At 39.2% G+C, this 72089-nt stretch overlaps 1 protein-coding gene across 2 annotated transcripts; it reads left to right on the top strand.

Moving 5' to 3' along the window:
• LOC110261295 (zinc finger protein 501-like) lies at window positions 5435-36518 on the top strand. Of its 2 annotated transcripts, XM_021097275.1 has the most exons (3): window positions 5435-6868; window positions 33366-34736; window positions 34989-36518. In XM_021097275.1, the coding sequence occupies exons 2-3, from the start codon at window positions 33698-33700 to the stop codon at window positions 35084-35086; spliced, it is 1137 nt and encodes a 378-aa protein (XP_020952934.1). In that variant the 5' UTR covers window positions 5435-6868; window positions 33366-33697; the 3' UTR covers window positions 35087-36518. The 2 variants fall into 2 exon arrangements, with proteins under 2 accessions (XP_020952934.1, XP_020952933.1); XM_021097274.1 differs by having other exon boundaries at window positions 5439-6868; window positions 33366-36518.

A 72089-nucleotide genomic window follows, 5' to 3' on the forward strand; every position in this document is an offset into this window, starting at 1 on the left:
TGGTTTGGTCTTAGAAGATTGTACCTTTCTAAGAATTTGTCCATTTCTTCTAGGTTGTCTATTTTATTGGCATCCAGTTGCTTGTAGTAGTCTCTTATGATCCTTTGTATTTCTGTGATGTCCATTGTAACGTCTTTTTCATTTCTATTTTATTGACTTGAGTCCTCTCTTTTTTTTTCTAGATGAGTTTGGATAAGGGTTTATCAATTTTGTTTGTCTTTTCAAAGAATCAGCCTTTATTGTCATTGATCTTTTCTCTGGTTTTCCTCATTATTATTTGATTTATTTCTGCTCTGGTCTTTATGATTTCTTTCCTTCTGCTAACTCTGGGTTTTGTCTGTTCTTTCTGTAGTTGTTTTAGGTGTAAAGTTAGGTTATTTATTTAAGGTTTTCCTTGTTTCCTGAGGTAGGCTTGTATTGCTATAAACTTCCCTCTGAGAATGCTTTCGCTGCATCCCATAGGTTTTGAAGTGTTGTCATTTTGACTTGTCATTTGCTTCTAGGTATTTTTTAATTTCCTCTTTGATTTTGTCAGTGATCCTTTGGTTGTTTAGTAGCGTGTTATTTAGTCTCCACGTGTTTGTGTTTTTTTGAAGTTTTTTTTTCTTGTTGATTTCTAGTCTTAGAGTGTTGTGGTTGGGAAAGATGCTTGATATAATTTCAATTTTCTTAAATTTATGGAGACTTGATTTGTAGCCCAGAATGTGATCTATCCTAGAGAATCTTCTGTGTGCACTTGAGAAGAATGTGCATTCTTCTGCTTTTGGATGGAATATTCTATAAATGTCTGTTAAGTCTAGCTTGTCTAATGCATCATTTAAGGCCTGCGTCTCCTTGTTGATTTTCCATCTAGATGATCTGTCCATTGCTGCAAGCAGGGTGTTAAATTTTCCTGCTATTATTGTGTTACTGTTGATTTCTCCTTTTAATGCTATTAGTTGCTTTATATATTGAGGTTATATTATGTTGGGTGCATATATATTTACAATTATTATATCTTGTTCTTGGATTAATCATTTGATAATTATTTAACTTCCTTCTTTTTCTCTTATAATTTTCTTTATTTTTAGGTCTCTTTTGTCTGATATGAGTATTGCTACTCCAGCTTTCTTTTGATTTCGATTTGGATGGAATATTTTCCTCCATCCTCTCACTTTCAGTTTGTATGTATCCTAGAGCTGAAGTGGGATTCTTCTTTTTTTTTTTTTTTTTTTTGCCTTTTGTCTCTTTTTTAGGGCTGCACCTGTGGCACATGGAGGTTCCCAGGCTAGGTGTCCAATTGGAGCTGTTGCTGCTGGCCTACGCCAGAGCCATAGCAATGCCAGATCCAAGCCACATCTATGACCTACACCACAGCTCACGGAAACGCTGGATCCTTAACCCACTGAGCAAGGTCAGGGATCAAACCCGCCACCTCATGGTTCCTAGTTTGATTCGTTTCTGCTATGCCACAACGGGAACTCTGAAGTGGGACTCTTAAAGACAACATATATATGGGTCTTGTTTTTGTATCCATTCAGCCAGTCTATGTCTTTTGGTTGGGGCATTTGGTCCATTTACATTTAAGGTAATTATTGATATGTATGTTTTTACTGCCATTTTGTTAACTGTTTTGGATTTGTTTTTGTTGGTCTTTTTTCTTCCCTTCTCTTGTTCTTTTCTGTTGTGGTTTGATGACTGTTTAGTGTTGTGCTTGGATTGCTTTTTCTTATTTGTATGTGTATCTACTTTTAGATTTTTGTTTTCAGTTACCATGAAGCTTTGATATAGGAGTCTGTGTATATAGGATTCTCTCTCTCTTTCCACACACACACACACACACACACACACACGATTGTTTTAAGCTGCTGGCTTCCTACTTGCAAATGCATATCCACTATCCTGAATTTGTACCCTCTTCTCATGATTTCTGGTCTTGATAGCACATTTTTGTATGGATGATTTCCTACCTTTACTATATGTATGCCTTTACTGGTGAGCCTTGTCATTTGTAATATTTTTCTTTCTAGTTGTGACCTTTTCTTTTCCATGTAAGAGAGGTTCCTTTAGTATTTGTTGCAAAGCTGGTTTATTGGTGCTAAATTCTCTTGGCTTTTGCTTGCCTGTAAAGCTTTTGATTTCTCCTTCAAATTTGAATGAGAGCCTTGCTAGGTAATCTTGGTTGGAGGTTTTTTCCCTTTCCTCACTTTAAGTATATTGTGCCATATATGTGATATACACAGTGTTTGCCTTTCCCTGTCTGACTCATTTCACTTAGCATAACACCCTCCAGGTTCATCCATGTTGTTGCAAAAGGCAAAATTTTACTCTTTTTTATGGATAAGTAATAGTTCATTGAATACATTTGCCACATTTTCTTATCCATTTATCTTATGATGGACACTTAGTTTGTTTCTATGCTTTGGCTGTTGAAAATAATGCTGCTATGAACATTGGGGTGCTTGCATTTTTTTTTGAACTATTGCTTTTGTTTTCCTCAGGTATATACCCAGGAGTGGAATTGCTGGTAACTCTATTTTTAATTTTTTAATAGAAACCTCAATATTATTTTCTACAGTGGATACAATAATTTATATTTAATATGATATAAGTATTCCCTTTTTAAAATCCTGCCAAAATTTGCCATTCACTATCTTATTTTTTTTTTTTGTCTTTTTGCCATTTCTTGGGCTGCTCCCATGGCAGATGGAGGTTCCCCAGCTAGGGGTCTAGTCAGAGCTATAGCTACTGGCCTATGCCAGAGCCACAGCAACACGGGATCTGAGCTGTGTCTGCAGCCTACACCACAGCTCATGGCAATGCCAGATCCTTAACCCACTGAGCAAGGGCAGGGATCGAACCCGCGACCTCATGGTCCCTAGTCAGATTCATTAACCACTGTGCCATGATGGGAACTCCAACAATTTTTATTTTGACAATAAAAAATGCCATGATGGATGGGGAGCAAAAGGAAATCTCATTCATTGCTGGTGGAAATGCAAAATTGGACAGCTACTTTGGAAGACAGATTGGCAGTTTCTACAATAATAAACATATTCTTAGCATGCAATTTAGTAGCTGTGCTCATTGAAATTCACTGAAAGGGATACAAAATTTACTTCTAAAAGAACCTGTACGTAGATTATAACATCTGTATTCAAAACTGCCAAAACTTGAAAGCAACCAAGGTGTCCTTCAGTAGGTGAATTGATAAATATAGCTGGCTACATTGTGTGAATGGAATACTCTTCAGTACTGAAAAAGGTATATTATCAAAGCTTGAAAAATATATAAGATACCTACATGCATATTACAAAGTAAAAGAAGCCAATCTGAAGAGGCTAGAAAATGTACAATTTTAACAGCATGCCATTATATTTTGGTAACAGCCTAAGAATGAGCCAGTAAAATATTAATGGTTGGCAGGCGTTGGCAGAGATGGGGCTAGGAATATCATGAGTCTAGAGGAGTTTAAGGACAATAAAATAATCTGTGTAAAATTATAATAATGGATACATGTCATTGCACATTTGAAGAAACCCACAGAATCCACATACCTAAGAGTGAACCATAAGGTAAACTATGGACTTGACATATTTATGATATCAACGTAAATTAATCAGTGGTAACTAAAATACCCCTCTGGTGGGGATGACAATAATGAGGGAGGCTTTGCATTTCAGAGCAAGAAGTGTATTGGGAATTTCTGTACTTTCAGTTTTTGCTGTGAAACCAAACCTTCTAAAAAAAAAATCTTTAAAATTTAAAAAATTTGTAGATTAAGGAGTTCCCGTCGTGGCGCAGTGGTTAACGAATCCGACTAGGAACCATGAGGTTGCGGGTTCAGTCCCTGCCCTTGCTCAGTGGTTTAAGGATCCGGCGTTGCTGTGAGCTGTGGTGTAGGTTGCAGACGCGGCTTGGATCCCGCATTGCTGTGGCTCTGGCGTAGGCCAGTGGCTGCAGCTCTGATTCGACCCCTAGCCTGGGAACCTCCATATGCTGCGGGAGCGGCCCAAAGAAATAGCAAAAAGACAAAAAAAAAAAAATTTGTAGATTAAGTGTTAATTGCATCATTTGCAAAGATTTTCTTCCAAAAGGTTGTCTTTTTTTTTTTTAATGGTTTTCTTTGCTGTGAAAAAGCTTTTGAGTTTAATGTCCATTGACAGTTGAAGGGATTGAGGTGATATGGTACATGTATACAATGGAATACTACTCATCCCTAAAAACGGAATGGAATTCCTGTCATGGTGCAGCAGAAATGAATCCAACTAGGAACTATGTGTTTTTGGCCCCGCTCAGTGGGTTAATGATCTGGCATTGCCGTGAACTCTGGTGTAGATGGCAGTCGTGGCTCGGATCTGGCATTGCTGTGGGTGTGGCATAGGCCGGCAGCTGTAGCTCTGATTAGACCCCTAGCCTTGGAATCTCCATATGCCACAGGAGCATCCCTAAAAAAAAAAAAAAAAAAAAAAAAAAAGAATGAATTAATACCCTTTGCAGCAACATGGATGCAACTAGAGATTCTTCTACCAAGTGAAGTAAGTCAGAAAAAGACAAACACCATATGGTATCACTCATATGTGGAATCTAAAATATGGCACAAATGAACCTAGCTATGAAACAGAAACAGATTCACAGACAAAGAGAACAGACTTGTGGATACCAAGGGGAGAGGGGAGGAAGCAGGACAGGCTGGGAGATTGGGATGAGTAGATGCAAACTATTACATTTAGGATGGATAAGCTATGAGACCCTACTGTACAGCACAAGAAACTATATCCAATCTCTTGGGCTAGAAGATGACATGAGAAAATGTGTGTGTGTGTGTGTGGTGTGTGTGTGTGTGTGTGTGTGTATGTATGCCTGGATCACTTTGCTGTGAGCAGAAATTGGTACATTATAAATAAACTATAATAAAAAACATTAAAGGAAGATTGGTAATGGGGCATGCATGCTTACTGGGCTATTTAAAAATTCAGTGCTCTCAGGGAGTTCCCATCATGGCTCAGCAGTAATGACCCCGACCAATATCCATGAGGGTGTGGGTTTGATACCTGGCCTCGCTCAGTGGGTTAAGGATATGGGGTTGCTGTGAGCTGCAGTGCATGGCTAAGTTCTGACTTTGCTGTGGCTGTGGCATAGGCCGGCAGCTATAGCTCCAATTCAGTCCTTAGCTTGGAAACTTCCATGTGCCACTGGCATGGCTCTAAAAGGACAAAAAAAAAAAAAAAAAAAAGAAAAATTTCAGTGCTTTCAAATTAAATTTTAACAATGAAATATGCTTCTGTTCTTTAATTTTTTCCTTAATCAATATTCTTTAAAGGGTGCTCTCATGTTGCAGTGGTTTAAGGGCCCAGCATTGTCCCTGCAGCAGCTCAGGTCATTGCTGTGGTGTGGGTTCATTCCCTGGGCTGGGAACTTTCACATGCCGGCTACAGCACCCCCCCCCCCAAAAAAAAAAGAAAAAAAAAAAAACAACAGCAGCAAAAAACCTTTAAAGATGTGATAAAATATAAATACCTAAGGGTGAGAAAGAGGACAAACTGTAGCAACATAACTCACAAGTCATAGAAAAACATACACTCCTGGTAGAGCCACAGCAACAAAATTTTCACGTGATAATTCGGTTATAATATTCCTTCTTATGTAAAAGAGATCATGACTTCCTTTGTGTATGGCCAAATATGCATTTAGGGCATCATTTTCAAAGGCTTTTCTTCCTTTCCAACATGCACTTTAAATCCATTCTCCATTGCTGCCTCTGGTTGATTAACAAAGAAAGCTGGGGGGGTAAACACCTTCAAGCTCCTGGTGTCTGAGGATGGAGGTGTCTTCCATGCAGACAGGTGGTCCCGCTGAAAATCATTTTGTGAATTCATGTGGCCCCAGTGGGGAGGGGATGAGAGGACCTAAGGAATCAGGATAACTTTGAAAAGAATTCTGAGCACAAAGCCTCACACCATCCCACGGCCACCATGTGATTCCTGCCAATAACAGACCTCCCATCTCCTCTTCCCCAAGCTTCTGTGCATTAGGTAATGACAGGGCCACACCCATTCCAGGAAGAGCCACTTTCCAGGGAATTAGGCTGAAGGAGTTTGTGCTTCTAGAAGTTCCTGCCCCAGATGCTCGCAATACTCAGAGGTCTCAGGTGTGCCGAGTGTGATTTCTGTATTGAAACTGAAAACAGGTCTTGTGGGAACAGCATTGGTACTAACAGGGAACTTGTGAAATATGTCACTTTCTGGGCCCCACCTGAAACGGGAAGTTTCATAACTTTTTAGAATGGGGTCCTGATTCCAAAGAGATTTTTATGCATTTTAAAGGTTCAGAAAAAAAATGTTTAGCTAAGTGGTCCCCATCTGAGGATCGCTTGATCAGTGTTAAGAAGTAACATCACCTGTACCCTCCACATAGAGGCTATTAGTTCCGTGAGAGCAGCAGGGTTGTGTTAATTAAGTGCTCCAGGTGATTCTACTGTGAGGCCATGGTTAAGCCCGTGGGCTTTTGGGTCTTGGGGAGAGTTTAGATCACGTTTCAGTCCTTGGAGAGGCAAGTCAGTGCAGCCTTCGTACCCCACGTTAGCAGAGTTTTTGGACCTTTATATGAAGAGAGAACACCTGTAGATGACAAAGAGAAACTCACGGATTGGTCTCCACCTAAGAGCTGATTGTGCCCAAAACTGTCTTGAGACAAAGGACAGGAGAGGTTGGCTTTTTCAGCCTTTCACAGTCTCTCTACCTGTGGATGTGTTGGGAGAAGGGAAAGGAGCGGTGCTGACTTCTTTGAAGGTATATTCCCAAGATGCTTATGTGATTCCTCAACATAATATTGATGAGAAAAGGACCCAGAGCAGAAGGAAGAAGAGGAAGAAATGGCAGCTTCTCAGGTAAATGTCCTGTCTGGGTCAGAGGTCGGGTTCGTTTTTCCTCATGAAATGTCATGAATTGAGAACCTGCAAACCTTTAATTACCTACTTTTGGTGTTCCTGCCTAGCGAGGTTGTTTTCAACTACTTATATTTCAATTTTTTTTTTTGGCCACTCCCATGGCCTGTGGAAGTTCCCAGGTCAAGGATTGAAACTGTGGCAGAGCAGCAACCAGAGCTGCTTCAATGACAATGTCAGGTCCTTAATCCACTGTCACAAGGGAACTCCTATTTTTAAACTTTTATCCTTGTGAGAGTCAAGATCAGCTCTTTAGAATACATCTCCATTATGTTCCACAGCCTTTTCTCCATTGTTTGCATCTGGGTTCCTAGAAGAGCATGAATTCTCATCATGAATGAATGTTTTTCAAGTATTGAAAATACTCCCTTTATGAGAGGTCAACACAGGAAGGCATTGGTATCCCAGATTCCCAGTGGGATGGAGTGAGGTGTTGGGATCTTAGTGAATAAGGGGAAAAATGGAATGATTCACTTACATCTGGATGCAGCGTCATCTCTTTAGAACAAGATTAAGAAAATGCACATATTGGAGTTCCCATTGTGCCTCAGTGGTTAAAGAATCCAACTAGGAACCATGAGGTTTCAGGTTCAATTCCAGGCCTTGCTCAGTGGGTTAAGGATCTGGTGTTGCCATGAGCTGCAGTATAGGTTGCAGACACGGCTGGGATCCTGCGTTGCTGTGGCTCTGGTGTAGGCCAGCAGCTGTAGCCTCGATTAGACCCCTAGACTGGGAACCTCCATATGCTGCAGGTGACACCTTATAAAAGACAAAAAAAAAATACAAAGGGTATATTGCACAAATAGATTTATGATTTACTTGATTGAAAATAATATTGACTTCATTGACATAAATACTTTCTTTTTTACTCAATTACATTTATAGTTGTACAAAGATCATAACCAAATTTTGTAGCATTTCCATCCCAAACCCCCAGTGCATCACCCCACCCCAACCTGTCTCCTTTGGAAACCATAAGTTTTTAAAGTCTTTTGAGTCAGTATCTGTTGTGCAAAGAAGTTCATTGTGTCCTTTTTTTAGATTCTACATGTAAGTGATAGCATTTGATATTGCTGTCTCTGACTGACCTCACTTAGCATGATGATTTCTAGGTCCATCCATGTTGCTGCAAATGCCATTATTTCTTTCCTTTTAATTGCTGAGTAATATTCCATTGTGTATATGTACCACATCTTCTGGATCCACTCCTCTGTTGATGGACATTTAGATTACATCCATGTCTTGGATATTGTATACAGTGCTGCAGTGAACATTGGAGTACATGTATCTTTTCAAGTTCTGGTTTTCTCTGGATAGATGCCCAGGAGTGGGATTGCTGGATCAAATGGTCGTTCTATGTTTAGTTTTCTGAGGAATCTCCATATTGCTTTCCACAGTGGTTGCACCAATTTACAATCCTGCCAACAGTGTCCTAGGGTTCCTTTTTCTCCACACCCTTTCCAGCACTTACTGTTTGTTGACTTTTGGATGATGGCCATGCTGGCTGGTATAAGGGGGTACCTCATCATGGTTTTGATTTGCATTTCTCTAATAATGAGTTATGTTGAACATCTTTTCATGTGTTTTGTGGCCATCTGTATGTCTTCTTTGGAGAACTGTCTGTTTAGATCTTCTGCCCATTTTTTGATGGGTTTTTTTTTTGATATGGAGCTGTAGGAGGTGTTGATAAATTTTGGAGATGAATCCCTTGTCAGTCGCTTCATTTGCAAAGATTTTCTCCTATTCTGCAGGTTGTCTTTTCGTTTTGTTTAGGGTTTCCTTTGCTGTGCAGAAACCTTTAAGTTTGATTAGGTCCCATTTGTTTATTTTTGTTTTGATTCTCATTACTCTAGGAGGTGGATCTGAGAAGATGTTGCTGTTGTTTATGTTGGAGAGGGTTTGGCCTATGTTTTCCTCTAAGAGTTTTATAATATCTGGTCTTATATCTGGATCTTTAGTCCATTTTGACTTTATTTTTGTTTATTTTATTTCTTTTCCATGTGGATGTCCAATTTTCTCAGCAGCACTTATTGAACAGGCTGTATTTTCTCCATTGTATATTCTTGCCTCCTTTGTCATAGATGAGTTGGCTGTAGGTGCATGGGTTGAATTCTGGGCTTTCTATCCTGTTCCACTGATCTATATTTCTGTCTTTGTGCCAGTACCATATGGTTTTATGACTGTAACTTTGTAGTATAGTCTGAAGTACAGAAGCCTGATTCCTCCAGCTTCATTTTTCTTTCTCAGGATTGCTTTGGCTCTTCTGTTGTTGTTTTTTGTTTGTTTGTTTGTTTTGTTTTTTGTGCTTCCAAACTTTAAAATATTTTGTTCTAGTTCTGTGAAAAATGTCCTTGGTAGTTTTCTAGGGATTACAATGAATCTGTAGATTGCCTTAGGTAGTATAGTCATTTTTATAACTTTGCCTCTTCCAGTCCAAGAGCGTGGTCTTTCCATCTGTGTCATCTTTGATTTCTTTCATCAGCATCTTATAGTTTTCAGAGTACAGGTCTTTTGTCTCTTTAGGTTGGTTTATACTTAAGTATTTTATTCTTTCTGAAATGATAGTAAATGGGATTGTTTCCTTACTTTCTCTTTCTGATTTTTCATTGCTACTATATAGAAATGCAGATGATTTCTGTGTATTAATTTTCTATCCTGTGACTTTGCCAAATTCATTGATAAGCTATAACAGTTTTCTGGTCGAGTCTTTGGGATTCTCTAGGTATAGTATCATGTCATCTGCAAATAGTGATAGTTTTACTTCTTCCTTTCCAATTTGGATTCCTTTTATTTCTCTGATTGCCATGGCTAGGACTTCCAAAACTGTGTTGAAGAGTAGTGGCAAGAGCAGACATCCTTATCTTGTTCCTGATCTCAGTGGAATTCTTTCAGCTTTTCACCATTGAGAATGATGTTTGCTGTGGGTTTGTCATATGTGGCCTTTATTATGTTGAGGTAGGTTCCTTCTATGCCCACTTTCTGAAGGGTTTTTATCAGAAATGGGTGTTGGATTTTGTCAAAGGCTTTTTCTGCATCTATGGAGAGGATCATGTGGTTTTTATTCTTCAGTTTGTTAATGTGGTGTATCACACTGATGGATTTGTGGATATTGAAGAATCCTTGCATCCCTGGGATAAATAACACTTGATCATGATGTACAATCCTTTTAATGTATTGTTGGATGCAGTTTGCTAGTATTTTCTTGAAGATTTTTGCGGCGATGTTCATCAGTGAAATTGGCCTGTAGTTTTCTTTTCTTTTTTTTTTTTTTTTGTGTGTGGTATCTTTGTCTGGTTTTGGTATCAGGGTGATGGTGGCCTCATAGAATGAGTTTGGGAGTATCCCTTCCTCTGCAATTTTTTTGGAATAGTTTCAGAAGGATAGGCGTTAGCTCTTCTCTAAATGTTTGATAGAATTCACCTGTGAAGCCATCTGGTCCTGGACTTTTGTTTGTTGGAAGTTTTAAAATCACAGTTTCAACTTCAGTTCGTGTGATTGGTCCATTCATCTTTTCTATTTCATCTTGGCTTAGTCTTGGAAGATTGTACTTTTTAAAGAATTTGTCCATTTCTTCTAGGTTTTCTGTTTTATTGGCATATAGTTGCATATAGTAGTCTCTTATGATCCTTTGTATTTCTGTGATGTCTGTTGTTACTTCTCCTTTTTCATTTCTAATTTTAGTGATTTGAGTCCTCCCTCTTTTTTTCTTGGTAAGTCTGGCTAAGGGTTTATCAATTGTGTTCATCTTTTCAAAGAACCAGCTTTTTGTTTCATTGATCTTTTCTATGGTTTTCTATGTTTCCATTTCATTGATTTCTGCTCTGATCTTTATGTTTTCTTTCCTTCTACTAACTTTAGTCTTGTCTGTTCTTCTCTCTTGAACTGCTTTAGATGTAAAGTTAGCGTGTTGATTTGAGCTTTTTTCTTGTTTTCTGAGGTGGGCTTGTATTGCTATAAACTTTCCTCTTAGAACAGCTTTTCCTGCCTCCCATAGGTTTTGGAGTGTTGTATCTTTGTTGTCATTTGCTGCTAGGTATTATTTAATTTCCTCTTTGATTTCTTCAGTGATCCATTGGTTTTTTAGTAGCATGTTGTTTAGTCTCTATACATTTTTGTTCTTTTCAGTTTTTTTTCTTGTTGTTGATTTCCAGTCGTATAGCGTGTTCAGAAAAGATGCTTGATATGACTTGAATTTTCATAAAGTTACTGAGGTTGGATTGTAGCCCAGGATGTGATCAATCTTAGAGAGTGTTCCATGTGCACTTGAGAAGAAGGTGTATTCTGTTGCTTTTGGATGGAATGTCCTATAAACATCTATTAAGTCCATCTGGTCTAATGGTTCTTTCAGGGTCTGTGTTTCCTTATTGATTTTCTGTCTGGATGATCTGTCCATTGCTGTAAGTGGGGTGTTACAGTCCCCCACTATGATTGTGTTATCATCTTATTTGTCCTTTTAAGGTTGTTAGCAGTTGCCTTATATATTGTGCTGATCCAATATTGGGTACATAGATATTTAAAATTGTTATATCTTCTTCTTGGATTGATCCTTTGATCATTATGTAGTGACCTTCCTTGTCCCTTAAAATATTCTTCATTTAAAGGTCTATTTTGTTTGGTATGAGTATTGCTACTCTGGCTTTCTTTTTATTTCTGTTTGGATGGAATATTTTCTTCCATCCTCTTATTTTCAATTTGTATGTGTCCCTAGAAGTGAAGTGGGTCTCTTGAAGACAGCATATATATGGATCTTGTTTTCGGGTCCATTCAGCCAGTCTATGTCTTTTGGTTGGGGCATTTACTCCATTAACATTAAGGGAATTATTGATATGTACATTCTTTTTTTAAATTTTTTATTTTTTTCCCACTGTACAGCAAGGGGATCAAGTTATCCTTATATGTATACATTTCCCCCCACCCTTTGTTCTGTTGCAGTATGAGTATCTAGATACAGTTCTCAATGCTACTCAGCAGGATCTCCTTGTAAATCTATTCTAAGTTGTGTCTGATAAGCCCAAGCTCCTGATCCCTCCCACTCCCTCCTTCTCCCATTGGGCAGCCACAAGTCTATTTTCCAGGTCCATGATTTTCTTTTCTGTGGAAAGTTTCATTTGTGCTGGATATTAGATTCCAGTTATAAGTGATATCATATGGTATTTGTCTTTGTCTTTCTGGCTCATTTCACTCAGGATGAGATTCTCTAGTTCCATCCATGTTGCTGCAAATGGCATTATGTCATTCTTTTTTATGGCTGAGTAGTATTCCATTGTGTATCTATATCACATCTTCTGAATCCAATCATCTGTTGATGGACATTTGGGTTGTTTCCATGTCCTGGCTATTGTGAATAGTGCTTCAATGAACATGTGGGTGCATGTGTCTCTTTTAAGTAGAGTTTTGTCCGGATATATGCCCAAGAGTGGGATTGTAGGGTCATATGGAAGTTCTATGTGTAGATTTCTAAGGTATCTCCAAACTGTTCTCCATAGTGGCTGTACCAGTTTACATTCCCACCAACAGTGCAGGAGGGTTCCCTTTTCTCCACAGCCCCTCCAGCAATTGTTATTTGTGGACTTATAATGATGGCCGTTCTGACTGGTGTGAGGTGGTATCTCACGGTTGTTTTGATTTGCATTTCTCTTATAATCAGTGATGTTGAGCATTTTTTCATGTGTTTGCTGGCCATCTGTATATCTTCCTTGGAGAAATGTCTGTTCAGGTCTTTTGCCCATTTTTCCATTGATTGATTGGCTTTTTTGCTGTGGAGTTGTCTAAGTTGCTTATATATTCTAGAGATTAAGCCCTTGTCCGTTGCATCATTTGAAACTATTTTCTCCCATTCTGAAAGTTGTCTTTTTGTTTTCTTTTGGGTTCCTTTGCTGTGCAAAAGCTTTTCAGTTTGATGAGGTCCCATGGGTTTATTTTTGCTCTAAGTTCTATTGCTTTGGGAGACTGACCTGAGAAAATATTCATGATGTTGATGTCAGAGAGTGTTTTGCCTATGTTCTCTTCTAGGAGTTTGATGGTGTCCTGTCTTATGTTTAAGTCTTTCAGCCATTTGGAGTTTATTTTTGTGCATGGTGTAAAGGTGTGTTCTAGTTTCATTGCTTTGCATGCAGCTGTCCAGGTTTCCCAGCAATGCTTGCTGAATAGACTTTCTTTTTCCCATTTTATGTTCTTGCCTTCCTTGTCAAAGATTAATTGACCATAGGTGTCAGGGTTTATTTCCGGGTTCTCTATTCTGTTCCATTTGTCTGTCTGTTTTGATACCAGTACCACACTGTTTTGATGACTGTGGTTTTGTAATATTTCTTGAAGTCTGGGAGAGTTATGCCTCCTGCTTGGTTTTTGTTTCTCAGGATTGCTTTGGCGATTCTGGGTCTTCTGTGGTTCCATATAAATGTTTGGATTGTTTGTTCTCATTCTGTGAAAAAAGTCATGGGTAATTTGATAGGGATTGCATTGAATCTGTAGATTGCTTTGGGTAGTATGGCCATTTTTACAATATTGATTTTCCCAATCCAGGAACATGGACTATCTTTCCATTTCTTTACATCTTCTTTGACTTCTTTGATTAAAGTTTTATAGTTCTGGGCATATAAGTCCTTTACCTCCTTGGTGAGGTGTATTCCCAGGTATTTGATTTTGTGAGGTACAATTTTAAAAGGTATCATTTTTTTGTATTCCTTTTCTAATGTTTCATTGCTGGTATACAGAAATGCGACTGACTTCTGAATGTTAATCTTATATCCTGCTACTTTGCTGAATTTATGAATCAGTTCAAGGAGTTTTGGGGTTGAGTCCTTAGGGTTTTCTATGTGTAGAATCATGTCGCCTGCATACAGTGACAGTTTTATCTCTTCTCTTCCTATATGGATGCCTTTTATTTCTTTTGTTTGTCTAATTGCTGTGGCTAGGACTTCCAAAACTATGTTGAATAGCAGTGGTGAGAGTGGGCATCCCTGTCTTGTTCCAGATTTGAGTGAGAAGGCTTTAAGTTTTTCCCCATTGAGGATTATATTTGCTGTGGATTTACCATAAATGGCTTTGATTATGTTCAGGAATGTTCCCTCTATACCCACTTTGGCGAGGGTCTTGATCATGAATGGATGTTGGACTTTTTCAAAAGTTTTTTCTGCATCTTTTGAGATGATCATATGATTTTTGACTTTTCTTTTGTTAATGTGGTGTATGATGTTGATTGATTTGCATATGTTGAACCATCCTTGTGAACCTGGGATGAACCCTACCTGGTCATGGTATATGATTTTTTTGATATGTTGTTGGATTCAGTTGGCTAAGATTTTTCTGAGAATTTTTGCATCTATATTTATCAAAGATATTGGCCGATAGTTTTCTTTTTGGTGGTATCTTTGTCTGGTTTTGGAGTGAGGGTGATGGTGGCATCATAGAATGTCTTTGGGAGTATTCCTTCTTCTTCAACCTTTTGAAAGAGTTTAAGGAGGATGGGCACCAGTTCCTCTTTATATGTTTGGTAGAATTCGCCTGTGAAGCCATTTGGTCCTGGACTTTTATTTGTAGGGAGTGTTTTTATGACTTCTTCGATTTCATTTCTAGTGATTGATCTGTTCAGTTGGTCTGTTTCTTCTTGATTCAGTTTTGGCAGGCTGTGAGATTCTAGAAAATTTTCCATTTCTTCCTGATTGTCAAACTTGTTGCCATACAGTTGTTCATAGTATTCTCTTATGGTGTTTTGTATTTCTGCAGTATCTGTTGTGATTTCTCCTTTTTCATTTATAATTTTGTTTATTTGGGTTCTTTCTCTCTTCTTTTTAGTGAGTCTGGCCAGGGGTTTGTCAATTTTTTTTACCTTTTCAAAGAACCAGCTCTTAGTTTTATTAATTTTCTCTATTGTTTTTTTGAATCTCTATTTTGTTGATTTCTTCTTTGATCTTTATAATTTCCTTTCTTTTGCTGACTTTAGGTCTTTTTTGTTCTTTTTCTAATTCATTTTGGTGGAGGGTTAAGTTGTCAATTTGGGATCTTTCTTCTTTTTTGAGAAAGGCCTGTATCGCTATAAATTTCCCTCTGAGCACTGTTTTTGCAGTGTCCCATAGATTTTGAGAGGTTGTGTTTTCATTATCATTTGTTTCAAGGTATGTTTTAATTTCCTTCTTGGTTTCCTCATTGACCCATTGGTTTTTTAGTAGCATGTTGTTTAGTCTCCATGGAGTAGGTTTTTTCACATTTCTTTTCCCATGGTTGATTTCTAATTTCATGGCGTTGTGGTCAGAGAAGATACTTGAGATAATTTCTATGCTCCTAAATTTGTCGTGGTTAGCTTTGTGTCCGAATATGTGGTCGAGTCTTGAGAATGTTGCATGAGCATTTGAGAAGAATGTGTATTCTGATTTTTTTGGATGTAGTGTCCTGAAGATACCAATTAAGTCTAACTTTTCTATTGTTTCCTTTAGGATCTCTGTTGCTTTATTGGTTTTCTGTCTAGAGGATCTGTCCATTGATGTGAGTGGGGTATTCAAGTCTCCTACTATGATTGTATTCCCATCAATTTCTCCCTTTATGTCTGTTAATATTTGTTGTATGTGTCTGGGTGCTCCTATATTTGGGGCATATATGTTGACGATAGTAACATCCTCTCCTTGGATGGATCCCTTAATCATTAAATAGTGTCCTTCTTTGTCTTACTTTATGTCTTTTGTTTTCAAGTCTATTTTGTCTGATATGAGTATTGCAACTCCTGCTTTCCTGTCATGTCTATTGGCATGAAATATTTTTTCCCACCCCTTCACTTTTTTTTTTTTTTTTTGTCTTTTTTGCTATTTCTTGGGCCGCTGCCACGGCATATGGAGGTTCCCAGGCTAGGGGTCGAATCGGAGCTGTAGCTGCCAGCCTACGCCAGAGCCACAGCAACGCGGGATCCGAGCCGCGTCTGCAACCTACACCACAGCTCACAGCAACGCTGGATCGTTAACCCACTGAGCAAGGGCAGGGACCAAACCCGCAACCTCATGGTTCCTAGTCGGATTCGTTAACCACTGCGCCACGACGGGGACTCCCCACCCCTTCACTTTTAATCTATATGTGTCCTTTGTCCTAAGGTGAGTTTCTTGTAGGCAGCATATTGAAGGTTTTTGCCTTTTTATCCACTCAGCCACTCTGTGTCTTTTGATTGGGGCATTCAGTCCAGTGACATTTAAGGTGATAATTGATAGATGATTATTTATTGCCATTTGAACCTCGTGTTCCAGTTGATTCTATGGTTCTCCATTCTTCCTTTCTTTTTTTGGTTGGATGGTCTCCGGTTATTATCTACTTGAGTGTTTTTTTTTTTTTTTTTTTTTCATTTTTTGTGAATGCAATGTTTGGTTTTGGCTTGTGGTTGCCCTGTTTTTTAAGTATGCTAATCCCTTCCTATAATTGTGTGTTTTAGCCTGATGGTCCTGTAGGTTCAAACACTTCATTATTATATTAAAATTAAGAAGAGAAACAAACAAACCAGAAAAAGGGTTATTTATTTCCTAACATCCCTTGCCCACATTTTATGATTTTGATGACTCTTTTTCTTTTTAATTTTATTTTGTTTGAAATATGTTCATGATTAAATCTATATGCTGGCTTATTTGAAAGACTGCTCTCTGATTGTGGTTTCCTCAATCCTAGTTCTTCCTCTTCTTTTTTTTTTTTCTTTTTCCTCCCTTTCTTTCCTTCCTTTCTTTTTGGTTTAGAGAAGCCCTTTCAGTATTTCTTTTAGCCTGGGTTTTGTATTGCTGTATTCTTTTAGCTTTTGTTTGTTGGAAAAAATTTTTCTTTCCCCTTCTATTTTAAATGATATTCTTTCTGGATAGAGTATTCTAGGTTGCATATTTTTTCCTTTTAGCACTTTAAGTATCTCTTGCCATTCCTTCCTGGCCTGTAGTGTTTCTGTAGAGAAATCAGCTGATAATCTTATGCGGGTTCCCTTGTAGGTAACATTCTGCTTTTCTCTTGCTGCCTTTAGGATCCTCTCTTTATCACTAACTTTTGCCATTTTTATTGTAATGTGTCTTGGTGTGGGTCTATTTGGGTTCAACTTGTTTGGGGCCCTCTGTGCTTCCTGTATCTTGAACTCAGTATCCTTTAGATTTGGGAAGTTTCCAGCGATAATTTCCTCAAATATATTTTCCACTCCCTTATCTTTTTCTACTCCTTCTAGAATTCCTATTATGCGTAGATTGGCCTGCTTTATATTATCCCATAGGTCTCTTATATTGCTTTCCAGTTTTTTGATTTGGTTTTCTGTCTTCTGACCTGTTTGGGTGATTTCCATTATTCTATCTTCCATATCACTGATTCATTCTTCTGCATTATTCATTCTGGTTTTTACTGCCCTTAGTTCAGTTTGCATCTCTGCAAATGAAGTTTCTAGTTTCTCTTGGCTCCTCCTTATATTTTCGAGTTCCTTTCTGAGGGTGTCTGCATTACTGTTCATATCTTCTCTTAATTCCTTCAGTGTTTTCACTATTTCTCTTTTGAACTCCAGGTCTGTCAGACTGCAGAGATCTGTTTCATTGTTGACTGTTTTAGGTGAGTTCTCCTGTTGGTTTAACTGAGGGTGGTTTCCCAGCTTCTTCATCTTGCTTGTTGTTTTATTTTTCCTGGTGGAGTTGTACTCTCCATTATCGGGCAGTGTTTGCCTTGTCACTGCCGTGGAATGTTTCCTGAGGGCTGGCGTTGTTGGTCAGTCTTTTTTTGAGGCAGCATGGTTTTCTGGAGTGTTGGTAGGGCTAACAGGGTCTCTCTGAAGCAAAGGAGGACTTCCTGAGGTCAGACAGGACTGGGAGGTCCACACCACGATGGGAGCAGATTTCACTCGGCCAGGCAGAACTTACTCTGGTGTTTTGGGGCTGTGGGGCTCTTGCAGGGGGCTGGCGGTGCTGGGCAGCTGTTCTGCAGGAGTGCAGCACCCCCCAAGCTAGCTGGGTCACTGAGAACCCAAGAGGCTCTTCTGCAGGGCAGCCTGACTCAGAAGGACTGTCTGAGAATGTAGGTAGATCTTTTTACGGCCCAGCCAAGCTTGTTCAAGCTTTTCCAGGCTGCAGGGGCTCTTGTGGGTGGCTGGCAGTGCTGGGCAGCTGTTCCGTGGGAGTGAGGCACCCCCCAAGGGCTGGAGCAGCTAGCTGGGCCACTGCAAACCCAAGAGGCTCTTCCCCAGGGCAGCCCGACTCAGAAGGACTGTGTGAGAATTAGGAAGATCTTTTCATGGCCTGGCCAAGCTTGTTCTAGCTTTTTCTGGGCTGCAGGGGCTCCTCTAGGGGGCTGGTGGTGCTGAGCAGCTGTTCCATAGGAATGCGACACCCCCTGAGGGATGGAGCAGCTAGATGGGCTGCTGTGAACCCAAGAGGCTCTTCCCCGGGGCAGCCCAACTCGGAAGGACTTTCCAAGAATTAGGCAGATCTTTTCACAGCCCGGCCAAGCTTGTTCTAGCTTTTCTGGGCTGCAGGCCTTTTCCTGGGGGCTGGTGGTGTTTGGTGCTGCTCTGTGGGGGTGTAGCCCCTCCAAAGGGCAAGCAGGCCAGGTCAGGCACAGCCCCTGCAGTGGTAGGCTTCTGGCAATTGTTGAGGCCAGCCCTCCCGGATGGCAGGCAGCCCCAGGTCTGGCGTGTGCATAAGGGGAGGCAGGGGGCGGGGGTGGGGGGCAGAATGCACTGGGAAGCACAGCTTTCTGATAGCTAGCAGGCCAGTAAGCTCTCTGTGGCGTGGGGAGTATTATATGGGGGCCACCCCTTCTTCTCTCCCCTCCCCAACACTGGCGCAGACCTGGCTCTTCTCCCAGGTTCCCTGTGATATGACTTTCCACTTCCCTGCCCTTAGCGTATTGCTCCCTCCCCCTGCAATGCTCTGCTTTCTAGTCTCCCAGGGAGTCCCTGCCCCATCAAACTTGACAGACTGGTTTCTAGACCTCCCAAGTCTCCACTCCACCCCGCCCCCCCAGCCCTTTCCTGGAGACTAACTTCTGGAGCTGAGGTCTCAGTGCCCAGCCCCCATCCAGGCGTCTCAATTTTTGGTGACTGTGCCCGTAGTTCAGATGATCAATTCAGTTCTTGCTCTGCTTTTCAGAACTCCGACTTACTGCTACACTCTTCTCTGCATCTGGAGATTCCTCTGATTCGGTTGATCTTTCTGTCAAGTAGGTGACTTTCCAGGGTGTGGGATCCCTTTCTCCTCTGCAGTTCCCTTTCAGGAGTGCCCATCCGGCTCAGATTCCCCTTCTCTCACTCTCCTCTCTTCTCTTGTTTTACCTAGTAATGTCACGAAATTCTTGCCGTCATTGGAGTTTAGGTTCTTCCAGCAATTTGTTGCTGTTCTGTGTGAGTCGTTTATCCTGTAGATGTGGTTTTTTGTTGTGTTTGTGGGAGAGGGTGAGCGTGTCCCCCTACTCTTCTACCATCTTGCCTCCTCCTTGATGTGTATATTCTTATTGCCATTTTATTAACTCTTTTGGATTCGTTTTTGTTGCTCTTCTTTCTTCCCTTCTCTTGGTCTCTCTTCTTGTGGTTTAATGACTATTTTTATTGTTGTATTTGAGTGGATTGTTCTTATTTGTTTGTTTACCAATTGTAGATTTTTGGTTTGCAGTTGCCCTGAAATTTTGATATAGGAGTCTATATACATACAAGATTGTTTTAAGTTGGTCTCTTAATTACAAGTGCATCTCAGTGTCCTGCATTTGTACCCTCCTCACGATTTCTGACTTTTTGTAGCATAATTGTGCATGGATGATTTCTATCTTTACTGTATATATGCTTTTACTGGTGAGCCTTGTCATTTGTGGTATTTTTGTTTCCTGTTGTCTTTTCTTTTCTGCCTAGAGAAGTTCCTTTAGTATTTGTTGTAAAGCTGGTTTAGTGCTGCTGAATTCTCTCAATGTTTGCTTATCTGTGAAGCTTTTGATTTCACCTTCAAATCTGAATGAGAGCCTTGCTGGGTAAAGTAATCTTGGTTGGAGTTTTTTTCCTTTCATCACTTTAATTATATCATGCCACTCACTTCTGGCCTGCAGAGTTTCTACTGAAAAATCTGCTAATAACCTTATCAGGGTTTCCTTGTATGTTATTTGTTTCTTTTCCCTAGCTGCTTTCAAGATTTTCTCTTTGTCTTTAATTTTGGTCAGTTTGATTAATATGTGTCTCGAGGTGTTCTTCCTTGGGTTTATTTTACATGGGACTCGTTGCACTTCCTGGGTTTGAATGAGTGGTTTGTTTCCCATGTTAGGGAAGTTTTTGGCTATTATCTCCTCAAATATTTTTTCTGTCCCTTCTCTCTCTCTTCTCCTTCTGGCATCCCTGTAATAACAGATGTTGGTGCATTTGATGTTGTCCCAGAGGTCTCCAAACTCTCTTCATTTCTTTCCAATCTTTTTTCTCTTTTCTATTCTACATCTGTGATTCCCACTAGTCTGTCCTCCACCTTGCTTATTCATTCTGCCTTCTGTATTCTGCTTTTGGTTGCTTCTAATGAACTTTTTATTTCAGTTATTTTATTTTGCATTGCTGCTTGCTTAAGTTTTAAACCTCATAGTTCTTTGCTCAGTGTTTCCTGCAAGTTATCCATCTTTGCCTCTGGTTTATTTCCAATGTCTTGCATCATCTTCAGCACCAACAGTCTAAAGTCTTTTTCCTGGAGGCTGAGAATCTCCCAATCACTTAGCTGTTTTTCTGTTTTTTTGTTTTTTTGTTTTTTTTTTTTTATTCGTTTGTTTTTTTCTCCCTTATCTGAGTTGTAGTTCTCTGCCTTTTCATTTTTACAGGTTTTTGGTGTGGTGTCCTTTTTGCAGACAGTAGAGTTGTAGTCTCTTCCTTCTGGTATCTGTCCCCCTTGTGGCTAAGTTGGTACAGGGGTTTGCTGTAGGCTTCCTGATGGGAGGGACTGGTGCCTGCCCACTGGTAGGTGGAGCTGATTCTAATCCCTCTGGTGGGTGGGGCTTTTTCTCTGGGTGAAATTAGAAGTGGCTGTGTGCCTGGGGGGTCTTTAGGCAGCCTGTTTACTGGATGGGTGGGGCTGTGATCCCACCTGGATTATTGTTTGGCCTGGGACTTCTCAGCACTGATCAGTGGGGCCAGATTTTCCCAAAATGGCAACCTCCAGATAAACGCACACTGATGAATATTCCCAAGAGCTTGGCCTCCAATGCCCTTCCCCCACAATGAGCCAAAGTCACCCCCTGTTTTCCCAGGATGTCCTCCAAGAACTGCAGTCAGGTCCAACCCAGATTCCTATGGAGACTTTGCTTTGCCCTGGGACCCAGTGCACATGAAAGTCTGTGTGAGCCTTTCAAGAATGGGGTCTCTGTTTCCTCAAGTCCCATGGAAAAGCCCCACTGGTCTTCAATACCAGATGCTCTGGGGGCTCTTTCTCCCAATGCCAGAGCCCCAGGCATGGCAACTTGAGGTGTGGCTCAAAACTCTCACTCCTATAAGCAAGTCTCTGTGATACAGTTACTTTCCAGTCTGTGGAGCTTCCCACCTGGGAGGTACGGGGTTGCTTACATCATGTAATCGCCCCTCTTACTTCTTCATGTGGCCACCTATTTGTCTTCTAGAGTAGGATATCCTTTTGAAAGTTTCCAGTCCATTTGGTTGAAGGTTGTTCAGCACTTGGTGGTAATTTTTTGTTTTTATGAGAGAAGATGAGCTCCAGTCCTTTATTCCACCATCTTAATCCCGTCTCTATAATGCTCTTTGGTTTGCTTGCTTTGGTGCTATAATCCTATAATATTTTCTTATTCTTGATTCAGAGGGATTGAGGTTTATGGACAAAATAAAGATCCTCCTTCCCTTCCCCTAATATAAAAGTACATTATTTGTGTTAATACAAAGGATAGATAGATAGATAGGGATATGGATATGTTTGGTTAATGAAAATGATATTAAGTGTATAGTTTTGGAGTTCCCATCATGGCTCAGTGGTTAATGAATCTGACTAGGAACAATGATGTTGCAGGTTTAATCCCTGGCCTTGCTCAGTGGGTTAAGGATCTGGTGTTGCCATGAGCTGTGGTGTAGGTTGCAGACACAGCTCAGATCCTGAGTTGCTGTGGCTCTGGTGTAGGCTGGTGGCTACAGCTCTGTTTAGACCCCTAGCCTAGGAACCTCCATATGCTGTAGGAGCAGCCCTAGAAAAGGGAAAAAGACCAAAAAAAAGAGTATAGTTTCATGGAGTTTCCTTGTGGCTTAGTGGTTAAGGATCTGACATTGTCACTGCCACATCTCATAGATTTTGAATGGTTGTGTCTTCATTACCAGGTGCCTCAAGTTATTTTTGAATTTTCTTTTTGATTTTCTTGTCCACCCATTTGTTTTTCAGTAGCATGTTGTTTAGTCTCCATGTAGTCAGTTTTTTCTCATTTCTTTTCCTGTGGTCAATTTCTAGTTTCATGCCATTGTAGTCAGAGAAGATACTTGAAATAATTTCTGTAATCTTAAATTTGTTGAGGCTAGTTTTTTTCCCCAGTACATGATCAGTTCTTGAGAATGTTCCATATGCACTTGAAAAGAATGTATATTCTGATTTTTTTAGTGGAATGTCCTGCAAATGTCAATTCAGTTTTACTTAAGATGGTGTCATTTAGGATCTTTGTTGCCTGATTGATTTTTTTGTCTAGGGGATCTGTCCATTTATGTGAGTGGGGTTTTAAATCTACTATTATTCTATTCCATCAATTTTTCCTTTTATGTCTGTTAGTATTTGTTGTATGTATCTTGGTGCCCCTATATTTGGGGCATATATATTGATGATTGTAATACCGTCTTTTTGAATGAATCATTTTATCATTAAATAGTGTCTTTCTTTGTCTTCCTTTAGGGCCTTCATTTTAAAGTCTATTTTATCTGATATGGGTATTGCAACTCCCGCTTTCCTATCTTGTCCATTGGCATGAAATATCTTTTTCCCATCCCCTCACTCTCAATTTATATGTATCCTTTGCCCTAAGGAGAATCTCTTGTAGAAGCATATTGTAGGCTCTTGATTTTTTATCCAATCTGCTACTCTGTGTCTTTTGATTGGAGCATTCTTTCCATTAACATTTAAGGTAATTATTGATAAATATTTTTTATTTCCATTTAAACCCTCTTTTACAATTGGTTCTATGTTTCTCATCTGTTCCTTTTTTTCCTTTTTTTTTTTTTGGTCAGATGATTTCCTTTTATTTTATGCTCGTATACTTACTTCCCTTTTTAATTTTTGTGAATGTAATGTTTGGTTTTGATTTGCAGTTGCCCTGTTTTTTAAGGATGTTAACCCAATCCTATATCCACTTGCTTTAGCCTGATACAGTCTCAAACACATTATAAAAAAAAAGAGTCTAGATTATCTTACTTTTCTTCCCTACAGTCTGATTTTGAAGTCCTTTTTTAAAATCTTCATGTTTGTCCTTTAGATGTTTCTTGTGTTTATCGTCACTTTTTTTTTTTGGTCTTTTTTTTTTTTTTTTGACCTTTTAAGGCTGTACCCGTGGCATATGGAGGTTCCCAGGCTAGGGGTCCAATCGGAGCTGTAGCTGCTGGCCTACGCCAGAGCCACACCAACACCCGATCCTAGACGTATCTGCGACCTACAACACAGCTCACAGCAATGCCGAGTCCTTAACCCAAGAGCGAGGCCAGGGATTGAACCCGCAATCTCATGGTTCCTAGTTGGATTTGTTTCCACTGCACCATGATGGGAACTCCTATCATCACTTTTATAATAGGTTTTTTTTCTTCCTTTTAGATCTGTACTCCAGCTTATTTATGTGATTGCTTTCCAGTTGTGATTTCCTCCATCCCATTTCTTCTTACTTCCTTTTTATTTAGAGAAGCCTTTTCAGTATTTCAAAATGGGTTTAGTATTGCTGTACTCCTTTAGTTTTTGCTGATGTTCTTGGAGAAAGTCTTTATTTCTCCTTCTATTTTAAATGGTATTCCTTCTGGGTAGAGTATTCTAGGTTGCAAAATTTTCCCTTTTAGAACTTAGAATATATCTTGCCACTCTGTTCTGGCCTGTAGTGTTTCTTTAGAGAAATCAGCTGGTATGCTTATGGGGGTTCCCTTATAATTAATGCTTTGTGTTTCTCTTCCTGCCGTCAGAATCCTCTCTTTAGCTTTTGCCATTTTTATTATATGTTTTGGTGTGGGCTTTTTTTGGTTTAAATTGTTTGGGGCCCTCTGTGCTTCCTGTGTCTTAATATCTTTTTCTTTAGATTTGGAAAGTTTTCAGACATAAATTCTTCAAGTATATTTTCAATCCCCTTTTCTTTTCCTTCTCCTTCTGGAATTCCTATTATGCATAGATTGGGCTATTTTATATTGTCCCATAGATCTCCTGTATTGCTTTCATTTTTTTTTTCATTTGGTTTCTGTCTGCTGTCCTGATTGGGTGATTTCCATTATTCTATCCTCTAAGTCACTAATTCATTCCTTTGCATTATTCATTATGCTCTTTAGTGCCTTTAACTCAGTTTGTATCTCTGCAAATGAATTTTCTTATTTTTCTTGGTTCCTCCTTATATTTTCTAGTTCCTTTCTAAAGTAATCTGCATTACTGTTTATATCCGCTCTTAAAAAAGTTTTTTTTTTTGTCTTTTTGTTTTTTTAGGGCCACACCCATGGCATATGGAGGTTCCCAGGCTAGGGGTCTAATTGGAGCTGTAGCTGCTGGCCTATGCCACAGACACAGCAATGCAGGGTCCGAGATGCATCTGTGACCTACACCACAGCTCATGGCAATGCTGGATCCTTAACCCACTAAGTGAGGCCAGGGATCAAACCCCCAACCTCATGGTTCCTAGTCAGATTCGTTTCTGCTGTGCCACAATGGGAACTCCTATATCCGCTCTTAATTCCTTCATATTCACCCTTAATTCCTTCACCATTTTCCTTGTCTCCCTTTGAACTCAGTGTCTGTTTGACTTCAGAGATTGGTTTCATTGTTTGCTTCTTCAGATGAATTCTTCTGGTCTTTTAACTGGCAGTGGTTCCTGGGCTTCTCTATTTTGCTTATATTTTTATTTTTCTGTGAGTTTAGGGAGACCTCTATAGTCTTGGGTTTTTCTATGCAAAAGCACCCCTTTGTATTTTGTGGGGGTTACTATTTTTTTTTGGCATGGGATTTTGGATATTTGCTCTTTTCCCTCCATTTGAGCAGGCTGTTACCCCCTTGCTAGGGTGCTACTTGTGTTTCCAGGGAAACAGAGGCACTGCACAAGGCTAGTAGTCAGTGCCTGGTTGCTACGTGCTTGACAGTAACAAAAACCCACTAGAAAGTGGTGAAAGCTGCTCCTAGTTGCAGGGCCCTGGGAATGCCAATGAACATCAGGCAGATTTGGATGGTACCCAGAGCCTTTGGCAGTGGCAGTGGCAAGGTGTGTGTGTTCCCAGGTAGTGAGAGCCACACGGTTTATTTTTGGTCCCAATGCCCTCCTCCATGTTGCCCTCTGAGGTGATTGTGGCTGCATGTGATGCCTGGTCACGAGCCTCTAGTGGTGACAGACCACGTCCACCTCTGGAGTCAGAGATAACTGTGGTGATTTTCTCCCACCATCTTTAGGCCTTTCAAGAAGCAGCCCACACAGGAGGCTTAGCCCACACAGGAGGTGCTACACAGGCTGCTCCTGGTTGCAGGGTCCTGGGAAGCGACAGCGATGAGGCATGTGTGGGTGCTGCCTGGAGTGTTTGGTAGCAACAGCAGCAGGGTGGCTGTGTTCCCAAGGGAGTGAGAGCAACACAGGGCTGTGCTCAGTTGCACTGCCCTCATCTTTGCTGAGCTCTGAGGTGGCTGGTGCCACAGGTGAAGCCTGTTAACAAACCCCTAGTGGTGGCAGACAACTCCTCCCTCTGGTTTCAGAGATGACTGCTGTGGGTTGTCCTCACCACCTGTAGATCATGCAAGAGGAAGCACATTGGGCTTAACCCCTGATGCTCTTAGCCCACACAGAGGTGCCCTGACACCCATAGCCAGCACAAGAGGTGCCAGGTCTCCTGTAGCCCGAGCAAGTGTTCTCTCATCACCCGTAGCCTGTGCCAGAGGCACACAGCCCTCTGATAGCCCAGGCATGTGCAGGGAAAGACATTCCTATGGTGGTGCACCCCTCCTCCTTTTGCCCTCCTCAACAATGGCACCTTGCTTCTCCTAAAGGCCCAGACCTCCTCCTGGGTTCCCTTGGCTATGGTGTACTGCTCCCCAGCCCATGGCACACTGCTCCCTAGCCCCTCAGGTCGTCTCCACACAGCCAAACCTAGTCCTCTCCCCAGAACTGACCTCTGCATCCTGAATCCCAGCACCCATCCCCTGCCTGAACACCTTAGGCAGTGGCGTCTGGGATGGTGGTACAGATGATTTATGCTGCTCTCACTTTGCTTTGCCCTTCTCAGTCCAGCTGCTGTGATTTTCTCGGTGAGGTCCCTGCACCTTGGCTGATCTCCCCATTGGTTAGATGACTTCCCAGGTTGTGGGTTCTTTTTCTCTTTAACAGCTTCTTCAGGACTGCTGGTCTTGTCCTGATTCCTTTTCTTTCTCTCTTTTTTTTTCTTTTGTTCTACCCATTTATGTAGAGGGTTTCTTACCCTTTTTGGAGGTATAAATTCTTCTGCCAGCATTCAGTAGATGTTCTATGCAAATCATTCTTCATGTAGATGGGGTTTTTTTTTTTTTTTTGATGTCTTTGTGGGAAAAGGTGAGTGCAACGTCTTACCTCTCTGCCATCTTGATTCATCCTTCTCCACCAATTGATCCGTCCAGAGTTGTTTTAATTAAGAGCCTCATGTGATTCTAAAAGGAGGCCAGTTTCATCACATGATCTCCTGGGTTCATTTGTGAGGACTGAGGGCAGACTTCAGGGCAAGGAGAAGCATTAGGGTCTGCTGTACATGGATTTGGAAGGGGAAGATCAGCGCAGCTCACCTACCACATGTAGGCAGAATTCTGGGACTTCTGTGTGAGGAGAGATCACATGTAGACCACAAAGAACACACTCAGGTTGGTCTCCAGGCAGGAGCTCCTTGTGCCTGAATCTTCCCTGAGAAAAAATCACAGGAGAAGTGGTCTTTTTAGGATTTCAAGGTCAGCTTTGAAAGTTTGGCTCATGGGTGTGGTGGGGGCGGTTTAAGGAGCTGTGCTGACCCCTTTGAAGCTATATTCTCAAGATGTTGAATGGATTCCTCAATACAGTATTGAGGGAATGACCCAGAAAAGGAAGAGATGGCAGCTTCTCAAGTAAATGTCCAGTCCAGGGTTTGAGGCTGTGTCTGCTTTTCCTCCTGAAATGCCATGGAGAACATAAATCTTTAGCTTTCTATTCCTGATATTCTTAACCTAGTGCAGTTGTTTTCAACTGTTTATTTTTTCTTTTATTCTAATGATACTCATGACCAGCTCTTCAAAATACTCTTTCTCCTCTCCAAGACTTTTCTCCACTGTCTGCATCCGTGCTCCCTATGGTGTATGAAAAATTATCACCATTAATTAATAACATTCAAGTATGAAAAATATTTCCTTGATAAGACATCAGTACAGGAAGACATTGGTTTCCAAGTTTTCCCCTGCGATGGGACTCAGCGTTGGGATTTTAGTGAAGTAGGTGAAAATGTAGTTATTACTTTATATCCAAATGCAACCTATTTTATTTGGAGCAGGATTAAGAAAATTCACATATAAGCAGGATGCCTTTAGTAGTCTTGAGTCCCTTACAAATTTCTGAAAAAGAAGTATGAGAGACTGTTTTCTATATTGTTGAGAAAAACTTACTATTTACATGACCTATTAGGAGTATGTGATATGGGAGGTGTATGTGGATTAAAATTTGCATAAAACTGACACTTTTTACATGGTAACTTCAGGCTATAATTTTGTTATTTTTGCCAAATTAACAATGCAGTGACAGTGTGTCTTTCTGTGTGCTTCACTCACCCTGCTATCCATTTATCCTATTATTCTGAGCTTTACTAGTTCGGGTGTTTGCTTTGAGATTCCAGCACCAGTAAATTCATTTTTTTCTTTTTATCTTTAATAAGGGTTATGGAAATAGTGTGGGATGTGCTTAAACCATCCCAATCAATGTGGATGCTCCATTTCTTTCTTTAATATCACAGCAAAAAAAGGCGTATTTAATTAATATGCTCAGAAATTACACTGCCAAGTATAAGGTCAACCAGTCAAATACATGCAATATATACATGAAAATATAAAATCCATAGAATGACCATTTCTTTTTAGTTTCTCTTTGCTTGTAGTTTTTTTTTTTTTTCCTTTATAGGGCTGCACCTGTGGCACATGGAATTTCCCAGGTTCAGCCTAGGGGTTGAGTCGGAGCTACAGCTGCCAGCCTATGCCATATCCACAGAAATGTGGGATCCAAGCTGTGTTTCTGACCGACACTACAGCTTATGGCAACGCCAGGTCCCTGACCCACTGAACGAGGTCAGGGATCAAAACCACATCCTCATGGATACTAGTTGGATTAGTTTCCACTGCACCACAGTGGGAACTCCATTGTTGTTGGTTTTGACACACGAACTCTCCCCTGCATTTGATCCAGATACTGCATTTAGTCAGTGGAATGTTCAGTAGTCAAGCTGGGTTCCGATGGTGTGATACTCCACACTCGTACTGCAGATAAGGATCTTTGTTATCACTACTTGGTATTCTCTATAGATCCCAAGAACCAAAGTAGTAAGAACTCTTCAGCAGTGTTCAATTTCTAAAACAGAGCTCAACAGAAATGATAAAGATTTAAAAAGAATAATAGATTTGAAACCAATAATCATTTATTTTATGTCATTGTGTATGCTCTCCCTCTAGTGTGTTTTAATTTTTTATTTTTAAAATTTTATTGGTGGAGTTCCCATCGTGGCGCAGTGATTAATCCAACTAGGAAGCATGAGGTTGCGGGTTCGATCCCTGCCCTTGCTCAGTGGGTTAAAGATCTGACATTGCCGTGAGCTGCGGTGTAGGCTGCAGATGTGGCTCGGATCCCGTGTTGCTGTAGCTGTGGTATAGGCCGGCAGCTACAGCTCTGATTGGACCCTAGCCTCGGAACCTCCATATGCCATGGGAGCAGCCCAAGAAAAGGCAAAAAGACAAAAAAAAATTTACTGGTGTATAATAAACTTATAATGTATATTGATTTCTTTTTTTTTTTTTTTTTGGCTTTTTGCCATTTCTTGGGCCACTCCCGTGGCATATGGAGGTTCCCAGGCTAGGGGTCTAATCAGAGCCATAGCCACCAGCCTATGCCAGAGCCACAGCAACGCAGGATCTGAGCCGCGTCTGCAGCCTACACCACAGCTCACAGCAACACCAGATCCTTAACCCACTGAGCAAGGCCAGGGACCGAACCCACAACCTCATGGTTCCTAGTCAGATTCATTAACCACTGTGCCATGACGGGAACTCCTGTATATTGATTTCAATTGTACAGCCAAGTGATTTGCCATGCATACACATATATCCAATCTTTTTTCCCATACAGTTTATTTCAAAATACTAAGGAATTTCCTTCTGCTATATAGTAGATGTTTGTTGATCTAATAAAATGATACAAAATAACTTACTTGTAAAAGAGAAACAAACTCACAGATTTAAAAACCAATATTATGGTTACCATGGAGCATTTTAAAAATACATTATCGGAGTTCCCGTCGTGGCGCAGTGGTTAACGAATCCGACTAGGAACCATGAGGTTGCGGGTTCGGTCCCTGCCCTTGCTCAGTGGGTTAACGATCCGGCGTTGCCGGGAGCTGTGGTGTAGGTTGCAGACACGGCTCGGATCCCGCGTTGCTGTGGCTCTGGCGTAGGCCAGTGGCTACAGCTCCGATTCGACCCCTAGCCTGGGAATCTCCATATGCCGCGGGAGCGGCCCAAGAAATAGCAACAACAACAACAACAACAACAACAAGACAAAAGACAAAAAAAAAAATAAATAAAAATAAAAATACATTATCCACAAATAGATTGATAAGATTTACTAGATTAAAATGGTCTTGATTTCACTGACATGAATATTTTCTTCAGTATCACTGTTATGGTCTTTCTTTTTTTTTTTTTTTTTTTTTTTTTTTTGGTCCTTTTAGGGCCACACCTGCAGCATATGGAGGTTCCCAGGCTAGGGATCCAAACGGAGCTGTAGCCACCGGCCTACGCCAGAGCCACAGCAACACCAGATCTGAGCCACATCTGCAACCTACACCACAGCCACGGCAACGCCAGATCCTGAACCCACTGATTGAGGCTAGGGATTGAACCTGCAACCTCATGATTCCTAGTTGGATTCATTTCTGCCACACCACAATGGGAACTCCAGTATCACTTTTAATATGTAAAAAATGCCTGTTTATTTATTTTTACTTAAATTTATTTATTAGGGTATAGTTGATATACATGTTGAATCAGTTTCTGCTCTACAGCATAATGACCCAGTCTCTCTCTCTCTCTCACACACACACACATACACACACACACATCGTTTTTCGCATATCTTATTACACCATGTTCTATCCTAAGAGAAGCGACTGTATATAGTTCCCTATGGTGTATAGTTGGACCTCATTGCTTATCTGTTTTAAATGTAATAATTTGCATCTACTAACCCCAAATTCCAAGTCTATCCCCCACATTTCCCGCTTCCCCTTGGCAGCCACAAGTCAAATCTCTATGTCTGTGAGTCTCTTTCTGTTTTATAGAGTTTCATTTGTGCCATATTTTAGATTCCACTTAGAAGTGATAACATATGGTATTTGTCTTTCTCTTTCCGACTTGCTTCACTTAGTATAAGAATCTTTAGTTCCATCCCTGTAGCTACAAATGGCACTTTTTATGGCTGAGTATTATTCCATCATTTATATGTACCACATATAATCCATTTTTAATCCATTCATCTGTTGAGGAGATTTAGGTCATTTCCATGTCTTGGATACTGTGAATATTACGGCAATGAACATAGGGGTGCATATATCTTTTTGAATGAATGTTTTTTCTGGATATATGCCCAGGAGTGGGATTGCTGTGTCATATGGTTGTTCTTTTTTTTTTTTTCCATTTCTTTTTTTTTATTACTAAAATGAATTTATCACATTTGTAGTTGTATAATGATCATCACAATCCAATTTCACAGGATTTCCATCCCACAACCCAAGCACATCCCCCCCACCCCCTAAACTGTCTCCTCCGGAGACCACAAGTTTTTCAATGTCTGTGAGTCAGCATCTGTTCTGCAAAGAAGTTCCGTCTGTCCTTTTTTCAGATTCCACATGTCAGTGAAAGCATTTGATGTTGGTGCCTCATTGTATGGCTGACTTCACTTAGCAAGGTTATTTCTAGGTTCATCCATGTTGCTAAAAATGCTGGTATTCATTTTAATGGCTGAGTAATATTCCATTGTGTATATGTACCACATCTTCTGGATCCACTCCTCTGTCGATACACATTTAGGTTGTTTCCATGTCTTGGCTATTTCAAAGAGTGCTGCAATGAACATTGGAGTACATGTGTCTTTGCGAGTCCTGGTTTTCTCTGGATAGATGCCCAGGAGTGGGATTGCTAGATCAAATGGTCGTTCTATGTTTAGTTTTCTGAGGAATCCCCATACTCTTTTCCACAATGGTTGTACCAATTTACAATCCCACCAACAGTGTACTAGGGTTCTTTTTCTCCACACCCTCTCCAGCACTTACTGTTTGTTGACTTTTGGATGATGGCCATTCTGGTCGGTGTAAGGTGGTACCTCATAGTGGTTTTGATTTGCATTTCTCTAATAATGAGTGATATCGAACATCTTTTCATGTGTTTTTTGGCCATCTGTATGTCTTCTTTGGAGAACTGTCTGTTTAGATCTTCTGCCCATTTTTTGATGGGGTTTTTTTTTTTTTTGATATGGAGCTGTAGGAGGTGTTGATAAATTTTGGAGATGAATTCCTTGTCAGTTGATTCACTTGCAAATATTTTCTCCCATTCTGTGGGTTGTCTTTTCATGTTGTTTAGGGTTTCCTTTGCTGTGCAAAAATCTTTAAGTTTGATTAGGTCCCATTTGTTTATTTTAGTTTTTACTAAGAGGTGGATCTGAGAAGATGTTGCTGTCATTTATGTCAGAGAGTGTTTGGCCTATGTTTTCCTCTAGGAGTTTTATAATATCTGATCTTATATCTAGGTCTTTAATGCATTTGGAGTTTATTTCTGTGTATGGAATTAGGGAGTGTTCTAATCTCATTCTTTTCCACATGGCTGTCCAGTTTTCCCAGCACCACTTATTGAACAAGCAGTCCTTTCTCCATTGTATATTCTTGCCTCCTTTGTCATAGATGAGTTGGCTGTAGGTGCATGGGTTGAATTCTGGGCTTTCTATCCTGTTCCACTGATCTATATTTCTGTCTTTGTGCCAGTACCATATGATTTTATGACTGTAACTTTGTAGTATAGTCTGAAGTCTGGGAGCCTGATTCTTCCAGCTCCATTTTTCTTTTTCAGGATGTCTTTGGCTCTTCTGGGTCTTTTGTGCTTCCAAAGAAACTTTAAAATATTGTGTTTGAGTTCTGTGAAAAATGTCCTTGGTACTTTGATAGGGATTGCATAGAATCTGTAGATTGCCTTAGGTAGTATAGCCATTTTGATAATATTAACTGTTCCAGTCCAAGAGCATGGTATGTCTTTCCATCTATTTATGTCATCTTTGATTTCTTTCATCAGTGTCTTATAGTTTTCAGAGTACATGTCTTTTGTCTCTTTAGGTAGGTTTACTCCCAGGTATTTCCTTCTTTTGGATGTGATGGTAAACAGGATTTTTTCCCTAATTTCTCTTTCTGATCTTTCATTGTTAGTGTTGTTTTTTTCTTTTGCTGTTGAGTTGTATGAGTAGTTTGCATATTTTAAAGATTTTGCCTTTGTCGGTTGGATCATTTGAAAGTATTTTCTCCCATTCCATATGTTGTCTTTTTTTTAAAATTGTTTCCTTTGCTATGCAAAAGCTTGTAAATTTGATTAGGTCCCACTAGTTTTTGTTTTTATTTCTATTGCTTTGGAGTCTGACCTAAGAAAACATTTGTATGGTTGATATCAGAGAATGTTTTGCCTGTGTTTTCTTCTAGGAGTTTTATGGAGTCATGTCGTAGGTTTAAATGTTTAAGACATTTTGAGTTTACTGGTACAAAAACAGACACAAAGACCAATGGAACAGAATAGAGAACCCAGAAATAAACCCAGACACCTATGGTCAATTACTCTTCAACAAAGTTGGCAGGAATATAAAATGGGGAAAAGACGATCTCTTTAGCAAGTGGTGCTGGGAAAACTGGACAGCTGCATGTAAATCAATGAAACTAGAACACACCTTCACACCATACACAAAAATATTCTCTCTTACATTATTCATTCAGCTAAAGGTTTGTCAATTGCATTTAAAATTGTAAAGCATATTCAGTCAAATTTGTAAGTGTGATAATTTATTTGCTATCTTTCAGCTTTGATCTCATGATACTCAGGATTTTTTGCCAAAGAAGCTTTGCCTAGAAGATTTATTCCAAAAAGTGCTGCTGGGAATATATGAAAGTTATCACCTGGACATTTATAGTTAAAATAGACTGGGACTGTAAGGGAGCTTATGAAGTATAGAAAGAAGGACATAAGGAAATTTTGACAATGACCCAGGTAAAACATAATGCTCTGAAAAGAAATCAATGATATTAATCAAACTGATAAAAACTCCATTTTATAATGACATTTGCAGGAAAAACTTGAAAGAAAATACATCATTAAAGAAATCCATATTCTCTGAAAGGAAACTTGAAAAAATATGGAAAGTAATCTACCCTGTGCTGCAAATCATCTTTCAGATCATTATGAATATAGGTTTGGATTGAACATTCATTCCAACATGTGTGAAAACTTGATGTTTAGAAATGAAGAAAAAATATACCAATATGAGCAGTTTGAGAACTCATTAACCAATGGTTCATTATTCTTTAACAAGCAAATATTTTCTCCCTATTCTGATATCTCTAATGTTGATAATAATGAGAGAATCTTTATCCAACCATCTTCCCTCGATAGGTATCAGGGCATAAGTCATGTGGAACAGCCATACCTGTGTAATCAAATGAGTGAGACCTTAAGCACAAGCTGTATATTTGATGATTACAAGAGTATTTATAATGGAACTGGAGGACATCCATGCATCGAAACTGGGAGTATCTTGAACAGAGACTCCAATCTTATGAATCATCAGAGCACTCAATCTTTAGAGAACCATTATACAAGGAAGAGAGGTAGCAATGTCCTTTATCAAAGCCCAAATCTTATTACCCATGAGAGTATCTGTACTGGAGAGGAGGATTACAAATTTAGTGAATGTCGTAGAATTTTTAACCAGTCTTCAGATCTTACTCAACACCAGAATAGTCATACTAGGAAAGAGCATTACACATGTAACATCTGTGGGAAAATCTTTAATAAAGTATTAGAGCTAAAGAGACATAGGAAAATCCATACTGGAGGAAAACCTTACAAATGTGAAGAATGTGGCAAAGCCTTTACCTGGTGCTCACATCTTACACATCAGAGAATTCACACTGGGGAAAAACCATACACATGTAAAGTATGTGGCAAAGCCTTTACCCAGTGCTCACATCTTACACAACATCAGAGAATTCACACTGGGGAAAAGCCATATGCATGTAAAGTATGTGGCAAAGCCTTTACCCGGTGTTCACATCTTACACAACATCAGAGAATTCACACTGGGGAAAAACCATACACATGTAAAGTATGTGGCAAAGCCTTTACCCAGAGCTCAACTGTTACAGCACATCAGAGAATTCACACTGGGGAAAAACCATACACATGTAAAGTATGTGGCAAAGCCTTTACCTGGTGTTCACATCTTACACAACATCAGAGAATTCACACTGGGGAAAAGCCATACGCATGTAAAGTATGTGGCAAAGCCTTTACCCGGTGTTCACATCTTACACAACATCAGAGAATTCACACTGGGGAAAAACCATACACATGTAAAGTATGTGGCAAAGCCTTTACCCAGAGCTCAACTGTTACAGCACATCAGAGAATTCACACTGGGGAAAAACCATACAAATGTAAGGTATGTGGCAAAGCCTTTAACGTGAACTCAAACCTTAAGAAACATCAGAAAATTCATACAGGGGAAAAAACTATACAAATGTGAAATATGTATCAAAGCCTTTAGCAGGTGTTCAATATTAACTCAACATGAGATAATCCATACTAGGGAGAAATGATACAAATGTCTGTGGCAAAGCATTTACTTGATGCTGAAACCTCAGTCTTCATCGGAAAAATTATACTGTAGTGAAGACTTAGAAATGTTCAGAATATGTCAAAGCCTTTAACTGGCTTTAATGGACATCAGCGAATTCATACTTGGAAGAATCCATGCAAATGTACAGAATGTGGCAGAGCCTTTACCTATGGCTCAAATCTTAATTGACCATAATAATGATAATTCACAACAGAAAAACCTCACGAATGTAGAGAATATGGCAAAGTCCTAACCAGAGCTGTTACCTCACTCTACATCAGAGGGTATATTCAGGAGAGAGACTTTACAAACGCAATAGGTGATAATTGACATTTGTTCTAAATATACACATTAGAAAACACTCAAGTGTTCACACTGGAAAGTTTAATGGTGTAGAATATGTAAAAAAAAAATTAGTGGAAGATCCGATCTAAATATCAGATAAATTGCAGTAGAGAGCATTTAATCAATAACTTTTCTGGTATTACTCTATCTAAATCAGAATATGATGGAAAATAATCCAAACTTAAAACACTTGGGAAAATTATATGGTAATATGGACCATCAAGGGAATGGGTTTTTTGGGCAGGTATTATTACTGCCATTGTATCCTCATTTATAGCGACATTAATAGAGATTATCTGAAAGCAAAAATTCATATAACTCTCAAATTATGACATGCTATGCCTTTCTTTCTAGTGTGTATGTAAACTCATTGTTTTGACTGTTGCTGCCTTCTAGATTGAGAAGCCCTGCTATATTAGGTATGAATCACTTCTACCTACTTTTCCGTGGACAACTAAGGATCATGAAATGTAAAGTATACTGTGAAAATCTAAATGGAGATAATATTTGTCACGGATTTACAACATTCATAGAGGTTATATGAGAAAAATATTCAGGGAAACCTCTTCATATTAAAGTATACAGAGGATCATTCTCAATTTCAAACAGTTGTGCCTATTGCTTTTTCAGGATAAAAAGTTCCAGTTTATGAGAATCTTGTATCTTCATAATAGTAATAGATAGAACTTGTGGATTTTATTTGACGTGGTTGAAATAAAGATATCTTCACAGATATCCAAGAAAAGTCTGGTAACCCTTTAGGGAACGGTCATCCAGTTAATGTTTCTCCCTATTTACTAAGTGCTTAGTCTGTTTCAGAAACCATTAAAATCAAGGTTCTCAGATCATTATATCAGCAGAACAACAATACTTCTGAGTTCTTGTCACTTGTATTTTGATCTAGGATCATACAGTAGATTTTGAAAAGTTGTATTTAGACTATGTGTGAACTTAACATATGTTAATAAAGCTGAAGCATTTTTAATGGGTTAAACTTGTGTAACTAATGAAGTGTTACCCCACAAGCAACATTAACCTCGAGCGCCTTATTTAAATGTGTAGGTAAAAGACAGTAACAAACTATTTGGTAACAAAGGAGATGACACCCCTAGGAATCACTTTTCCTTACTGGCCTTAAACCTCATAAAATTTGAGATAATATCTTCTACATTTTTTACCTTGTATTTCTCTCTCCCTCCTTTGTATTGTTTGGGGTGTTATGATGGCTCTAATGAGGATTATACAGAAGTATTGTTGCTAGTTTACCAAACTGGATACTGTTGCCTCAGCATCACTTTTGAACAGCCAGACAGCCTGCAGGTGCCCTGAACTGACCTGAGCTAGTCCTGTGAGCACATCCACTAGAAAACAGCCTGTAAAGTCACACCACAGAATTTCCTGCTATGTCTTCCTCAGCAGCCTTGTGATCAGTAGTCTTCCTGAACCTCAGGTCTGTTTTTCTCATGTACCCCTTTGATGACACCTACAGAGGTCAGATAAACCCTGCTCATTTTAGTTTGAATTGAACAATTTTAGTTTGAACAATTCACACAAATCACTTCACCCATGATCACTAATAAACTCACGTGCCCCAAGAACTGCAGGCTCTCTATCTGCATCTTGCCTTGGCCTCCCTGAGTTGGCCCTAAAGATTACTATTAATTAAGCAGGACTGATTAATAATAAACTGACCTGCTTCAGTTTCCCTTGTGGTATTTTGTTGAACTGAGACTCATAATCCATTGCTAGGGGCTCATTTTAAGTGTTAATTTAACAAAGTCACAACAAGTATGATTGAAGGCATGCATATGAAATTTGAACAATATACATATGTTTACCTTACTCTTTTCACCTGTTTTTTTCTCAGTTGATGGAACACACATTTTCAAGGCTTTTATGTACTTTAAATGCAATATGTAAGCCTATCAAGATAGGCTTTTGAAGTTAGACAACTAAGGAGGAAATGTGTATGTAGTGTTGTGATACAGATATCTTTAGAAAAAACTTAGAAATATGGGACCAAAACGTGTAATATTTCAATGAAATAATCTACCAATTTATAAAGTTAAATCTATTTTGTCTACTTTTCTTTTTTTTTTTTTTTTTTGCTTTTTAGGGCTGCATGTGCAGCATATGGAGGTTCCCAGCCTAGGGGTCCAATTGGAGCTACAGCTTCCAGCCTATAGCACAGCCACAGTTATGCAGGATCCAAAATGCTTCTGCAACCTACACCACAGTTCACAGTAATGCCAGATCCTTAACACACTGAGTGAGGCCAGGGATTGAACCTGCAACCTCATGGTTCCTAGTCAGATTCGTTTTCACTGCATCAAGATGAGAACTATTTTGTATACTTTATATTGAATTAATTTTTCCCATGTCTCATGACATTTTTTAAGATGCTCCCAGTGCAAATTCTGACTTGTTTAGTTGCCTGATAATCATGAATAGCCTAACTTGTGTATTATTTTCCAAAATTAATAAATTCTTCCTTGTATGATCTGCTGAAGGATTTTAAGAATTGTTTTCATTAAATTGTTTAGTCCATACACAATTTTAAAATGGTATTTATTTTTTCCATTATAGTTGGCTTACAGTGTTCTGTCAATTTCTTTTTTTTTTTTTTTTTTTTTTGTTGTTGTTATTATTGTTGCTATTTCTTGGGCCGCTCCCGAGGCATATGGAGGTTCCCAGGCTAGGGGTTGAATCGGAGCTGTAGCCACCGGCCTACGCCAGAGCCACAGCAACGCGGGATCCGAGCCATGTCTGCAACCTACACCACAGCTCACGGCAACGCCGGATCGTTAACCCACTGAGCAAGGGCAGGGATCGAACCCGCAACCTCATGGTTCCTAGTCGGATTCGTTAACCACTGCGCCATGACGGGAACTCCCTGTCAATTTCTAATGTGCAGAAAAGTGACCTTGTCTCTCTCTCCCCCCCTCCTCTCACACATATACACAGAAACATATATATTCTTTTTCTCACATTATCCTCAATCATGTTCCATCATAGATGAATCAATACAGTTCCCCGTGCTATAGAGCAGGATCTCATTGCTTATCCACTCCAAAGGCAATAGTTTGCGTCTATTAACCCCAGACTCCCAGTCCATCCCACTCCCTCCACCCTCCTTGGCAATTTACATACCCACCCACACATAGGAGGGCACCCTTTTCTCCAGGCTTTCTTATTCGTAGACTTACAAATGATGGCCATTTGGACAGGTGTGAAGTGCTACCTCACTGTAGTTTTGATTTGCATTTCTCTCCTAATGAGTGACGGTGATCCTTTTATTGTGGTGCTTGTTGCTCTCTGTAGATCTGGTTTAGGGGAATGTCTATTCGGGTCTTTTGCCCATTTATCAATTGGGTTTTTGGTTTCGTTATGCTATTGAGGTGTTTAAGTTGTTGAGACTGTAATTTTAAAACCCAGCCTGACCAAGGCTTTGGGATCTGGATAAAATGTCTGTGGATTGTACATGGTAAAAAATGGTGATACTTTGGTGAGGAAGCTGTGCTAATCACTGTGCTTTTTCCCTCAAGAGGGCTCCTGAAACTCTGTCCTTTTCTTTCCATGTGAGCCTCTTTCATTCTCCATATACACCGGGTATGAAGACATGATCTAAAGCCAGGTCAGGTGAATGAAGGCCAGTTGATTGATATAAAGAAAGCTCCCTTGAAGATCCCTCCTAGGCTCCCTGGGTTTAAAATACATCTTTGCTGCTCTGGTGGTAACTGCTGTGGCTTGAAAAGCATTGATAAGCGGACAACTCACACACACTTCAGGTGGGCTCAATAAAGTGAGAAAGAGAAAAAGAGAAAGAAAAGAAGAAGACTTTATGGTGTGAATGAAGGAATACCAGTTGGAAAATTAAGAAAAAATCAATAGTTACATGCACACACACCTGTATTCATAAATATATAATTGCAGGGATATATAAAAAAGGAAGAAGGATGTCATGACATGATTGGTCAGGAACGGAGTGTTTGAACAGAGTGGCATGTGATAGGTTGGCCTCAGGGATCTGAGAGAGAAACAGCTCACCTGTAAGGGCACTTCTTGGTATTTCAAGAAAGTAGAGGAATGAAATCCTACCAGCATATTGCCAAAGGCCAATGCAACCCATGGGGCTGCTGAGCCAGAAAGAGGACAACCTGAGAGTTGCCGTTAGAGTAAATGTCCACAAGATGGTGCCAGTGTACTTTCTGGACCAAGGCTGCAGATGTAGGCTCAGATTTGAGTTCCATGGTGTGTTAGGCAGAACCAATAGCAAGCCCCCAGAGGTTTGGGGTTGTTTTCTGGGCACCTGGGATTATCTGCTCCATGATGTCTCCTGTCAGGTAGAGGACGCTGGTATCCCTTCACATTTTTAGGTGGATTGTTAGCCTGGCTGGGTGGCAGTTTGTTTGGAATGCTTGAGGGAGTCACTGGGTTTTGGAATGCATTGTGTTCCTCCAGAGGCAAGAGCTGAGACCCACATAGCATCTGTGTTGAATCATGAGCTTGCCATTTTCAAGCCCCTGACTTTCAGGGGTTTAGGTATGTGGAGAGAGAGGCTGGTACTTATGAGTGAATGGGGGACTTAGGTGGCATTATTTTGGGCAGCTGTGCTTATCTTTGTGCTTTTTTCACTCTAGAGACCTAGTGAAATTTCATTCTTGCCTTTCCAGATGATCCCCCCCCCTTTTCTTAGTATAGTATCAGGTTATCAAGGCCTGACCAAAACCAGATCTGATGGATTAGACAGGGCTGATTGATCTCTTCAGGAAATCTCTGAGGGTGTTCCCTTGTGGCTACCTGGCTTAAGAGTCTCTCTCTGTCACTGCTGTGGTGGTGGTAAGACCTGCATTGGGTGATCAAACTCTTGGCAGACAATATCCCAATTTGCATGTAGCACCAAAATAAATTTATAAATAAAAATAGATTCTGAAAAGAATGAGCTGATTTGATAAAGAAGTCAATGGATACATATAAACACTAAGTAGCTAAGGGAATTGACAGATAAGGCAATCATAAAGGCTTTCCTGAAACTATACCTCCGTTGGCAGCGTGTTTTGAGTTTGATTCTGGGGTTGTACAGCAGTGGTGTGGATTCAATTACTGGGCAGACCACATCTGCATGCCACAAATGGGTGCAAAAACATAAATAGGTAAGTAAAAAAATAAAAATATTAAATAGGAATAAATTCATACACACAAGGTAATTACATCTGGTCAGATGTCACATTGACAGGCTCAACAGAATCAGTTTGCCTGTGTTATTTCTTGAGAGGAAGCAGTCTGGATTCAGACACCTTCTCTGGTGAATGCTGAGCTGCTAACTGTGTGGGTTTTTAAAATCATTGTTTATTATAGCTGATTTATGGTGCTCCATTTCTCTTTAACAGCAAAGTGATCCAATCGTACATGCATATACCTATGGTTTCTTTCTCACGTTATCCTCCATCTTCCAAAAAAGGTGAATAGGTATAGTACCCTGTGCTATACAGCAGGATCTCATTGCTTACCCACTCAAAGTACAAATGTTTGAATATATTGTCCCTCACAAATCCAAAGTCCTTCTCCATCCTGCCCCTCCAATCTGGCAACAAAAATTTGTTTTCCAGCCCATGAGTTTCTTTTCTGTAGAAAGTTTCATTGGTGCCATTTGTTATATTCCAGATATAAGAGGTATCGTGTGGTAGTTGTCTTTCTCTTTTGGACATATTTCACTTAGTATGAGAGTTTCTAGTTCAATCTAGGTGGCTGTGAATGGCATTTTTGTTCTTTTTATGGCTGAGTAGTATTCCATTGTGTATGAACAACATCCTCCTAATCCATTCATCTGTCTATGGACATTGACTTTTTTTCCATGTCTTGGCTATTGTGAATATTGCTTCATGAACATAGCAGGGAATTTAACTGTTTTAAAGAACATTTTCCAGATGCATACCCAAGAGTGGGAATGCTGGGTCATATGGTCCTTCTATATTTATTTTTCAGACTTAGGTCGATCCTGTGACCCATAGTAGTTGTATCTGTTTACACACCCACCCACACTGTATGAGGGCATTCTCTTCACACTCTCTCCAGGTTTTTTTATTTGTAGATTTACTAAAGATGGCCATTTGGACAGGTGTGAGATATTACCTCAGAGAAGTTTTGGTTTGCATTTCTCTTCTAATGAGTGATGGTGACCATTTTTTCCCCAGTGCTTATTGTCCTCTATGCATTTGGTTTAGTGAAATATGTCTTCAGATTTTTGTCCATTTTTCAATTTCACAGTTTGTTTTGTTTTGCTCTTGGTTGGTATCAGTTGTTGAGCTGGTAATTTTGAAACCTCAGCATTACCTGGGCTTGTGATCCAGATAAAGTGCCTACAGATTGTGCATGGAAGGTGGTAAAATGCTGATATTTTGGTGATCAACTGTGCTAATTCCTGTGCTTTTTCTCTCAAGAGGTCTCCTGAATCTCCATCTTTTTCTTTACATGTTAGCCTCTTTTGTTCTCTCTATACAACAGGTATAAAGACCTGCTCTAAAGCCAGGATGGGTGAATTAAGGCCAATATATTGACTGATATAAAGAAAGCTCTCAATGAGATCCCTCCTTGCTCCCTTGGTAAAACATCTCTCTATGTCGCTGTGGTAGGTTTGGTAGCCTCTGTGGCTTGAAAACCATCAATGCACAGACAACTCACCCAACCTTCAGTTGGGGTATATAAATAAGAAAGAAAGAGGGAAAGAGAGAAAGAGAAAAAAGGAGAGAATGAAAAGAAGCAGGACTTTATGAATTAAGGAATAACAGTTGGAAAATTAAGAAAAAATAGTTACATACATACACACCTATAGTCATAAAACCACAAAAACAGTATATGTAAAAAAGGAAGAAGGCTGCCATGACATGATGGGTCAGGATCTGAGTGTTGAATGGAGTGGCATGGGGTAAGTTGGCCTCAGGGCTCTGAAAGCCTTTGAGAGAGAAATATCCCACTTGGAAGGGCATTTCTTGTTATTTCAAGAAAGCAGAGGTAGGAAATCCAACCAGCCTATTGCCCACGGCCAATGTGACCAAGGGGCTACAGAGCCAGAGAGAGGTGGAAAATCTTAGCATTGCTGTTAGAGCAGGTGTCCCAAAAGACTGCACCAGAGTATGTTCTGGACCCAGGTGCTGCTTCAAGGCTGCAGGTCCAGGCTCAAAACATTTTATAAATAAAAGTAGATACTGAAAAGAATGAGCTTGGTTGATAAAGAAATCATATATATATATATATATATATATTCCTACAGAGTAGCTAAATGAATTTATAAGGCAATCCTAAAGGCTCCCCTGACACTATACCTTGGGTGGCAGAGGGATTTAAGTTCAGTCCTGGGGTTGTAGAGCAGGGGTGTGTATTCATTTCCTGGGCAGACAGAATCTGCATGCTAAAAATGGGTGCAGAAATATAAATAGGTAAGTAAAAAAATTAATAAGAATGTTAATATAGAAATAAATTCATGAACCCTAAGTAATTAGCTCTTGTCGGATGTCACATTGCTAAGGTTCAACAGAGTGTGTTTGCCTGTTTTTTTTTTCTTGAGAGGCAGAGGTCTGGACTCAGGCACACTTTCTGTTGAATGCTGAGCTGGTAATTTTTCTTCTTTAATTTTTTTTACTTCCATTATGCCTTATTTAGGGTGCTCAATTTCTCTTTAACTGCAAAGTCATCCAGTGGTACATGTTTGTACATATTCTTTTTCTCAACTTATCCTCCATTTTGTTCCCCAAAAAGTGAACCAGATATAGTTCCCTCTGCTATACAGCAGGATTTCATGGATTATCCACTCTAAGTTCAAGAGTTTGGATCTATTACCCTCCAAATCCCAGGCCTTCCCACACCCTCCCTCTCCAATCTGGCAACCACAAATCTGTTTTCCAGTCTGTGAGTTTCTTTTCTCTAGAAAGGTTCATTGGTGCTATTTGTTAGATTCCAGATAGAAGGGGTACCCTATGGTATTTGTCTTTCTCCCTCAGACTTATTTCACTTTGTAAGAGAGTTTCTAGTTCCATCTATTTTTCAGAGAATGGCATTTTTCATTCCTTTTTTATGGATGTGTAGTTTTCCATTGCGTATATGTACAACATCCTTCTAATATTTTCATATGTCGAAGGACATTGAGTTTGTTTTCATGTCTTTTCTGAACAGTTCTGCATGAGTATCAAGGGATATTTAACATTTTTTTTGGTCTTTTTCTGCTATTTCTTTGGGCCGCTCCCGCGGCACATGGAGGTTCCCAGGCTAGGGGTCGAATCGGAGCTGCAGCCATTGGCCTACGCCAGAGCCACAGCAATGCGGGATCCGAGCCGCATCTGCAACCTACACCACAGCTTACGGCCAATGAGCTGATCGTTAACCCACTGAGCAAGGGCAGGGACCAAACCCACAATCTCATGGTTCCTAGTCGGATTCGTTACCCACTGCACCACGACGGGAACTCCACATATTTAACATTTTTAATGGAACATTTTCCTGAAATGTGCTCAAGAGTGGGATTGCTGGGTCATAGGTCATTCTAAATTTCTTTTTCAGACTGACCTCCATCCTGTGTTCCATAGTGGTTGATACCAATTTTCATACCCCCTCACTGTAGGAGAGCACCCTCTTCTCCACACCCTCTCCAGAATTTTTATTTGTTGTCTTATTAAAGACGGCCATTTGGACAGGGGTGAGGTGGTACCTCAGACTAGTTTTGATTTGCATTTCTCTCCTAATGAGTGATGGTGGTCATTTTTCCTGGTGCTCATTTCTCTCTGTATACGTTGTTTAGGAAAATGTCTATTCAGGTCTTTTGCCCATTTTTCAATTGGGTTGTGGTTTTGTTTTGCTCTTGGGTGGTGTCAGCTGTTGAGCTGGTAATTTTGAAACTCTGGCCTGACTTGGGATTTGGGATCAGGATAAAGTACCTGCGTGTGGTGCATGGAGGGTAGTGAAACAGCGATATTTTGGTGAGAAGCTGCACTTATCCCTGTGCCTTTTCCCTCAAGAGGTCTCCTGAACCTCCGTCCTTTTCTTTCCATGTGAACTTCTTTTGTTCTCTCTGTGCACATGGAATGAAGACCTGATCAAAAGGCAGGTTCGGTGAATTAAGGCCAGTAAATAGATTTAAAAAGCGCTCATGGTGATCCCTCCTGGCTCCCTGGGTAAAATATATGTCTTTGTCGCTGTGGTGGTTTTGGTAACCTCTGTGGCTTGATAAACATCCACAGACATACACCTAATGCACGCTTAATGTGGGGTCAACACAGTAAGAAAGAAAGAGGGAAAGAGAGAGAGAGAGAAGAAAGAAAAGAAGCAAGACTTTATTCTACAACTGAAGGAATAACAGTTGAAAAATTAAGAAAAATCAGGAGTTCCCGTCGTGGCGCAGTGGTTAACGAATCCGACTAGGAACCCTGAGGTTGAGGGTTCGATCCCTGCCCTTGCTCAGTGGGTTAACGATCCGGCGTTGCCGTGAGCTGTGGTGTAGGTTGCAGACGCGGCTCGGATCCTGCGTTGCTGTGGCTCTGGCGTAGGCCGGTGGCTACAGCTCCGATTCAGCCCCTAGCCTGGGAACCTCCATATGCCGCGGGAGCGGCCCAAGAAATAGCAACAACAACAACAACAAAAAAGACAAAAAAAAAAAAAAAAGAAAAATTAAGAAAAATCAATAGTTACATATATACACACCTATCTTCATAAACAATTAAGTGCAGGATGTATAACATTGTAAGATGGCTGTCACGGTATGATGCATCAGGAGCTGAGTGTTTGAACGGAGTGGCATGGGATAGGTTGGCCTCATGGCTCTGAAAGCCTTTGAGAGTGAAAATAGCCCATTTGGAAGGGCGTTACTTGGTATTTGAAAAAACTGGAGGAAGGAAATCCAACCACCATATGGCCCAGGGCCAATGCAGCCTGGGGGTGCTGAGCAGAGAGAAGAGGAAAACCTGAGAGTTGCTGTTCAAGCATATGTCCACAAGATGGCGCCAGAGTACTTTCTGGATCCAGGTGCATCTCCAAGGCTGCAGGTGCAGGCACAGGGTTGGGGTTGATGGTGTTTTGGGCTGAACCCACAGCAAGCACCCAGAGGCTTGGTATTTTTTTCTGGGCACCTGGTACTCTCTGATCCAAGATTCCTCATGTCAGGCAGAGGACATAGGTGTCCCTTCAGCATTTGAGGTGGATGGGCATTGTGTTTAGAATTGTTGAGTGATTCATTGGGTTTTGGAATGCCTTGTGTTCCTCAAGAGGCAGGAGACAAGACCCACACAAGATACGTGTAGAGTCATGAGCTGACCATTTTCAAGCCCCTGCCTGTAAAGGTTTTAGGTATGGGGAGAGCAAGGCTGGTGCTGATGAGTGAATGGGGGACTTCAGTGGCATTATATTGGGCAGCTGTGCTAATCCCTGTACAATTTTTGATGAAGAATCCTAGTGAAATTTCCTTCTTGCCTTTTGAGTACGGCGCCAAGGAATTGAGGCCTGACTGAAACCAGGTCTGAAGTATTAAGCAGGGTTTATTGTTGGTATCAAGAATGCTCTTAGGGAGTTTTTTGTGGCTGCCTTCTTAAACTGTCACTGCTGAGGCTCTAGTAAGATCTGTGTTGGGAGACCAATCCCTGTCCAGAGAACACCTCATTTTCTCAGGTGGCACCCAAAGAAATTTATAATTGAAAGCAGATACTGAAAAGTATGAGCTCAATTGACAAAAAATTCAATGAACACATATATACATTCCTACATAGTAGTTAAGTGATTGGATAGATATAGCAATCATAAAGCATCTCCTAACACTATACCTCGGGTGGCAGAGGGTTTTAAGTAGGAGCCTGGTGTTTTACAGAAGTGGCGTGAATTCAATTCCTGAGCAGATAGTATCTGCATGCCTTAAATGGGTGCAGAAACATAAATAGGTAAGTAAAAAATTAATAAAAAGTAAATATAGAAATACATTCATACTCCCAATGTAATTATCTCTGGTCAAATGTCACATTGCTAAGAAACTTGATAGGTTCAATGGAGTTAGTTTGCCTGTTTTTTTTTTTTTTTCTTGAGAGGCAGGAGTCAGGACTCAGACACTTTCTCTGGTGAATGCTGAGCTGGAGATTTTGTGGGGTTTTTTTAAATTCCATTATAGCTGATTTATGTTGCTCAATTTCTCTTTAACAGCAAAGTGATCCAGTCGTACATGTACATACATATTCTTTTTCTCAAATTATCCTCCATCTTATGCCTAATAAAGTAACCAGATGTAGTTCCCTATGCTATACAGCAGGATTTAATTGCTCACTCACTCCAAGTATAAGAGTTTGGATCTATTACCCCCCAAATCCCAGAAAAGGTGTCTGGGTCCAGGCTCCTAAGTCTCAAGGAAAAAACCATCAAACTGACTCCATTGAACCTGTCAAGAGTTCTTAGCAATGTGACATCCAACCAAACAACACTACATTGGGTGTAAGAATTTATTTCTATATTTACATTTTATTAAATATTTTTACTTACCTATTTATGTTTCTGTACTCATTTGTGGCATGCAGATACTGTCTGCCCAGGAATTGAATACACACCACTGTTCTACAACCCCAGGCTCATACATAAAATGCCCTGCCACCCGAGGTAAAGTGTCAGGAGAGACTTTATGACTGCTTTATTTACCAATTCCCTTAGCTACTCTTAGGAATATATATATTCATTGACTTTTCATCAAATGAGCTCATTCTTTTCAACATCTACATTTATTTATAAGTTTATTTGGGAGTTCCCATCATGGTGCAGTGGAAAAAAATCCGACTAGGAACAATGTGGTTGTGGGTTGGATCCCTGGCCTCGTTTAGTAGCTTAAGGATCCGGTGTTGCCATGAGCTGTAGCGTAGGTCGCAGACGTGGCTCAGATCTGGCGTTGCTGTGGCTCCGGGGTAGGCCAGCGGCTACAGCTCCAATTAGACCCCTAGCCTGGGAACTCCATATGCCAGAGGTGCAGTCCTAAAAAAAGGACAAAAAGACAAAAATAAAAAATAATTTATTTTGGGGTCACCTGCAACATTGGGGTGTTGTCTGGTCAGTGTTTGATCTCCCAGTGCAGCTCTTACCACAGCCACAGCAGTGACAGAGAGAGACTCTTAAGTGAGGCAGTCATGAAGGAACTCCCTGAGAGCTTTCTTTTTTATCCACTCAGCCACTCTGTGTCTTTTGATTGGGGCATTCAGTCCATTGACATTTAAGGTGGTAATTGATAGGTGATTATTTATTGCTATTTTGAACCTCGTGTTCCAGTTGATTCTATGGTTCTCCATTCTTCCTTTCTTGCTTTTTTTGGTTGGATGGTCTCCTGTTATTATCTGCTTGAGTGTATTTTTTTTTAAATTTTTTGCAAATGCAATATTTGGTTTTGGCTTGTGGTTGCCCTGTTTTTTAAATATGCTAACCCCTTCCCATAATTGTGTGTTTTAGCCTGATGGTCCTGTAGGTTCAAACACTTCATTACTATATTAAAATTAAGAAGAGAAACATACAAACAAACAAAAAGGGTTATTTACTTCCTAACATCCTTGCCCACATTTTATGGTTTTGATGACTCTTTTTTATTTTTTCTTTTTAATTTTATTTTGTTTGAAGCGTGTTCATGATTAAATCTGTATGCTGGCTTATTTGAGTGACTGCTCTCTGATTGTGGTTTCCTCAGTCCTAATTCTTCCTCTTCTTTTTTTTTTTTCTTTTTTCTTCCCTTTCCTTCCTTTCTTTTGGGTTTAGAGAAGCCCTTTCAATATTTCCTTTAACCTGGGTTTTGTGTTGCTATATTCTTTAAGTTTTTGTTTGTTGGAAAAAATTTTTATTTCCCCTTCTATTTTAAATGATATTCTTGCTGGATAGAGTATTCTAGGGTTGCATATTTTTTCCTTTTATCACTTTAAATATCTCTTGCCATTCCCTCCTGGCCTGTAGTGTTTCTGTAGAGAAATCAGCTGATAATCTTATGGGGTTCCCTTGTAGGTAACATTCTGCTTTTCTCTTGCTGCCTTTAGGATCCTCTCTTTATCACTAACTTTTGCCATTTTTATTATGATGTGTGTTGGTGTGGGTCTATTTGGGTTCAGTTTGTTTGGGGCCCTCTGTGCTTCTTGTATCTTGAACCCAGTATCCTTTAGATTTAGGAAGTTTCCATCGATAATTTCCTCAAATATATTTTCCATTCCCTTATCTTTTTCTACTCCTTCTGGAATTCCTATTATGTGTAGATTGGCCTGCTTTATATTATCCCATAGGTCTCTTATATTGCTTTCCAGTTTTTTGATTTGGTTTTCTGTCTGCTGACCTGATTGGGTGATTTCCATTATTCTATCTTCCATATCACTGATTCGTTCTTCTGCATTATTCATTCTGGTTTTTACTGCCCTTAGTTCAGTTTGCATGTCTGCAAATGAATGTTCTAGTTTTTCTTGGCTCCCTTGAGAGCTTTCTTGATAATAACAATCAAACCTAATTTATTATACCTGGTTTTGGTCAGGGCTCATATCCTGGCTCCATACTGAAAAGAGGGGCTCATCTTGAAAGGCAAAATGGAAATTTCTCTACATTTCTTGAGCAAAAAAAACCACAGGGATTACCACAGATACACCTCCCCCAGTGATGCCACCAAAGTCCCCTATTTATTCATCAGCACCAGCGTCTCTCTCCACCTACCTAAAGCCCCAACAGTCAGGGGCTTGAAAAGGGCCAGCTCACCATTCAACACCGATGCCGTGTGCGTCTCCTCTCCTGCCTCTGGAGGAACCCAAGGCATTCCGATACCCAGGGAATCCCTCAAACTCTCTATCGCCACGGTTACCCTATCAGGCTGCCTGCCAATCCACCCCAGCCTGAGCTGGGCTTTGGTATCCGGATGAAGTGCCTGCAGGTTGTGCATGGAAGGAGTAAAAAGGTGATATTTTGGTGAGTAGCTGTGCTGATCCCTGTGCTTTTTCTGACAAGAGGTCTCCTGAAACTCCATCCTTTTCTTTCCATGTGAGTCTGTTTTGTTCTCTCTCTATACCTTGTATGAGGATCTGATCTAAAGACAGGTCATGAGAATTAAGGACAGCTGATTGATTGATATAAAGAAAGCTCTCAATGACACCCCTCCTGGCACTCTGGGTAAAAGATCTGTCTTTGTCACCGTGGTGGTTTTGGTAAAATCTTTAGCTTGGGGAGTTCCCATCGTGGCTCAGTGGTTAATGAATCCGACTAGGAACCATGAGGTTGTGGGTTCAATCCCTGTCCTTGCTCATTGGGTTAAGGGTCCGGAATTGCCGTGAGCTGTGGTGTAGCTCACAGACATGGCTTGGATCCCACGTTGTTGTGGCTCTGGTGTAGGTCAGCAGCTACAGCTCTGATTCAACCCCTAGCCTGGGATCTCCATATGCTGCAGGTGTGGCCCTAGAAAAGACACACACACACACACACACACACACACACACACACCCCAAAACCGAAAATAAACCGTTTTCCAGATATAAGCCCTATAATGGGATTGATGGGTCATATTGTGGTTCTATATTTATTTTTTGGACTTACCTTGATCCTGTGGTCTATAGTGGTTGTACCAATTTACACACATACCAACAGTGTAGGTGGGCACCCTTTTTTCCACACCCTTTCCAGGATTTGTTATTTGTATACTTACTAATTATGGCCATTCAGACAGGGTTGAGGTGGTACCTCAGGGTAGTTTTGATTTGCATTCTCTCCTAATGAGTGATGTTGATTATTTTTTTCCAGTGCTTGTTTTCCTCTGTATATCCAGAGTAGGGAAAATGTCTATTCAGGTCTTTTGCCCATTTTTCAATTGGGTTGTTGGTTTTGTTTTGCTAGTGGGTGGTATCAGTTATGGTGATAATTTTGCACCCCCAGCCTGGGCTTTGGGAGCCAGATAGAGTGCCTTCAGGTTTTGCATGGAAGTGGGTAAAATGGTGATACTTTGTTAAGCAGCTGTGCTAATACTTTCTGTCTCACTGGGTAAATAATCTTTCTTTGTCTCTGTGGTTGTTGGGTTAACTCTGTGTCTTGAGAACCATCTATGGGCAGACAAATCAAGCATGCTTCAGGTGGGGTCAATAAAGTAAGAAAGAAGGAGGGAAAGAGAGAAAAAAAGAAAGGAAGCAAGACTTTATGAATGAAGGAATAACAGTAGGAAAATTAAGAAAAAATCAGTAGTTACATACATATAAGACTATATTCATAAATACATAAGTGCAGGAGTATAAAAGAAACCTGCCATGACATGATGTGTCAGGAGCTGAATGTTTGACCAGACTGGCATGGGGTAGGTTGACCTCAAGGCTCTGAAAGAATTTGAGAGAGAAATAGCCCATTTGGAAGGGCAATGTTGGTGTGTCAAGAAAGTGAATGTAGGAAATCCAAAGAGCCTGTTGCCCACGGCCATTGCTGAGGCCAGAGAGAAGAGGAAAACCTGAGAGCTGCTGTTAGAGCAGATGTCCAAAAGATAGCGCCAGATCACCTTCTGGACCCAGGTACAGCTCCAAGGCTGCAGGTCCAGGCTCAGAAGTGGGGTTGATGTTGTGTTGGGTGAAACACCCAAAAAGACCCCAGAGGTTGGAGTTTTTTCCTGGGCACCTGGCACTCTCTTCTCCCAGATGCCTCATGTCATGCCTAGGACACTTCAGCATTTTGAGGTGGATTGTTAGCCTGGTTGGGTGGCATTGTGTTTAGAAGTTATTAACCATATTCTGTAGGCTGTATATTAAATTCTTTTAAATACATTTTTTATTTTATAATTGGAAGTTTGCACCTCTTATGCCCCTACACCTATTCACTTCCCATCTGGCACCCTCATTTGATTCACTGTGTCTGAGACTGGTTTTATTCCATTATTTATTTATTTATTTATTTATTTGTTTGTTTTTAGATTCTACATATAAGCAAAATTGTGCAGTATTTGTCTTTTTCTGTGCGACTTATTTCACTCAGCATAAATCTCTCTAGGTCATTTATTTTGTAACAAATGCAAGAATTCAAATTTTTATGGCTGAGAAAAATCTATATATATACTTAAAATGTGTGAGGTATGTATGTATATAACTATCAATGGACACTTATGTTGCTACCATATATTTGCTACTGTAAATAATGTAATGAACACAGGGTGCCTCTTTGAATTAGGGAATTTTTTTGCTTTGTTTTTTCTTTGGGTAAAAATGGAATTGCTAGGTCTTATGGTAGTTTTATTTTCATGTTGTCAGGACACTCCATACTGTTTTAAATAATGGCCATGCTGATTCATATCCTCACTATAATGCAGGTATGTTCTCTGGTCTCCACATCCTTGGCAACACTTCACAATTGTTGTCATTTTGATGGTAGCCATTATGACAACTGTCAGGTCATATTTTACTGTGATCTTTTATTTCCATTTCCCTAGTGTGTAGTTATTTTGAGCATGTTTCCCTCTGCACATTTGCCACCTGTATTTCTTCTTTGGTAAAATGTATTCAGGTCCTCTGCTCAATTATTTGTGTTATATTAGTTAATTTTCTAATTGAAGTCTAGTTGATTGACACTGTTACTTTCAGGCATACAGCATCACAGTCAAGTCATTTGTATAGATTATAATTGATTAAAAGTTATTAAAGGTAATGACTATAATTCCATATGCTATACATTTTTTTTGCTTATCTGTTTTATAGGTAGTGGTTTGAATCTCTTAATTCTATGCCCCTAATTTGCACCTTCCCCCTTCCCTCTCCCCACTTGTACCCACTAATTTGTTCTATATTTATTTATTTTTATTTATTTATTTTTTTGCCATTCTCTCTCTTTTTTTTTTTTTTTTTTGTCTTTTTGCCATTTCTTGGGTCGCTCTCGTGGCATATGGATGTTCCCAGGCTAGGGGGTCCAATCGGAGCTGTAGCCACCGGCCTACGCCAGAACCACAGCAACGCGGGATCCGAGCCGCATCTGCAACCTACACCACAGCTCACGGCAACGCCGGATCGTTAACCCACTGAGCAAGGGCCGGGACCGAACCCGCAACCTTATGGTTCCTAGTCGGATTCGTTAACCACTGCGCCATGACGGGAACTCCTATATTTATTTGTATTATTTTTAGATTCCACATATAAATGCAATCACACAAATGCAAAGTAGTTGTATTTCTCTGCTTGGTTTATTTAACTGAGCGTAATATTCTCTAGGTCCATCCACACTGCTGTAAATGCCAGAATTTCATTCTTTTTATGGCTGTGTATACAATCCATGGTGCATATAGCATATACACTTTATGCATTTGTCAATGGGCATTTGGGTTGCTTTCATTTCTTGGCTATTATTAAAAACACCACTATTATCACTGGGGTGCATATATGTTTTCAAATTAGCTATTGATTTTTTTTCTGGATGTGTATCCAGAAAAGAAATTGATGCATTATGGCAGTTCTACTTTTAATTTTTTGAGGAACCTCCATAACAGCTGCACCAATTCACAGTCTCGCCAACAATGTATGAATCCCCTTTTCTCCACATCTTCTCCAATATTTATGTGTAGATTTTTTATTATAGCTATTTTGACAGGTGTCAGGTAGATATTTCATTGCTGTTTTGAATTGTGTTTATCAGTAATGCTGTGCATATTTTCATGTACCTGTTATCCACGTGAATGCCTTCTTTGGAAAGCTGTATATTCATATCTTCTGCCCTTTTTATATATTTTGGGTGTGAACCCCTTCTCCATCATATAATTTACAACTATTTCTTCCCATTCTGTAGGTTATGTTTTCTTTTATCTAATGTTTCCTTTGCTCTACTAATGGTTTTATTTGCTTAGTTATGCTTTTCTGTATTTTCTCCCAGGAGACAGAGCCAAAAATTAAATAGTTACTATATATGTCAATGATTGTTCTGCCTATGTTCTCTTATAGGAATTTTATATTTTCAAGTGTTACATTAAGGCACTTAGTCCATTTTTAGTTTATGTTTACTGTGTAGTGTGAATAAAATTTCTAATCTCATTTTCTTATATGTAGCTGTCCAGTTTTCCCACCACCACTTGTTGAAGGGACTGTCTTTTGTTCATTGTATATTCTTGCCTTCTTTATCATTGACTAAGTGTGTGGGATCCTTTCTGGGCTGTCCATTGTATTCCAATGATCTTTTTGTGGCAGAACAATGCTGTTTTTATTACTGCAGCATTGTGGTTTAATATGAAGTCAGGAAGTATGCTACCTAGCCTCACACCTAAAGTAAGGAGGGAAATAAGAACAAAATCTAAAATTAGCAGAAGAAAAGAAATGATAAAGAGTTTTGCATATATATAGATATATATATCCAGGTGGGGTGTATATTGCTGGATCATATGGCAGTTTTATATGTAAGTCTCCTGAGGAAGCTCCATACTGTTTTTCATAGTGGTTGTACCAATTTACATTCCCACCAACAGTGTATGAGGGGTTCCCTTTTCTCACATCCTCTCCACCATTTGCTCTTTGTAGACTTATTAATGATGGCCATTCTGACTGATGTGAGGTGGGTACCTCATTGTAGTTTTGATTTGTATTTATCTAATAATTAGATAAATACAAATCAAACAAAAAATTAGCATCTTTTTATCTGCCTACTGGCCATCTATGTCCTCTTTGGAGAAATGTCTTTTTAGGTTTTCTGCTGCATCATTTGAAATTATTTTCTCCCATTCTGTAAGTTGTCTTTTTGTTTTTTTTTATGGTTTCCTTTGCTGTGCAAAAGCTTGTCAGTTTGATTAGGTTCCATGGTTTATTTTTGCTTTTATTTCTCTTGCTTTGGGAGACTGACCTGAGAAAATATTTGTAAGGTTGGTGTCAGAGAATGTTTTGCCTATGTTCTCTTCCAGGAGTATGATGGTGTCTTGTCTTACATATATGTCTTTAAGCCATTTTGAGTTTATTTTTGGTGCATGGTGTGAGGGTGTGTTCTAGTTTCATTGCTTTGCATGCAGCTGTCCAGGTTTCCCAGCAATACTTGCTGAAAAGACTTTTTCCCATTTTATATTCTTGCCTCCTTTGTCAAAGATTAATGGACCAAAGGTGTCTGGGTTTATTACTGGGTTCTCTATTCTGTTCCATTGGTCTGTATGTCTGTTTTGGTACCAGTACCACACTGTCTTGATGACTGTGGCTTTGTAATATTGCCTGAAGTCTGGGAGAGAGAGGCCTCCTGCTTGGTTTTGTTCTTCAGAATTGCTTTGGCAATTCTGGGTCTTTTGTGATTCCATATAAAATTTTGGATGGTTTGCTCTAGTTCTGTGAATAATGTCCTGGGTAATTTGATAGGGATTGCATTGAATCTGTTGATTGCTTTGGGTAGTATGGCCATTTTTACAATATTAATTTTTCCAACCCAGGAGCACGAATATCTTTCCATTTCTTTACATCTTCTTTAATTTCCTTGATTAATGTTTTATAGTTCTTCTTGGCATATAAGTCCTTTACCTCCTTGATCAGGTATATTCCCAGGTATTTGATTTTTTGGGGTGCAATTTTAAAAGAAATATACGGCACAAAGGAAACTTTCCACAGAAAAGAGAGTCATGGACTTGGAGAATAGATTTGTGGTTGCCAAGGTGGAAGGGGAGGAAATAGAAGCTTGAGGTAAATAGATACAAATTGTTGCCTTCAGGATGGATTAGCAATGGGATCCTGCTGTGTAGCACTGGGAACTCTGTCTATTCACTTATGATGGGACACATAATGTGAGAAAAAAAGAATGTATACATGTTGGTGTAACTGGGTCACCATGCTTCACAGTAGAAAAAATATATATATAAATGATAAAAAATAAAAAAAGAATAGTGGCATTTGTACCAACATGGATGCAACTAGACATTTTCATAATCAAGTCAGAAAGAAAAGCGCCTTATGATATCATTTATATGTGGAATCCATAATACAGCACAAATTAACCTATCTACAAAACAAACTCACATAGAGAACAGGCTTGTGGTTGCCAGTGGAGGGGAGGGGGAGAGTTGGCATGGCCAGGGACTTTGGGGTTGGTAGATGCAAACTATTACATCCAGAATGGTTAGGCAATGAGGTCTTACTGCACAGCACAGGGAAATATATCCAATAGCTTGGGATAGAACATGGTAGAAGATATTATGATAAAAAGTATGTATGACTTAGTCACTTTGCTGTACAGCAGAGATTGGCACAATATTGTAAATACAGTATAATTTTAAAAAATAAATGAAATAGAGACTAAGAAGACAATATAAAAGATAAATGAAAAAAATCTGTTTTTTTAAAAATATAAACCTTTAGCTAGACTCACAAGGAGGAAAAAAAGAGAAATGGTTAGATTTTTAAAAAAAGGATAAACATGGCAGAAGCTAATAGACATTTTTCTAAAGATACAGAGATAGCCAACAGGCACATGAAAAACACTAAACATCACTAATCATTGGATAAATGCAAATCAAAACCCCAATGAGCCATCACTTCACATCTATCAAAGTGTCTATCATCAAAAACACATCTAGAAACAACAGACGTCAGTGAGGATTTGGAGAAAAGGGAACCCTAGTAAGTTGGTGGGACTGTAATTTGTACTGCCAGTATGAAAATATTGTGGAGGTTATCAAAAAAGTAAAAGAACTACTGCTATTAGCCAACAATTCCAGTGCTGGGTATATAGCCAAAGAAAAGTGAAAATGCCATATGGAAAGACACAGGCACGCCAACATTCATATCAGCCTTATTTATCATTGCCAGGATATGTAAGCAACCAAAATGTTATCAACGGATGAATGGATAAAAAAGATGTGGGGTGTGTGTATTATGATATATATGTATGTGTATACCCATACAATACACAATTGGATTTTAGTTATAAAAAATAAAATTCTGCCATCTGCAACAATATGGATGGACATTGACTGTGTTACATTTAGTGACATAAGTCAGAGAAAGACAATATTCTATGTTCTCACATGTGGAATCTAAAAAATAAAACAAAGGGCTATATAGAACAAGACAAATAGAACAAGTTAGTGGTTATCGGAGGGGAGAGTGAATGGAGGATGGAAAGAGAGCTAGTTTCTCTCAATACCCCTACCTATAGAATAAACAAACAAGGATATATAATACATCATGAGGAAATAGTCATTATTTTGTAATAACTTAAATGGAGTATATTCTGTAAAAACACGTAACCTCACTATGTTGTATGCCTGAAACTAATAATATTGTAAATCAACTATACTTCAGTTAAAAAAATCCATAGGTGGCTGAATAGATATTTTTAAAAGATTATATATTGTGCACATGAGATATGTGTTAACATTTGGGCCATATATTTTATAAAATTGAAAGGTTGGAAAAAAGATATTGCATGCAAATGATACTTGCCTGACTCACGTAATATCAGGCAAAATAGACAATAAGTCAAACCCCTCAAAGAAGTGAAACATATTGTATCATGATAAAGACACTGTTGCATTTGGAATCGATAAGCAATGAGATACTTCTGCATAGTACTGGGAACTATATCTACTCACTTGTGATGGAATGGGAGGGAGGATAACATGAGAAAAAACGTGTGTGTATATATATGTATATATACATATATGCACATTCGTGTGTGACTGGGTCATTTTGCTGTATAGTAGAAAACTGACAGAACATCGTAAACCAGCTATAATAGAAAAAATAAAAAATGATTATAAAAATAAAGACATTAATTCATCAAGAAATGGACAATTATAAATACGTATGTATCCAGCATTGGAACCCCCCCTGAATATATAAAGAAAAACCTACCAGATATGAGGGGGAAAATGCACAGAAATAAAATGGTAAGAAACTTCAATATCCAAATTTCAACATGATACAGATCATTCGGACAGAATATCAATCAGGAATCACTGGCCTTGAGATTACACTTGATATATGTGAACCTAACAGACACATATAGTACACTTCACTCAAGAGTAGGAATATTTTCATTCTTCTTTAGCACACATAGAACATTTCCGAGGATGGATGATACATTAAAGCCAAGAACGATTCTTCAAAATCTCGAGAATAAGACTTTATCAACCATCTTTTCCAGCCACAGTGGTATGAAACTGAAATTCAGTATTAATTGAAAATTTAAGGCCATCTAGGAACTGAACACACTCCTGAAAAGCCAGAAATGCATACAAGAGTAAATCAAAAGGAAAATCAAAAAATAATCTTAAAGGTAGAAACACAAAGTACCTAAACTTAAGAAATAATTCAAAATAATTTTTATAGTGATCATTGTATATATTAAAAAATATTCTTGAGAAGGGATCAAGATGATGAAATTAGGAAGATCCCGAGCTCACCTCTTACTATGGACACCTAAAATTACAACTGCTTATAGAGAAGTTATCTCAGAATAACCTGAGGAGTAGCAGAGAAGCATTTCCACAATTCAAGATATAAAGAAGGAGAAATAACAGGTGGGTAGGACGACTGGAAACACAGTTTAGTTTGAATCCATACTTTCTAGCACAGTGACCCCTCATTGGGAAGGGCCTGAGCTCTACATCAGGCTGCCCGAGCCAGGGTTCCTGCACTGGCAAGAAAAGAACAGAGCATTTCTGGCTTTGAAAACCTGAAGGGCTTACTTTCAGGACAGTTGGATGGGAAAAGAAACTTGAGATTCTGATCGTAAAGACGACACACACAAGTCTCAATCTCTGTGCAGAGCCTGTAATTTGAAGGACACCTGGGTCAAACCCTATTGCTAATCTTTTTTGTTTGTTTTTTGCTTTTTAGGGCTGCGGTCATGGCATATGGAGTTTCCTAGGTTAGGCGTCCAATTGGAGCTATAGCTGCTGGCCTATGCCACAGCTGCAACAATGCCAGATTTGAGCCACGTCTGCAACCCCCAGCACAGCTCACACAGCTCAAGGTAATGCCAGATCCTTAACCCACTGAATAAGGCCAAGGATCAAACCCACATCCTCATGGATCCTAGTTGGGTTTGTTAACTGCTGAGCCATGGTGGGAACTCGGCCTCTTATTTGTAAAGGAAGTAAAACTCACTGTTTGCAGATGGCATATTATATATAGAAAACCCTAAATATTTCATCAATGAATTATCAGCATAAATAAATTCAGTAAAGTATACAAAAACTGTACACCAAAATCTGTTACTTTACTCTGCAATAATAACAAACTCAGAAAACTTAATGGAAAAGAAATTACAGTTTTATCAAAGATAATAAAATGTAAACTTAACCAGCGAGGTGAAAGATTTAAACAATGAAAAGTATGGCATTTATGAAAAAATTGAAGATGACACAAATAAATGGAAAAAATATCCTATACTCTTGAATTGGAAGAATTAATATTTTTTAAAATGGCCATATTACTCAAGCAACCTACAGATTTAATACAATCCCTATCAAAATACCCAGGACATGTTTCACAGAACTAGAATAATCCTAAATTAAGTATAGAACTACAAAATATCATATATTACCAAAGCAATCTTGAGAAAAAAATCAAAGCTGAAGGTATTGTGCTCCCTGACTACAAAGTGACAGTTATTACAAAGCAAACCGCTTGATCAATGGACTAGAATAGAGAGCCAGGTACCTACACACTAATGGTCAATAAATCTATAACAAAGAGGGCAAGAATATACAACGGAGAAGAAAAGACAGCTACATAAATAAATAAGTAATGCTGGGAAAACTGGATAGCTACATGTAAAATAATGAAATGAAAACATTCCCTCACACTATACACACAAAAAATTAAACTAAATTATAGACCTAAATATAAGACCCCAATCCATAAACATCCCAGAAGAGACTATAGGCAGCACACTCTTTGATGTAAATCAGAGCACTATTTTTTTGATCTGTCTCCTAAGGCCAAAGAAAAACCAAAATAAATGGGACCTAATTAAACTTAAAAGCTTTGGCACAGCAACAGAAACCATGGACAAAATGAAAAGACAACTTATGAAATGGGAGAAAGTATTTGTAAATAATGTTACCAAAAAGGGGTTAACATCCAACATATATAAACATGTCATACAACTCAATATCCAAAAATGAAACCACCCAATCAAAAAAAGGGGGCAAAAGATATGAAGAGACATCTTTCCAAAAGAAGACATACCGATGCATAATATGTACATGAAAATATGCTCAGCATCATTATTAAGTAAATTCATTTAAAACAATGAGATAAACCCAACACCTCTCAAAATAGCTATCACTAAAATGTCTACACATTATAAATATTGGAGAGGATGTGGAGAAAAAAGAAGCCTTCTACACTGTGGGTGGGACTGTAAATTTGTGCAGCCACTATGGAAAACACTATTGAGGTTACTTAAGTTAAAAGTAGAACCACCATATGATCCAGCAATTCCACTCCTAGGTACATATTCAGAAAAAAATTAAAACATTAGTTCAAAAAAATACATGCACCCCAGTGTTCATAACAGCACTATTAACAATAGCCAAAATACAAAAGCAACACAAATGTCCATCAGCAAATGTGTAAAGAAATGTGATATATTTGTAGAGTGGACTATTAACACAGCCATAAAAATAATGAAATTCTGCCATTTGCAGTAATGTGGATGGACTTAGAGAATATTATGCTAGTGAAACAAATCAGACACAGACATACAACTACTGTGGAATCTAAAAGTAATACAAATGAGTATATATGAAAAACAGAAGAACCACACATATAGAAAAAAAGTATTGGGTACAAGGGGGGAGAGGGAAGGTGCCCATTAGGGGTATAGAGAAGCAGAAACTAATACACATAATATGTGGATAAACAATTATATACTACAGAGCATCGGGAGTTATAGCTATTACCTTGTAATAACTTCTAATTAGTTATAAAAATTGCTTGATCACTATGCTGTGTACCTGAAAGTAATTCTGTAAATCAACTATACTTCAAATAGAAAGTTTAAAATAACTAACATAAAACAAATATTGGTCAGAGGGCCTGAATAGACATTTTGCCAAAGAAACCTAAGTGGCAAATGGACACAGGGAAACATGCTAAAAATATCTAATCACTAGGGAAATGGAAATAAAAGATCATAGTAAAATATGACCTGACAGTTGTCATAATGTCTACCATCAAAATGACAACAATTAAGAAGTGTTGCCAAGGATGTGGAGACCAGAGAACACACCTGTGTCGGTGGGAATGTAAAGCCGTGTAGCCATTATTGAAAATGGCGCGGAGGGTCCTGACAACATGAAAATACAACCACCATATGACCTAGAAATTCCACATTTGATCATTTATCTAAAGAATAAACAAAGCAAAAAATTCCCCAATTCAAAGAGATGTGCACCCCGTGTTCATTCCATTATTTACAGCAGCCAATATATTGTAGCAAAGTGTCCACTGATAGATAAATGGACTTTAAAATATGTTTATATAAACATGAAATCTATTTGTGACAAAATAGATGCATTTAGAGGGGTTTATACTGAGTGAAATAAGTCACACAGAAAAAATACATATGATCTCACTTATATATGGAATCTAAAAACAATAAAAACACAATGAAACCAGTATCAGACACAGTGAAAAAATTGGTGGTTGCAAGGGGGGGGGGGAGGTGAGTGGGTGTTGGGATATATAGGTGAAGGGGCATAAGAGGTGCAAAAATTCCAGTTAAAATTTGAAAAGTCACAAGAAGTTAATATACAGCACACAGAATATGGTTGATAATATTGCACTAACTTTTCACGGGGAGCATGGTTACTAGATTCATCTTGGTAATTGCTTCATAATATATTTAAATGTTGAATTACTATGTCATATACCTGAAACTAACATAATACTGTGTGTCAAGTATTTTCCAATTAAGAGAATGCATAGCCTGACAGCATTTTACCTGAGCCATTTCTTGGAAATGTGTTTACAAACACAGAGAGCTTACACTTGTGCCACAGAAATAAAAAAGTGTGTTAGAGGCAACTATAATCATATGCAAAAAATATACACGCTCTAGAAAAAATGGGCAAAGTCCTAGAAGTGTTCAACCTTCCAAGAAATAGTAAATATGAAAGACTAATGAGTAAAGAGAATGAAACAGTAATTTAAAAACCTCTCGGAGTTCCTATCATGGTGCAGTGGAAACGAATCTGACTAGGAACCATGAGATTGTGGGTTCGATCCCTGGCCTCGCTCAGTGGGTTAAGGATCCAGCGTTGCCCTGAGCTGTGGTGTAGGTTACAGATGCAGCTTGGATCTGGTGTTGCAGTGGCTGTGGCGTAGGCCAGCAGCTGTAGCTCTGATTAGACCCCTAGCCTGGAACCTCCATATGTCACTGGTGTGGCCCTAAAAAGACAAAAAAAAAAAAAAAAAAAACCATCTCAATAAATAAAATCCCAGGACCAGATGGTTTTACTGGTGAATTATACCAAATATTTAAGGAGAAATTAAAGCCAATACTTCTCAAATGCTTCCAAAAATTAAAAACAAGAGAACAATTATGATCCATCTTATGTGGCATTACCCCAGTATCTAAACCAGACAAGGGCACTAAAAGAAACATACAGTCAACATTCCTGAAAAACATAGGTGACATATACCTAAAACATTGGCAAAATAAATCCAACATCACATTAAAAAGATCATATTCCTGGTGAAGAAGGATTTATGGCTGGAGGCAAGAGTGGCTCAATGTATGCAAATCAATACATGTGATACATCAATAAATTAACAAAATAAGGGAAATAGGATTATGTTAATAGATACAGAAAAGTATTTGAAAAATCCAACCTCTCTCCATGATAAAGATTCTCCAGAAACTATAGGAGTTCCCATTGTGGCTCAGCGGAAAGGAAGATGACTAGTATCCATGAGGATGCTGGCAGACGTGTAAACTGGTGCAACCACCATGGAGTTCCTCAAAAAATTAAATACAGAACTACCATATGATCCAGCAGTCCCACTCCTGGGCATATATCCAGAGAAACCATAATTCAAAAAGACACATGCACCCTAATATACATTGCAAAATATTTACGATAGCCAAATGCATAGAAGTAACCTAATGCCCATCTACAGAGGATCAGATAAAGAAGATGTGGTACATGTATGCAAGAGAATACTAGCCATAAAAAATAAAATAATGCCATTTGCAGCAACATGGATGGACCTAGACATTATCATTCTAAGTGAAGTAAGTCAAAGACAAACATATGAAATCGCTGATAGGTGGAATTAACAAAAATGACACAAAAGAACTTACCAAACAGAAACAGACTCAAAGATTTGGAAACCAAATTTATGGCTACAAAAGGGGAAATGTGGGGTGGGAGGGATAAATTAGGGGACTGGAATTGACATGCACACTACTATATATAATAAAATAGGTAACAAGGACCTACTGTACAGTAAAGGGTACTCAGTACTGTGTAATAACTGATATGGGAAAATAATCAGAACATAAATATATATATATGTATATGTATAACTGATTTAGTTTGCTGTACACCTGAAATGCAATTTCTAAGTCAATTATACTCCAATAAAATTTATTTTAAAAAACCCCTATTGGAGTTTGTGTTGTGGTTCAGCAGATTACAAACCTGACATAGTGTCCATGAGGCTGAGGGTTCAATCCCAGTCCTTGCCCAGTGGGTTAAGAATCCAGCATTGCAGCAAGCTGTGCTGAAGGTCGCAGATGAGGCTTGCATCCTGTGTGGCTGTGGCATAGGCAGACAGCTACAGCTCCAATTCAGCCCTTAGCCTGGGAACTTCCATATGTCACAGTGCAGGTGCAGCCATAAAAAGAGGAGAAAAAAGTCCCTGTTACCCAAAGCAATCTGCAAATAGAATGCAATATGTGTCAAAATTCCAAGGGCCTAAGAAATAAAGCACAGAAATAAATCTATGTGCATAAGGTCAATAAAGTTATGACAAAGGAGCCAAAAATATACAATGGTGAAATATAATAATATCTTTACTAAATGTTTTTGGGAAAACTGGGCAGCCTCATGCAAAATAATGAAACTGGACAATTATCTTACACCCAACAACTAAAAGAACTTAAAATGGGTTAAAGACTTGAACGGAAGACATAAAATGATAAAACTCATAAAAGAAAACATAGATGTTGTAAGTCCCTTGACATTAAGTCTTAGAAATGATTTTTTGAATTTGACAACAAAAGCAAAGAAAAAATCAACAAATGGGAGAACATCAAACTAAAAAGCTATGACATCAAGGATCCAACAATCCAACAACACAATAACAAGGCAACCTACTGAATTACAGAAGATAGTTGCAGATCATATCCAGATAAGGGGCAAATATCCCAAATATATAAAAACATATACAGCTCACTAAGGAAAAAAACAAGCAACTTGCTTAAAAATGGGCAGAAGATCTAAATATACATTTTTCCCCAAATACATGTCCTTATAGCTGGCCAACAGACACATGAAAAGGTGTTCAACATCACTAATAATTAGGGAAATGCAAATCAAAACTCACAGTGAGATATCACCTCACACCTGTCAGAATGGCTATTGTCAAAAGCACAAGAAATAGCAGTGTTGGTAAGAATATGGATAAAGGGGAATTTCAGTGCACTGTTGGTGGGAATGTAAATTGGTGTAGCCACTATGGAAACTAGTATGGAGATTTCCTTAAAAAATTAAAAATAGAACTGTTGTGAGACATGTTTATACACTATTTTCTGAGCCTCTTTGCTGAAAACTCCATCTTGTCCTGCTTTACTTTACCCCATCTTCCTGCTTGAAAAACAGTTGCAGTGCTGGTAAATGACTTAGTTTAAGAACTTACCTAAAGGCATAAGTTATTCATAGGGTCAGCTGAATGAGGACATAATGTGTTGGTCTAGGCACACCGGACCTGTGCAGATAGGCATGCTGTTTGCACAAGCATGATATGTCCTGTAAAGAATAAGAGAAAGAGGAACCCCATGGCCCCCAGTGGTTTATGAGGGGTCGTTAGCAGCATATGCATTAGCAAAGAGAACCAAGGTACAAAGCTAGGCATGCTGGGTTGCCACAGATAGGCATGCCACACAGTGAGGATTCTCTGAAATGCTATCCATAGATAGCCAACGCCAAGCTTCCTCAAATGCTAATGATTGTTAAAATGCCTAAAGGTCAGAGTAAAAGCTTAACCATCTGCCAGCTATGTGATTTTAAAGTAATAAAAGAACTTATAAAATAATTTAAAAAAAACCCTATATCCTCCACCTATAGCCCCCTCCTCACTTGATAAAATCCTAAAGAGCACAATAAAAGCAGTGTGGTTTCTTGAGGTGGGGCTCTTTGTCCCTGAGACCTTGAGTTCCCCGGTTCCCACCTTTACTTAAGATAAATGTCTCTGTGTTTTGTTTTATGTTAACTTTTTCCTTAAGTTTCACAGCACCTGTTCTTCAGCCCCATCCTGCTGAGCTGGTCTTGGCGTAGAACTACCATATAATCCTGCAATTCCACTTTGGGTGTTTATCTGAAAAAATGAAACACTAAGTGGAAAATATATATGTATTCATACATTCCTTAAACATTATTTACAATAGTAAAGACTTGGAAACCACCTAAGCAGTATCCACTAATAGATGAATTGATAAAGAAAAAAAATATATATGTGCATATATCAATATATATATATGGTATTTCACAAGCTATGTAAGTCACAAGATGTGTGTGTGAATATAAACATACACATATATACATACAATGAAATATTATTCAGCCATAATGAAGAATGAAATATTTCCATTTGTGACAACATGGATGGGTCTTGGCGTTATTAGTTTAAGTAAAGTAAGTCAGAAACAAAAAGACCAATACTTTTCTAATATGTGAAGCCCAAAGCACAAATCAAAAGTCATAGATACATCGAATATATTGATGGTTGTTCAAGGAGAGTAGGGCCTTATTCAAATGGGAGAAGGGGGTTGAAAGCTACAATATATCCAAAATTATTGTATTGCAAATTTGAAAGTAGCTAAGAAAGTAAATGTTTAGTCATCAGTAAAAAATTAATTTTGTAACATTATATGATGACAGGTGGTAACTACACCAATTGATCATTTTTCAATTTATGTAACTGTTAAAACATTGTGTTCATGGAAATAATATACTTTTGCATGACAATTATACTTCAGTTAAAAAAAACACCATATGAATTGCCAATGTTATGATGTCACAAATATAAACTCCCATTTGTTAGGTATAATTTCAGAGAAAATCTTAAAGTTCAAAGAATTAATTTCTGTTTTTTTAAAGAAGTATAAGACATAGGAGAACCTTGTGGAATAGGAAAACCCTGAGCTCACCTCTTCTCACAGGCACACCAAAAGTACAGCTATTTGCAGAAATAGATATTGGAGAAAAAGCCTGGAACCTACCAGCAAAGACCTTCTACAACTAAAGAGATAAAGGAGGATCAAGGAGGTGTGTGGTAGGATGGAATTACAGTGTAATCCATGGCCACACCCCTAGGGTTGGCAAATCACAAATGAGAAAATAATTACAATATGAAAGGTTCTCCCAAAGGAAAGAAAGTTTCAATCCTCTTGTCAGGTTCCCCAGTCTTGGGATCCTGCACCAAGACAAGCCCCTAGAGAATTTGGCTTTGAAGGCCAAGGGGGATTAATTTCAAGAACATCAGAGGGTTGGGGGAAAGAGAGACTTCGCCATTAATGAGCACCGTCAAAAATCTCACATGCTCTGGGGCTCATGGCAGAAGAAGCAATTTGATAGGAGCCTGGGTCAGATCTCCTTGCTTACCATGGAGAGTCTCCTGGAGAGGCTGCAGGTGACTACAGCCAACCCTGGGGATATACCCTGGAAACGGTCACTTTGGGGAGCTCACCCTACCACACTGATGCTGGTGCTGGAAAACACCATTTTGGGATCCTGGCTCTAATGTATAGCCCCAGTACCCAATGCTGCCCAGACCAAATAACAGAGACAGCGGTGCTGGGACACCTTAGGACAAGCAACTAACATTATAGGGACACAGCCACACCCACTGACAAATGACTGTTTTAAGACCCTGTGAGCCCACAACCACCCCTGGATATGGGCCTGCCCATCAGAGGGCCCCCAACATGGGCCCAGGCTCCAATGCCAGGTACTAAACTCTAGTCTCTTAGGGCCCTCCATCTGGAGAATGGGACTCAGCTCCAAACAACAAATGGGCAGATTCCCATGGGCCCAAGCTCCATCTTGCAAAAAGACTGCTCAGGCCTCAGGTCAAGCCTCACCAGCCACAAGAAAACCACCCACCAGTAATGCAGCACTTCCCCCTCACCCTGCCATCTCCGTGGGTTTTGTAGTAAGCCAGGTCTTAACACAGTCTTAACAACCAGTAGCCAGGTGGAAACCTCCACAAAGGCAGGACCTTGCGACCAACCAGATCAGGGGCCAACTAGGCCTACAAAATCATCCACAGAGTGAGCCCACCACAGCAGAAAGACCCATACAGACATCACAGGGGGAACCCTAGAGCATACATCTCGGGTGAGCACATGAGAGTACACTGCTCAGACATAGAGAACATCTCTTGCCAGAGGCCACTTCTCCAACATTGGGAAACAAAATCAACATATGAGATACATAAAAATATAAACAAATATAAAATACTCATGATGACCCCTTGAATTAAAGACACAGCAAAGGGTCCAATAAACAACTGAGTAAAAAAATAGCAGACAATATTTCTTCTCCCCTTTGAGGACCCCAGGGACAAGGGGTGACCATGGAGAGGTGAAATGGAAATTGAGAGAATGACATGGGTTCTGCCTAGCATCCCAATGGTCCTGCCAGTGGATTCCTCCCCTGGAGGCAGAAAATTAGAATATAGTGCTCATGAAACCTTGATTTTTGTCCCTGTAAGACCCGAGACAGAGAACCCATCCAAGACCGCTAGAATTCTAACATATGAATTTAAAAATTTTTTTAACTTTTTTTTTGGTTATACATTATAGAAGTGATAGAAAACTAATATACATAGAAAAACATAATTACAAAACAAACATTATAAAATATGTGTATAAATTATTTAAATAAAATCAAGTAAAAATCCTCCAAGCAATAAAAATGTTTTCTCCAAATATAAGAATTTTCATCAGCAGCAGGAATATCCTCCTTGTGATGCAATTTCAATGTGTAATTTAAACTTCATTGGAATTTGTGTAATATATGTCCACATATACACAAACACAAAGCCATTGTCTACCTGGTTCAATAGCTATATATTGTCAAATCAAACTTTTAGTCAAACTGCTTTTCTTAACCAGTAATGTGTGCAGGTGACATTTTCACACCAGGAGAAATAGATTGACTACCTCCCCTAACATATAACATCATATTCCATGATAATTATGAATAAAACGACTTTATTGAAACATTCCCTAGTTATGCATACATAGTTATATGCGATTTCTTCTGCTATCACAGAGTACGGATCTTTGAATTGTGTACATGTAGCTTATTTGGGTCGTTCTGGGACATGACATTGTTGCATCATCATGATTGTGCATTCCTACATTGGGTGGACAACTGCTAAGTGACCCAGCAAATGGATGAAGTGTATAATATCCTGCCTACAGTAGTTCCACTGAAAAACTCATTAAACAAATGTGACATCAGGCTGAGGTGACTCTAATGCCTTGGTAGCCTATTTAAGCAAACGAAACTTAAGTGACAGTTAAGGCATTTGAATCTGAAAAAAATAAACCAGGAACGACCAATCACACACAGCCAACTAGGCTTTCCAGACAGAAGGTGACTGGTTAAGTTACTATCAAATATTATCCTTGTTTGCTGTCTTCTCTAGAAAATCTTGCTTCCAGTCCCTGCCTATACAGTGCTCTTTATCACGTTTGGATTGAGGCCTTTGGAACTGAATAGATGTGCGCTCAAATTAACTCTTGAAAATTCGAATGTGCCCAAGTTTATCTTTTAATGCCACAGTTCATTTTGAGCATTTTCTCACTTAGTCCCTCAACATCTCACCCAGGTGCAGCTTGGCCTGAGGACACAGTGTGAAGTCTCTCTGCACTTCTCTCTGCCACCTCTCACTCATGCCATGACACCAGCACAGCTATGCCCTCCCTTGACCAGACTTCACCCTTGATAATACCACCACACTGTTTTTATCATCAGAGTTGCCCACCACATGCTGAACATTGCACAGGGGACTTGTGGCACACATACCAGCCCCGCCCGGGTCCAAAACATTCTATTCCCTTCGCCAGACCTGGGCTCCAGATCACCAGTCTCGAATCACATCTAAATGGTGCCTACACAAGTAGGTTCACAGGAAATTGGTACTACAGTCTGTAGCACGGACACATTCTCTCTCTGACCTGTGTGGTTATCCTCAGGGTTTTTGACACCTTTCCCATTTTGTCTCTTCTTAAGCCCAAACCTTTGCACATGCACACGTCTGGAATGCAGGTGAAATCAGAAGGACTTTTATCTATAGTACTTTAACAATGCGTATGACCCAAGGGCAGATTGGCATCAGGAGCTGGCCACTTGGAATCACTCTGAGTAGTACAAGCACATAGAACACCCATCAGTCCCTCTTCTATAGCAGTCCATTTAATGCCACAGATGCCTGTTTCATACTTCAGGTTAAACATGGCAGGCATAGATCTGCTGCTCCAGAATTTCCACCCAGAATATGATCCCCCCTCATATCAGATTTGCAGAGTTTAATGTGAACATCAGTTTGGATTCTATAGAAAATATGAACAGACATACCACCAGTACTGAAACTGAAATTTCTATTTAAAAAGCCTCCAACAAACAAAAGTCCAGGACCTGATGGCTACACAGGCAAATTCTATTAAACATTCACAGAGATAATCCCTCTCCTGAAACTCTTCCAAAAGAATGCAGAGGAAAGAACACTTCCAAATTAATTCTAGGAGGTCACCCCATTACCCTGATATCAAAACCAGACAAAGATACCACAACAAAGAAAATTGCAGGCGAAAATCACTGGTGAATATAGATTCAAAAATCCTCCACAAAATACTAGCAAACTGAGTCCAACAATACATTAAAAGGGTCATACACCATGATCAATTGGGATTTATCCCAGGGATGCAAGGATTCTTTGCTATCTGCAAATCAATCAGTGTGATAAACCACATCAATAATCTGAAAAGTAAAAAGCATACGATCATCTCCATAGATACAAAAAAAAGTACTTTTGTCAAAATTCAAGACTCATTTATAATAAAAACTCTCTAGAAAGTTGTCATAGAGGGAACCTGTCTCAAAGATAATACAGGTTATATGTGACCAACCCACAGCTAACATCATACTCAGTGGTCAAATCTGAAAGCATTTCCTCTAAGATCAGGAACAAGTCAAGTGTTTCCACTCTCTCACAGCTTTTTTTTTTTTTTGTCTTTTTGCCATTTCTTGGGCCACTCCCACGGCATATGGAGGTTCCCAGGCTAGGGGTCGAATCGGAGCTGTAGCTGCCAGCCTAAGCCAGAGCCACAGCAACGCAGGATCCAAGCTGCATCTGCGAGCTACACCACAGCTCACGGCAATGTCGGATCCTTAACCCACTGAGCAAGGGCAGGGATCGAACCCGCAACCTCATGGTTCCTAGTCGGATTTGTTAACCACTGCGCCATGTCGGGAACCCCTCTCACAGCTTTTATTCAACATAGTTTTGGAAGTCCCGGCCACAGCCATCAGAAAAAAAGAAAAGTAGATGATAAATGGTTACTATTTGCGGATGGCATTATACTATGCATAGAAAATCCTAAAGATGCTATCAGTAAACTCCTAGAGTTCATCAATGAATTTGGTAAATTTGCAGGATACAAAATTAATAAATAAAAATATTTTGTGTTCTTATACTCAAACAATAAAAAATCATAAAGAGAAATTAAGGATATAATCCCATTTACCATAACACCAAAAACAATGAAATGCCTAGAAATAAAACTACCTAAGGAGGCAAAAGACCTGTACCCTGAAAACTGTAAGATGCTGTTGAAAGAAACTGAAGGTGACATAAAGAGGTGGAAGGATACACCATATTCTTGGATTGAAAGAATCAATTAGTGTCAGAATGATTATACTACCCAAGGCAATTTACATATTCAAACAATCCCTATTAAATAGTCAATGGCATTTTTCACAGAAGTAGAACAAAAAAATTTTAAACTTTTATGGAAACACAAAAGACTCTGTATAGACAAAGCAATCTTGAGAAAGAAAAATTGAGCTGGAGGAATCATGTTCTCTGACACAGACTATACTACAAAGCTGCATTTAAAAAGCAGTATGGTACTGGCACAAAAACAGACATACAGATGAGTGGAATAGGTTAGAAAGCCCAGAGATAACCCCCTACACCTATGGTCAACCAATCAATGACAAAGTAGGCAAGAGGACACAATGAACAAAAGATAGTCTTTTCAATAAGTGGTGCTGGGAAAGTGGGTAGCAACATGCCAAAGAAAGAAACTAGAATATTCTCTAATACCATACAAAAAATAAATTCAAACTGGATTAATTAAAGACCTATACATAAGACCTCATGCTATAAAATTCTTAGAGGAAAAATTAGGCAGAACACTCTCTTACATAAATCACAGCAGTTTCTTTTGGGATGCATCTCCTGGAGTAATGAAAAGAAACAAATATGATAAAATCAAACTTTACACCTTTCACACAGCAAAGGAAACCATAAATGAAATAAAGACAACCATAAAATTGGTGAAAATAATTGCAATTGAGGTGACTGACAAAGGATTAATCTCCAAAATTTATAAAGAACTGATGAAGCTCAATATCAAAAGTAAACAACCCAATTAAAAAATGGGCAGAAATCCTAAACAGACATTTTTCGAAAGACAGACAGACAGATGGCCAAAAAGTTCAGGAAAAGATGCTCAACATTGCTAATTACTAGAGAAATGCAAATCCAAAGTACAGCCTGGTATCACTTTACTCCAATCAGGGTCGCCATCATCAAAAATCTGTAAAGATTACTAAGCCATAAAAAAGAACAAAATAGTGCTACTTGAAGCAACGTGGATGGACCTAAAGATTATCATACTAAGTGAAGTCAGTCAGACAGAAAAAGACAAATATCATATGATATTACTTATATGTGGAATCTAAAAATAATGATACAAAATAAATTAATTATAGAAAGGAAACAGACTCAGATTTTGGAATCAAACTTAGGATTACCAAAGGGGGAAACTGGTAGATAAAATTAGGAGTTTGGGATTAACATGTACACACATTTACATATAAAGTAGTAACTAACCATGACCTATTGACCAGCACTAGGAAATCTACTCAATATCCATAATAACTTATATGGGAAAATAAGAAAAATGAATATATGTAACGTTAAAATTGATTCACTTTGCTGTATATCTGAAACTAACACAACATTGTAAGTCAACTACGGTGTAAAAAATTTGAAGAAAAACTAATACAATATTGAAAATCAACCATACATCAATAAAATTAAGAATGAAAATATTCAAAAATGTGAAAAAAGTCTATGAAAAATAAAGCTGGGGAAGG

This window comes from Sus scrofa, chromosome 6 (assembly GCF_000003025.6).
Source record: "Sus scrofa isolate TJ Tabasco breed Duroc chromosome 6, Sscrofa11.1, whole genome shotgun sequence".
Classification (NCBI taxonomy): Eukaryota; Metazoa; Chordata; class Mammalia; order Artiodactyla; family Suidae; genus Sus; species Sus scrofa.

Bases quoted from the DNA above. Each gene is read 5' to 3' on its own strand.
- LOC110261295 (XM_021097274.1), top strand. From the start codon at position 33,698: ATGGAAAGTAATCTACCCTGTGCTGCAAATCATCTTTCAGATCATTAT.